This window comes from Tachypleus tridentatus, chromosome 4, assembly GCF_004210375.1.
Source record: "Tachypleus tridentatus isolate NWPU-2018 chromosome 4, ASM421037v1, whole genome shotgun sequence".
Taxonomy (NCBI): Eukaryota; Metazoa; Arthropoda; class Merostomata; order Xiphosura; family Limulidae; genus Tachypleus; species Tachypleus tridentatus.
Window position 1 is genome coordinate 4,122,779 of NC_134828.1, and position 72,089 is coordinate 4,194,867.

General features: G+C 30.4%; 2 protein-coding genes across 3 annotated transcripts in view; one reads left to right on the top strand and one right to left on the bottom strand.

The window, feature by feature from the left end:
- The window catches only part of LOC143248467 (small glutamine-rich tetratricopeptide repeat-containing protein beta-like), a 28,705-nt gene extending 14,783 nt beyond the window's left edge, over positions 1 to 13,922 (bottom strand). For both annotated transcript variants that reach the window (XM_076496867.1, XM_076496866.1), the window contains exons 1-5: positions 13,806 to 13,922; positions 10,983 to 11,086; positions 8,880 to 9,004; positions 7,901 to 7,979; positions 3,472 to 3,571 (exon numbers count right to left, since the gene is read on the bottom strand). In XM_076496867.1, coding sequence (XP_076352982.1) covers positions 3,472 to 3,571; positions 7,901 to 7,979; positions 8,880 to 9,004; positions 10,983 to 11,082 — 404 coding nt within the window. In that variant the 5' untranslated portion in view covers positions 11,083 to 11,086; positions 13,806 to 13,922. The remainder of the gene's footprint in view (positions 1 to 3,471; positions 3,572 to 7,900; positions 7,980 to 8,879; positions 9,005 to 10,982; positions 11,087 to 13,805) is intronic.
- An 8,220-nt stretch (positions 13,923 to 22,142) lies between these two features.
- LOC143248470 (trimeric intracellular cation channel type 1B.1-like) lies at positions 22,143 to 54,633 on the top strand. The gene is given in 9 exon segments (XM_076496870.1): positions 22,143 to 22,416; positions 43,294 to 43,450; positions 47,067 to 47,251; positions 50,969 to 51,013; positions 51,016 to 51,055; positions 52,037 to 52,134; positions 52,137 to 52,223; positions 52,226 to 52,373; positions 54,496 to 54,633. Coding segments are annotated over 8 exon segments (852 nt in total). The 5' UTR covers positions 22,143 to 22,295; the 3' UTR covers positions 52,345 to 52,373; positions 54,496 to 54,633.
- The last annotated feature ends 17,456 nt before the right edge of the window (positions 54,634 to 72,089 follow it).

The following is a 72,089-nucleotide window of genomic DNA, read 5'->3' on the forward strand; positions in this document are numbered from 1 at the left end:
ACATTTATTCACTTCCCAGAAAACTGACTGCATGTTATATTTGTACATGTTCAGTTTTGTTTCGTATATTATTACAATCTACCACCAAATATTGTTAAATATTTCCAAAACCGCTGCACATCCAATGAAATTGAAGGGATGAATGATGTGGAATCAGAAAATGAGGTAATGGTTCACAAGGAAGTAACTTTGAATGATTATCTTAATGTATCACCACATGCATGCTTAATTTTGTAAAATTGGCACTTAAATAATTTCAAAAATATCTAATACATCAACAGTCATTTATTATATATAGAAATTATTCAATATATTTTGTAAAAATTGTGTAAAACCAAATTCTTCAATTTAACCTTTCAAAACTGTCAGCACATTATAGGTAATTAAATATGGTAACTCCAAAATTAGTTAAGTGACAATAACAATGATATGGAAACTGTCTCTCAGTAAATATTGGTTACTAACACAACATGCAGTCACCCTACTCTAATACATATTTCTCCTATGAAACTTATAATGAATCTGCTGCTAAATAAACTAGAAGAAATAGAAAGAGGATGACCTATCTTCAAACTTGGGTTATGGAATATCTTGTTTTATTTGTGACTTTCAAATAGAAAGAGGATGACCTATCTTCCAACTTGGGTTATGGAATATCTTGTTTTATTTGTGACTTTCAAATAGAAAGAGGATGACCTATCTTCCAACTTGGGTTATAGAATATCTTGTTTTATTTGTGACTTTGAAATAGAAAGAGGATGACCTATCTTCCAACTTGGGTTATGGAATATCTTGTTTTACTTGTGACTTTGAAATAGAAAGAGGATGACCTATCTTCCAACTTGGGTTATGGAATATCTTGTTTTATTTGTGACTTTGAAATAGAAAGAGGATGACCTATCTTCCAACTTGGGTTATGGAATATCTTGTTTTACTTGTGACTTTGAAATAGAAAGAGGATGACCTATCTTCCAACTTGGGTTATGGAATATCTTGTTTTATTTGTGACTTTGAAATAGAAAGAGGATGACCTATCTTCCAACTTGGGTTATGGAATATCTTGTTTTACTTGTGACTTTGAAATAGAAAGAGGATGACCTATCTTCCAACTTGGGTTATGGAATATCTTGTTTTATTTGTGACTTTGAAATAGAAAGAGGATGACCTATCTTCCAACTTGGGTTATGGAATATCTTGTTTTATTTGTGACTTTGAAATAGAAAGAGGATGACCTATCTTCCAACTTGGGTTATGGAATATCTTGTTTTATTTGTGACTTTGAAATAGAAAGAGGATGACCTATCTTCCAACTTGGGTTATTGAATATCTTGTTTTATTTGTGACTTTGAAATAGAAAGAGGATGACTATCTTCCAACTTGGGTTATTGAATATCTTGTTTTATTTGTGACTTTGAAATAGAAAGAGGATGACCTATCTTCCAACTTGGGTTATGGAATATCTTGTTTTATTTGTGACTTTGAAATAGAAAGAGGATGACCTATCTTCCAACTTGGGTTATTGAATATCTTGTTTTATTTGTGACTTTGAAATAGAAAGAGGATGACTATCTTCCAACTTGGGTTATGGAATATCTTGTTTTATTTGTGACTTTGAAATAGAAAGAGGATGACCTATCTTCCAACTTGGGTTATGGAATATCTTGTTTTATTTGTGACTTTGAAATAGAAAGAGGATGACCTATCTTCCAACTTGGGTCATGGAATATCTTGTTTTATTTGTGACTTTGAAATAGAAAGAGGATGACCTATCTTCCAACTTGGGTTATGGAATATCTTGTTTTATTTGTGACTTTGATTTTTTAATCGTGTCGGCACAGGTTATAGGCAGATGTCATGTCATCATGTTTGTTGACTTGCATTAAACTTTTTATTAAAATAGTATTACTTTATATCACTAATTTTGGTATGTAACTGTAGACTAATAATTTATGTCACTAATTTTGGTATCAAACTGTAGACTGTAATAATTTATGTCACTAATTTTGGTATCAAACTGTAGACTGTAATAATTTATGTCACTAATTTTGGTATCAAACTGTAGACTAATAATTTATGTCACTAATTTTGGTATCAAACTGTAGACTGTAATAATTTATGTCACTAATTTTGGTATCAAACTGTAGACTGTAATAATTTATGTCACTAATTTTGGTATCAAACTGTAGACTGTAATAATTTATGTCACTAATTTTGGTATCAAACTGTAGACTAATAATTTATGTCACTAATTTTGGTATCAAACTGTAGACTGTAATAATTTATGTCACTAATTTTGGTATCAAACTGTAGACTGTAATAATTTATGTCACTAATTTTGGTATCAAACAGTAGACTGTAATAATTTATGTCACTAATTTTGGTATCAAACTGTAGACAAGCTATCTAGTTCATAGCTACATAAAGAAATAAGATTGTGGCTATAAAAATCATGCTTTGTCTAAGTAATAACTATCATAATATGTAATCTACAATACATCCTGCACTTTAAGCACATTAGAAAAGTGGAAAGACCAAGAGAGAATCTTCACAACCAGGAAAAACTGAGAATTTAAAATATTTTATAAGAAAATCAAGGATTTAAAACTTACCTAATAGTAAGATTTAACTATATTTACACGCCATAATAAGTTTAAAAAATCACGATAAAACTTAAATAATAGTAAGATTTAACCATATTTACATGCCATAATAAGTTTAAAAAGTCATGATAAAACTTAAATAATAGTAAGATTTAACCATATTTACATGCCATAATAACAGTTTAAAAAGTCATGATAAAACTTAAATAATAGTAAGATTTAACCATATTTACATGCCATAATAACAGTTTAAAAAGTCACGATAAAACTTACATAATAGTAAGATTTAACTATATTTACATGCCATAATAACAGTTTAAAAAGTCATGATAAAACTTAAATAATAGTAAGATTTAACCATATTTACATGCCATAATAACAGTTTAAAAAATCACGATAAAACTTAAATAATAGTAAGATTTAACTATATTTACATGCCATAATAAGTTTAAAAAATCACGATAAAACTTAAATAATAGTAAGATTTAACCAAATTTACACGCCATAATAACAGTTTAAAAAGTCATGATAAAACTTAAATAATAGTAAGATTTAACCATATTTACATGCCATAATAAGTTTAAAAAGTCACGATAAAACTTAAATAATAGTAAGATTTAACCATATTTACATGCCATAATAACAGTTTAAAAAGTCATGATAAAACTTACATAATAGTAAGATTTAACCATATTTACATGCCATAATAACAGCTTGAAAAATCATGATAAAACTTACATAATAGTAACATTTAACTATATTTACATGCCATAATAAACTGTCTTCTTAATCTCTCTCATGTACATATGGTTAAACATTGGACAATAACGACACACATTTTCATAAAAAAATGTAAGGATACAGATCTTACCTATTACAGTAATATACAGCATTATTACCATCCAACATAATAGCTTTTGTATAGCATTCTATTGCATCTGTATATTTTTCAAGTTTCATTAGGTTATTTCCTATAAGAAGAAGTTAATCAGTTGAATTACAAATTCATGGTTTTTATCAAACAATTTTATGAATTACCTCAATCTTAATGTGAAACACTAGAAACTATATTTTCATATTACTTTATTCATGTGACACCACTCTCCCATCCATTACTTATCAAAACATTATATAACCAATGAATTTTTACATAACCTTGAAAGCCCTATGGCTTTTTTCTCAATCATGTCAAAACCAACACTAGTCTTTCACCTAAAATAGTTTCTAATTTGCCCATCCATATTTTTTCATGATATCAGCTTCATCAGGTAATTTTATAATAATGCTCAATAACAACTGATACTTAAAATATTAATTTTTGCAGATATTTCAAACAGTCTACTTCAAGTACCATAAACTTTGTCTCCATCTATAATTCAAATTGTGCTTCAATTAATTACTCTCCATAACAGAGAAAGGTCAAAAAGTTTTAATCTATGACATCATTAACACGTTGACTCCTAAGCCTATTTTGCCAAAACTTTCCAGGGTCCTACTAGTCATTTTACAATTACTTTTTATAGAAATGGTAAAATTTTTATACCATGTTAGGTATGAGTTGAAGACACCATAAATGTTATTTCTGACCAATGAACTGCAGGTGGGTCGCTTGGGGCCTAAGAACACATTTAGTCTCACTGCCCCATACAACCAACCCATGGGTTGTGTGAGAATTTCAGAGGCATAAAATATTTGATGCACGAATCTACGTACAATAATTATTATTTATCTTTTTCAGATATTTTTAATATCTTTTCTTAATGTTGAAGTGTGAGTTCCAACCAATCTGATGTGTCAGTAAATATTATCTGTTTCTAAAAAATTAAAATCAACATCAGATTCTTTGGAAATTTAGAAAAGTTCAGGAACGGAAAATAAAGGTTATGAGGATTGTGAACCTTCTCATAATGACACCAGCCCTCACATCTGAAGATACAGAGTCTGAAACTGAAGTTAATGGTAAGGCCCAGCAGTACACTCCAACGTATGGATGACACCAGCCCTCACATCTGAAGATACAGAGTCTGAAACTGAAGTTAATGGTAAGGCCCAGCAGTACACTCCAACTTATGGATGACAGCAGCCCTCACATCTGAAGATACAGAGTCTGAAACCGAAGTTAATGGTGAGGCCCAGCAGTACACTCCATCTTATGGATGACACCAGCCCTCACATCTGAAGATACAGAGTCTGAAACTGAAGTTAATGGTAAGGCCCAGCAGTACACTCCAACTTATGGATGACACCAAGTGTACGGTTCCATCCAAAAAACGTTTTAATCACTTACAAATGCTATAGTAACACCTTTCAACATGTGTGACCTCATGGTCAATAATGATATCTATTATCTTATAGTCAAAGAAACAAATCTTAATTATCACCATGGTGATGGTGCCAACTGTTTAGTCAATATAATTCTGGGAATCCACATAAATATGGTTTGAAAGTGTATTAAACTGTGTGGTCCCCAAGGTTACACCTATACCAACACTGTTTTTGCTGGAAAAGATGATACACAGCAACAGAAAGGGTGACCCCAAGATATTTATAAGTGCAAAACTAAAGAATGGAGAAATTGCAGGTAGATGAAATTGTGATTGGAAAATGGAAGGACAAATATGATGTTCTTATGTTGTCAATGAAGCATGATCTGAGCTTCAAAGAAACTGGATGGAAAATCAGTGATGTGTCAAAAAAACAGAAATGGTTTGTAATTACAAAATCATAAAACAAGAAATAGACATAGTTGATCAAATGTCCAGTTATTTCTTGCCACTTTGTAAGAAAATTAAATGGTATCATAAGATTGGCTTTGAGTATTTACTAAACACACCAGTAATAAATGCTCTGGCATTATTCAATAAACCACACACACAAAAACTAGAAATGCACGAGTTTTGAAAGTCAATCATTGAATTGCTGTGTCAAGTAAATGCTCAAACAGCAGTAACACCAAGGACAACATCAGGAAGACACAACACATTATGAAGACTTATGCTGAAAGATACAAGTCTCATAAGATTATTTGTAAAAGATGTATTATTTGCTACAGTGAAATAAGATAATGACTGCAAAAGAAACAGAGAGAAAAACGAAAACCGTTCACACATACTGTGATGAATGTAAAGGTGACCCTGCTCTATGCATTACTTGTTTCAATAAACGACAAATTATACCTAAAATAATGACTGTCACTATGTACTGCTTTCTCACTATTCATTATTTTTCTTTGTCACTATGAACTGCTTTCTTACTATTCATTATTTTTATTTGTCACTATAAACTGCTTTCTTACTATTCATTATTTTTATTTGTCACTATAAACTGCTTTCTTACTGTTCATTATTGTTATTTGTCACTATAAACTGCTTTCTTACTGTTCATTATTTTTATTTGTTGCTATGAACTGCTTTCTTACTGTTCATTATTTTTATTTGTCACTATGAACTGCTTTCTCACTCATTTTTATTTGTCACTATGAACTGCTTTCTTACTCTTCATTATTTTTATTTGTTGCTATGAACTGCTTTCTTACTGTTCATTATTTTTATTTGTCACTATGAACTGCTTTCTCACTCATTTTTATTTGTCACTATGAACTGCTTTCTTACTGTTCATTATTTTTATTTGTCACTATAAACTGCTTTCTTACTATTCATTATTTTTATTTGTCACTATAAACTGCTTTCTTACTATTCATTATTTTTATTTGTCACTATGAACTGCTTTCTTACTATTCATTATTTTTATTTGTCACTATGAACTGCTTTCTTACTATTCATTATTTTTATTTGTCACTATAAACTGCTTTCTTACTATTCATTATTTTTATTTGTCACTATGAACTGCTTTCTTACTGTTCATTATTTTTATTTGTCACTATAAACTGCTTTCTTACTATTCATTATTTTTATTTGTCACTATAAACTGCTTTCTTACTATTCATTAATTTTATTTGTCACTATGAACTGCTTTCTTACTATTCATTATTTTTATTTGTCACTATAAACTGCTTTCTTACTATTCATTATTTTTATTTGTCACTATGAACTGCTTTCTTACTGTTCATTATTTTTATTTGTCACTATAAACTGCTTTCTTACTATTCATTATTTTTATTTGTCAGTATAAACTGCTTTCTCACTCTTCATTATTTTTATTTGTCACTATGAACTGCTTTCTCACTCTTCATTATTTTTATTTGTCACTATGAACTGCTTTCTCACTCTTCATTATTTTTATTTGTCACTATGAACTGCTTTCTTACTCATTTTTATTTGTCACTATGAACTGCTTTCTTACTATTCATTATTTTTATGTCACTATGAACTGCTTTCTTACTGTTCATTATTTTTATTTGTCACTATGAACTGCTTTCTTACTGTTCATTATTTTTATTTGTCACTATAAACTGCTTTCTTACTATTCATTATTTTTATTTGTCACTATGAACTGCTTTCTTACTCTTCATTATTGTTATTTGTCACTATGAACTGCTTTCTTACTGTTCATTATTTTTATTTGTTGCTATGAACTGCTTTCTTACTGTTCATTATTTTTATTTGTCACTATGAACTGCTTTCTTAGTATTCATTATTTTTATTTGTCACTATGAACTGCTTTCTTACTCATTTTTATTTGTCACTATGAACTGCTTTCTTACTATTCATTATTTTTATTTGTCCCTATGAACTGATTTATTTCTTTTTTAATCTATTTTAGAAACTGTGTTGGGAAATGTACACATTATACTTAAAATATTATTTTTTAACATTCACTTTGTCCAAATAACAATTTTGTTGCAAAATTCTTTTTTCTTGTATCCATTTTTGTTTAAAGTCATTTGCTTAGCTTATTTTCATATACTATATACAACTATCTGGTTAATAAAAAAACTTAAAAAAATAAAAGATAGGTGGATTTAGTTGCCCTTTAAAAAACAAATATAACACAACTCACTGATGGGTCATGTGGGAGTCAACATGTTAATGATACAGACTCTTCTGTCTTCTAACGAGATTGTTCCTAATCACCCCCCCCTCCAGCCATAAGTTTAATAATCTTAAAAATAAGATCAGACAGCTTGCACTTGTATAGTAATAAATATACAGAAAACAGAAGTTTTTATATTTTTTTTAAATAATTAATTTTACATCTAAAGAAAACATTAGCACCATGTAAAAGTGATTCACTTCAGGGTTTCAAATGAAAATGTTAATTGCAAAAAGCAGTTATGTCCCAGCTATCTGTATTTACTAAGACACCAGAGACATTTCTGTCAACTTATTTCATACAATTACCTTCATTTTTTAGTTTTTCTGCCTTCTCTTTGTCTTGTTCACATGCTTTTGGTGGTAAACTAGATGACCCATCATCACCCTGAAGTAAACAACTTAATTAAAATTACAAGCAACATATAACTTATAAGCATGTCTTAAGAATTCAGTTAACTTGATGACTAAATCTTGAAATGTCACTTGGATACCAAATTTTAGAAACTGTATTTGTATGCATCAAATTAAAAAATCATATATCACAATTTTTAGTCCATAAAGTATGTTATAGTGCTCATGTTCTAAAACAGTAACACACCAGACTCCTGATTGCTAAAGAAATGACCAGATGCTGACTTATTTATCCCTCACTCCAGATACAAAGAATATTATAACAAAAGTTTAAATTTATTTTACTTAACAGAACTTTACATCAAAGGTTTACTGTAGAAGTGTATCAGTACAACTCTGAATGCAAGATTGGGTGCCAAAGGTTCCAGATGCTGGAATAAATATACTCAGAATTACATACTGTCTTAATAAACATGTCTATGATACTTCGTTAACTCTGGCCACAATTCATGCTAACACAATAGACTCAGGAAATTAAACTATGAACTCTTATGATCTACTGAATTATTACTTAATGCACAGTAAATAATCTTGCAACCTGTAACACAACATTTGTAGAAGATATGTCACATTTGTTCTAATCATCTTATTAAGACACAGGAAATTAAGTCAAACATTTACTTTTATGTAATAAGCACGACAATAACAAAAATTCCACTTTCTTCAATGGAATAGTTTTTATCAAGTGCACCTGGTTTTTTGACAAACTGCCCAATGCACATTAATTCAAAACAATATTTACTTTTACTGTGCAAACTTTCACAACTAGTTCTCAAAAAGTTATGAAAAATAATTCTCAAATAACCAGGCAACTAGATAGTTTGAGTCACTTAAGATGAACCACAAAATACCAACAGTAAAACATTCTACATACCAGAGACCACTGTTGTTGTGTTGCATCTCTAAAAATGTCAAGAAGAGATCGGTTGGTAGTGACCGAAGCTGAAGTGGGACTATCGTGACGAACTGCGTATGCTGTTTCTAGACACTGTATAGCAACTTCATAAAAAAACAACACAGAAACTGAGTCTTGGAGCTTAGAAAAATAAGACATCTTTGTTTTGAAAGGAAATGTTAAGATAAAGCTACATTATGATGATGAATGTTAAAATGTCTAATTTATAAATTAAACACTTAAATAGCATTAAAAAGGTTAATGGCCTTTAAAAAACTAAAAACATTTGTAAGGTGGACAGTGTCACCATCGTCAATGACACCGTCTATCGTTATAAATAAACTTTGGGACAGAACATGTTTAAAATGGTGCCATCGTTGAAAGTTGTAATGATGACAAGACAGTAAAATGTGACTTATTGTGACCTAAGCATCACACAAACAACACACTGATGCATCAGTACCAGATAATAGAGCAATGAGTTAGAAACTGTGACCAATGTGTAACTTAGCCAGAACAACTTCCTCCTTCTGATCCTTCTGAAAGCAAGATGTCCAAAGAGCAATAGAAGGTTTGATCTGGAAAAGCTTATCACATTGCTCACTCCAAGTTGACTGCCAATTCGCCATGGTGGGATGGACTGATCAGTGGATACAGTATTGTTATCCAAGGACAGACCCAATTAATCCAACAGCACCTGGATACAAAGGCCAAAAGGAACAATTGCAGACTTACTATTCTGAAAAAGCATGGCCCACTGAGGAATGAAAGCATAAACACTGGTGGTAAAAATTGAAGTTCTGAAGCATACAGTAAAGAGAATTGCAAATGGTGAAGATATAGAGGAAATTCACAAAACTCAGTGTACAAACTCTGGATTGGAGAAGTGCAAAAAGCTCCTATGCAGGGTTGAAGTTCCTAATGGTGAACAAGGTCCAACATCTTCAAGACCAAAATCCTGACTGAGCCACAGACCTGAGGCCCATAATCCAGTTTTGATTGAAAAGGGTATGATAGATTTTTAGTATAGAACATCAATCTGCTTGCCAAGAGATGGAAGATAGGACACTGAGAATGTTCAGTGCCCTTGTACACTAGACTCATAGCTGCTTGATGTGCGTGGAATAAAGGCCAACTTACAGTCAAAAATAAGCCTCAAAAACTTTGCCTCAGGGACCACAGGAAGCACAACTTCTCAGAGACGAAACTTGGGATCTAGGTGAATACCCTGTTGGCAGCAGAAGTGCATGCAAACAGTTTTGGAGTGAGAAAAGGTAAAAACCATTTGTTATGGTCCACTTCAGTAAGCTACTCAGGAATCCACACATTCCTACTAACAGATACAGTTTGTAGTACTTCTGTATATCTCTGTCACACATTCCTACTAACAGATACAGTTTGTAGTACTTCTGTATATCTCTGTCACATTCCTACTAACAGATACAGTTTGTAGTACTTCTGTATATCTCTGTCACACATTCCTACTAACAGATATAGTTTGTAGTATTTCTGTATATCTCTGTCACACATTCCTACTAACAGATACAGTTTGTAGTACTTCTGTATATCTCTGTCACACATTCCTACTAACAGATATAGTTTGTAGTACTTCTGTATATCTCTGTCACACATTCCTACTAACAGATACAGTTTGTAGTACTTCTGTATATCTCTGTCACATTCCTACTAACAGATACAGTTTGTAGTACTTCTGTATATCTCTGTCACACATTCCTACTAACAGATACAGTTTGTAGTACTTCTGTATATCTCTGTCACACATTCCTAATTGTAAATGCTTGCAACAGTGGTGGATAAGTGCTTAATCTTGCTTTTCCTGGAATACAAATGATGTTGTAAACATGATGCAATTCATCTTCAGCTACACACAGTTTGATAAGCAGCATTATCCACACAGGCAAGAAACTGGGTAAAATAAATTGGTCTGTAAGACTAGTAAGACACTGAGAAATGGACTATATATAGAATCTGATATACTTGGTTGGCTAATTCTAGTCCATCAGTAAATAACCTTGATGCTTATTGTACTGGAAATAACCCACTTAGTAAATGTACCCTTACCTTCAAGGCTTTCCTTTGCATCTGATGTTAAGTCTCCATTATGAAGCTGGTCTCCAAGAAACTGGATGATGGCTGCCACAAGTCTCTTCACTTCAGACATATTACTGAGAACAAATTGACCAAAACACAGACTTGCTCATAAACTACCCAGAAACTCTTAAGATTAATAAAACATGTCAATCAAATCTAAAACATAAATATTAAGATAACGGCATTTCAGAACTCTTGACAGATAAAACATAAAAAGAACTAACGAAAGATATATCAAAAAGCTTATAATATTTCAGTAATTACAAAAATCAGGAATATTAAATAATTAACAACAGAAGGGAAAAATAGGTATTGTAAATGAGACAAAGGCAGTTTTGTACACAAACAGTATTAAATTAAATAAAATTATATTTATGAGATTACTAGAGTTAAAACATCAGTCTCTGTGCCAAACTTTATATGTGACCAAAATCAAGAAGTTAAAAAAACTGTTTATCCAAGGAGCAACAATCACAACATAAAAACATCTCTAACTTGAGTACAATTTCCTTAAAATCAAGTGACAACCACATATAGTGCAAGTTAAATATCTGTGTGTTTAGTGGTGGTGAAAAAAACATATGTGGTTCTTTGACCTGTTTAAATATATTGAGTAAAAGAGTTGGAAGGTTTTTATCAGTTTGTACAAAACTCTGAAAAGGCCTTACTCATTTGGAGTAATATGTTCAGTTTTGGTCTCCTATTACACAAAATATATAAACTTAAATAAAAAATTTATTTAATTAGTCAAGTTAAAAACATGTAAACATTTGACACTAATTTTCAGGAAATCATTTACTTGAGACCCTTAAATTTCTATAAAATGCTAACCACCACCATACAGACAACAAATTATTGTAAAGGTCAACCCCTATTAATAAAGCAAAATTGTCTTTTCAAAACCTAAACTTACATTCTATCATCTTGTTGTCTTTTGTACACAGCACAAAATATCAAACATTTATCCTATCAATTTCTTGGATAACATTGTAAACTTCAGTAAGATTAAATATTAACCACATTTTCAAGAGGAAATAACCTTATCCTAGTAAAATAATCCTTTCACCCTAGAAGTCTTTCTCTGAACCATTTCAAATATGGAAATAACCTTTATTAAATAAGGAGGCAAACACAATATTTTAAAGAGGCCCAACTAGTGATTTGTGTAGATAATTACTTTCACATGCAATCAATATAATTTATTTACTACATGCAACAGAGCATTACCCTGAGTAACTCGCACGCCAGAAATATTTCTTCTTCAGTCAAACTACCAAGTTGGTTCCCATGTAATTATCATAACATTGCATTTACCAAAATTAAAAGTAACTTACCAACTGAATATGACCTAAGAAGGTTGAAACATTGTTCTCTGCTTTGTTAGTAAAAGTGTTAATACCCATACCAGCAGCCCCGAGATATATTTTTACTTCAAGTGGGTTTCTTGTCATCACAAATTCCTACAGTTCTATTCATCTTCCAACTTTGGTAAATATATCCTGACTTTCTTATTTAGATTTTATAATTTTAATTACACAGACATCTCTTTACTGTTGTGCAGAATATCACATATATTTTTATTTTTTCATAAACTAGTCAAAGTTTTCTTTCTCCACATGCCTTTACAAAGTAAAATAATCGTTTTAAAAATTGATATATAATTATTACTACTGTGTTTGATTCAATATCTACAGCCTTCAACAGCTTCAGTAGTAATGCATGTCAGTAATATTACACTTGTTTCAAAACTATTCTGTATTGTACAGTCACACGGGAAATCATTTTGCCAAGTATATAAAAAAAGTGAGAGGTACTATAAACAAGAAATAATTATTTGAATGCATAATGACAAAGTTTCATAGTTGGCTATTGCTATTGAATATGAAAATAGTTCATTTGACTATAAATTTATTTACAGTACAAACTGGGGAAAAAAAAAAATAAAGTACAGTTAGTGACATAGCATTACAGTAAGATGTGAAATCAAAACTAATCAAGAGATACTATGAACTATGAATAATTACTTCAATATATCATGTCAAAGTTTTATAGTTAACCATTACTATTGAATACGAAATGGTCCATTTGACTATAACTGTTTAGAGTATAAACTGGAGGGGGAACATTCCAAAAAATAGTGAAATGTGCATTACAGCAAGCTGTGAAATCAAGACTAATCTGCTATATTTCAAAATGATATTGGTTTTACAAGTTCTAATATTTTATTTCTCATCTCTAGCTTAAAGCCTTGTACCCAGAAACTCTTAATTTCATACCTACCCTAATTTACGTTAGGCCTAACCAACTTAAACTACCATTATTATGCATAAAAACAAACTTGAATGAGCACTCTCGATTTTTAACTTATAACTGAGTGACAACTAATAAACGACAGCCACATTTCAAAAACTTAAAACTCAGTCTTTTTTGTTTTCATCAATATTGTAATATCAATCAAGAACATAAAACTAAACTGTCTCATATTATCATTAATAAAGTATAAAGATAAAAGCTTAAGTTAAACTTAAAAAAGAGTGGGAGTCTAAAAGTAAAACGATCCTAGTCGAAGTGAAATTAAAACAAAAGTAACAATAATAATAAATATGGAGTATTGATAATATTAATAATTAGTAATAATAGCCTTTACTGTTGCTGTAAGATGTTAATAGTTAAAATATACATATTTTATACACTATTATAAGTTTAATGAAATAAATTATTAAACGCATGAAAATAAACAAACTCTTTACTTGAGTTTTCGTTTACAACATTATTTATTAATATTAACATTACCAGAATAACTTTCTCGGTTTCGGTCTTCACAGTAATAACTAATACCCTTCTATTTGCCAGTCAGAGTTAATCGTATAACTAACGCCATCTCATGTGCATCGTTATAATGAAAACTAATGAACATTAAATTGAGCATGAAAATAAATTCCTATCGCATTAAATATAAATTAAAAGGTAAACACTTAGAAAACAGAAGGTAACAGATAATTTATAATGAGTTAGTTAATAGCAATATTTAATATGATAGAGGTTATGGATGAATAGAATGGTAAAATGAAGGAAATTGTGAAAATATAAGCTAAAAATAAAAAAGGGTAAGAATGCTACATATGCAAGTAGAAATATAATTTCAAACTATATTTATTTTCATTATGTTTCTGTTTTTTTTTTTTTACTTAAGAAGTATTTAAAAAAATTTATTTTATAAAATTGAAAATTGCATAAGCTATTGATGAAAAAACCCCGTTTGATATAATGGCAACTGATGCAAACAAAATATAGCTATAATCAAATTAATTATTTAATTAAAAAAGGAGTTAATCTTATTTATTAGAAATAATTGTTGTTTTGGAATTTGAAGCTCATTGCTTTTTTAGTTTAAATTGCATTTTTAGCAGCCTGTACACAAAGATAATGTTGAAACCACATTTTTACCACCGGCATGGCCAGATAGTTAAGACATTCGACTCGTAGTCTGAGGGTTGAGGGTTCGAATCCTCGTCACACCATACAGGCTCGCTTCTTCGGTCGTAGTGAAGTGACGGTTAATCCCACTATTCATTGGTAAAAGAGTACCCCAAGAGTTGGCGGTGGGGTGGTGATGACTAACTGCCTTCCCTCTAGTATTACACTGCTAAATTAGGGACGGTTAGCGTAGGTAGCCCTCGTGTAGCTTTGCGCGAAATTCAAAACAAACCATAGTCATTAAGAATTTGCCTGCTTCTTACCATACAAATATATACATATCGAAATAATATTGAAACAAAACCCTTTCACTTTTATTTTTAACATGATATTTGATGAATTGAGAACTCCATCAATCACTCTGTTGTTGAATATTTGTACTAAGGTAGAGGCAAAATACCATTAGATAATATTGTTTGTGATATGTAATTCCTTGCCAGTTGCAGGTTTTTTGTTGTTTTTTCTGGCGTTTGAGTTTTCAAAACTTAGTCACACTTGTTTTATAGCATCCTATCTGTAAAATATGAACAGTTTCACATTTTGTTTGAAATATCAACTATCTCGTTTGCAAACCCAAATTCAACTGGGTGGAAAGAATGATCACCCAAATTTTACCTGATACAGGTTTTAAGATACATTTAAATAATATTTTTATTTATGGATGTCAATTTATTATAAACAAATGTATTGTCTGCATTTGTAACTCTTTCCGTTTTCCTTAGTTTGATATTGTAAACTACACATAACTAAGTATCAATGTGATTTTTTGTCTTTTTTTCTTATTAACTACAGTTTCGCTGAGAGTCAGTGCTAAACTCTCGAATTCGATTCTCTGTATTGTACAGGTAACCACTGTGGAGCATTGAATAAAAACCCAAACAGTGCAGTATATCATAATGAAGAAAAACCCATTTGAAGTAAAAATATATTCTCAAGTTTACAACGCTAAAATCAGGGGTTCGATTCCCCTCGGTGGGCTCAGCAGATGGCCCGATGTGGCTTTGCTATAAGAAAACACATACGTATTCTCAAGATGCCCGATGTGCGTATTAAAACTTTAATTAAAATAAAGTACAGAAGAACGTTTCGATCTTTTTAGATCTTCTTCAGGTTAACAAAAATGACCTAAGAAGGTCGAAATGCTGTTCTGTACTTTATTTTGATTAAAGTTTTAATACCCATACCAGCCGTCTTGAGAGTACAGTATGTATTTTTTGATAGAAATGAAATAAGAAACCTTATAATTTGGCACTTTCATTGTCGACACTTTGTGTGTGTTTGTTTTTTCATATAGCAAAGCCACATCGAGCTATCTGCTGAGTCCACCAAGGGGAATCGATCATCTGATTTTAGCTATGTAAATCCGTAGACTTACCGCTGTACTAACGGGGTGCATATTTAAAATATGCATTGTTCACAACCGACCTCAGTCAGAAGAAAAAAGTGCAATGTTCGAGAAAATGAAGCTGTGACATCGTGGAAACAATTATTGATTACAAAAAGTTAACTAAGAGGAATTTTTATTTTGTATCCTGGAATTGTGAGATTTTCTAAACACATTTTTGATCTTTTTGTGTGTAACCCAATGAAGTGTTAGCTGGGCTTCTGCTTTTAATAACCATTAAGTGTGATTATCATAATACAGCTTATCGGCTCAAAGTGAGGCACTGTCTCAGTTATACAAAGTTACTTTTGATCGACATTAACATAGAATATTAGGGTAAATCATTATATTATAAAATAAATGGGATACTTGTTTGATACAAAGTGTTACGTCGTTATGAGATTTGTGAAAGAGGCATAAAATTGTTTCCTAAGTTTCACTAGGCTTGATTAATTCCTAAAATGTTTTTTTCAAGATTTAACTAATATTCTAACCAGTAGAAAACATATTAATAACTCCTAGTTACATATTATTATTATTCACATTGTTCCTTAACTCCTAGTTACATATTATTATTATTCACATTGTTCCTTAACTCCTAGTTACATATTATTATTCACATTTTTCCTTAACTCCTAGTTACATATTATTATTATTCACATTGTTCCTTAACTCCTAGTTACATATTATTATTCACATTTTTCCTTAACTCCTAGTTACATATTATTATTATTCACATTGTTCCTTAACTCCTAGTTACATATTATTATTATTCACATCTTCTAATGGTAAGAAGAACAAATGGGTGAATTCTGAATTTTGTTTAACAATCTTAAGTGACAGATTTCAGTTTTTTTGCAGGTTATGTACTAAAGGAGGAAAGAGTGACTAAAAGGAGGTGGAAATGAAAAATATAAAAACGTCATTGTTTCAAGATGATTGTGGATATAATGAATGGAGGATATAAAAGATAGAACAACTGATATCGTAAAAAGGTGCTAGCAGTGATGCAGTCTTCGTAGGACATATAGGTGTTAATGATGAGGGAAAGTGTAGGTCAAATAAGCTTATTGTTAAGTAGAAGACATTCAAATAGAATTTTCTTGATATTATAATACCATTGTCTACTTGTTAGGGTACTTCAGTCGCAATTTACACATCACTGGTTTGAACAGTGCTTTCCCTTTCAGACTTGTGCACTAACTATATTGTTATGGTCAATTCCACATCTTTTACAGTTAATAGTGTTTATTAGTTGCCTGCCTTCTAGTCTATTACTTGGAATTAGGGACATCTTTGTGTGAAACTTAATAAACAAACACAATTCAAAAATATTTATTTCGGTAATAAAAACCCAAGATTTGTTGCAAACAAAGCGAAACAAGTTGTTTTTGTTGTTGGTATTGCAAGGTTTTGTTTAATCAAATAAGCTAATTCTTCGCGTGGCATGATTTTTAAAATTATATAATATGGCACTATTTTATTTTAACATGTAATATTGAAATATATTTATCCATAATAATAAAATGCTCAAAGAGCAAAACACGATGTGTATGTTTTTAAAAAATCAAATTTTAAACTTGGTACTTATAAAACATGATAGTACAATCACATTGAACACATGCAAATTTGTTATATGCAATACGGATTGATAAATAGTGAGCATAATCTGCTAAGTTTTAGCAGTAAATTAGGGATAGACAATATATAATTAGGAGTTTCAGTTTTTAAAAATAAGTTAGTAACAATAACCAATTTGTTAATCCTTCAGCTCAGTTGGTAAAACATAGGTCTGGTGGATGATAGGCCTCGAATTCAAATTTAAGGAAACATATGTAACATTACTCAAAAATTCTAAAACGCAATGTATGTAACAAGATAAGAACATACGATCTTCTAAAAAAATGAATTTATTTGTTTATCTCTTTGTATTATATAGGTATATCTATTGTTGATAACCCTTTTCAATACAGAAATTTTACTTTTTAAATATACATAAGGATTTGTAGTTTTAATATTCAACGTCAGTCGTAAGAGTCGCAAAATTCCTTTAACCCCAGCTTCAGTGTTGTTTTTCATCATTCATCTAAGGTGTCACTTGCGTCTTTTCGTGGAAAACGTTTTTATAAAGTTGTACATATAATGCGAAAGCAGAAGCGATCTTTTCCATTGACAAGTCAGGTGGCAACTCGAAAATGTAACTTTCCTGATATTTCGATAGTAATAGCCAATGTGGCATGGGTAATACACAAATCCTAAGAAGATTAACATATCGCTCTGTATAAATGGCTCTGTGTTTAATCTGTCTGTAACAATTTTCTGGTAGATACAAAGAGAACCCTCAGCAGCAAAGGCGCCGTCCATTTTGAAATACCCACTTTCAATGTTTTGAGATGTTAAATAAAATGTTTTATTTTCATAGTTCACTGTATCCAATCTCTATCATTTTTCAAACATAGACAGAATTAGATAATTCAGAGTGAATGCTTGATACGTTTTTCTGCCACATTTGTTATTTTGTGAACTCAACTTATCCCTCTTACGTGAAGTCAATATACCAGGGATACCACATTTTTATATGGTATTTTACTTAAAACAGGACTCGTCTTGAGAAATACGATAGTTTTGTTTTTTAGTATTTCGTTTTCTTTGGTTATTTAAACATTGATTGTTTTGTGTTTAAGCGTAAAGCTACTCAGTGAGTTATCTGCCTTGTACCTATCAGAGATGTAGATCCGTAATATTTTGTGTTATTACCTAAAGTTTACCAGGGTGCATTGTATAAACAAATAACATAACTTGATAACTTCAAATAAACCGTTATTTATGGATCAGTGAATAGCTTGCTAACTTTTCATCCCTCAAGATGAATCTTTGTCACAACATGAACCAAGTAAAACTGAATTAATAATTTGTTTGTTTTCAGTGATGTCGAGAAAACCCACTTGTAGAGAAATATATATGCAAAAACGGCTCGTTTGGGTTGAGAAAATATTTTACATAGATGATGAACAACGTTTGACCTTCTTCGGTCGATGACGATGACCGAAGAAGGTCGAAACGTTGTTAGAAAATTGGCTAGGTGGAAAAATGCTGAAAGTTATTCTAAATGGAGTTCAGTAAAACTGAAGTAATGCTACGAGTGGGGTACCTTTGGGCTAAGTGTTAGGATCTATGTTCTTTTCGATTTATATAAATGACACAGATGAAGGAATCGTCAATAAATCATTTTAAGTTGTTGATGACATTAAAGTTTTGGGTTTAGTGTTTGTCGGGAAGATTTTACAAAACATATAGATTAGTTAGTGAGTTGGGCAAATTCATAACAGATGGCTTATAATAATAATAATAAGTACAAGGTAATGCATGTAGATTGTTAAAACTTGAATTATGAGTGTAACAAAATATCAAACTGTTATTGAATGAAAATATCTTAATGTTCTGGTTGGCCTGTCTGTTAAGCAATACAATTAATGTGCTGTTGCTAGTGACAAGGCAAATAGGATTTTAAGTTTTATCTATAAATATAATGAATGCAATTATAAAGAGGTTATAATGTAATTGTACAGGTTATTTGTTAGGCCATATTTAGATTGTTTTGTCCAGTACTTACCTCAGAAAGGCCATTGACTTGTTAGGATGGAAATTTTATCATATGAGAATAGGTTAAAATCTTTGAACTTTTGTCTTTGAAAAAATAAAGTAGACAAGGATAATATTAAAGGGAACTGATAGTGCTGAGGCATCATCGTTGTTTCATATTTAATGCTAAGAAAGGTCAAACTAGTGGACACGAGTACAAATTTTGGCAGGAAAGACTCGCCTTTAGCTAAGATAAATTTCTGTTTCTAACAGAATGATTAGTATCTGAAAGGTTTTGCTTTTATATATGATAGATATATGTAATTTGAGGGAGTTTAAAAGAAGATTTGATACACATTTGAATTATAAGGACTGGCTGAGAGTTTTCTTTTTATTAATTGTTTCGTCGAATGTTATCTTATGAAACAAAACACACTCATTAATTTACTCCACTGGCTACAAATAATTCTTTTACCTTGAAACAATTCTCAAGTCTTCACCATTATATTCTTGGTGCTTCACTGAAAGTCTCAGTTAAAATATATCGTTAAATTTACTAGAAACCATTATGTGAAATCCTTTAGAACTTTCTATGTGTTCTAGGACTACAGTACCAAACTTCTCCATCTTAACATCATCATCTTAGTTTACAGCTCCTCCTAGCAAACAAACAATTTATAATATTAAAAATACATTTTAGAACCTTGACTTTTCCATGTTTGTGAAATTTCTCGAACAATCGTAACACAGAAATAAATAAGTAAAACACTACACTAAACTGTCCATTCACCACATCTTTTAGTAGTTTTTTTCTCTTCTGAGGTCCTTGAACTCCTAGTTGGCCCGGCATGGCCTAGCGCGTTAAGGCGTGCGCTTCGTAATCTGAGGGTCGCGGGTTCGCGCCCGAGTCGCGCCAAACATGCTCGCCCTCCCAGCCGTGGGAGCGTTATAATGTGACGGTCAATCCCACTATTTGTTGGTAAAAGAGTAGCCCAAGAGTTGGCGGTGGGTGGTGATGACTAGCTGCCTTCCCTCTAGTCTTACACTGCTAAATTAGGGACGGCTAGCACAGATAGCCGTCGAGTAGCTTTGTGCGAAATTCCAAAACAAACAAACTCCTAGTTACATATTATTATTATTCACATTGTTCCTTAACTCCTAGTTACATATTATTATTATTCACATTGTTCCTTAGCTCCTAGTTACATATTATTATTATTATTCACATTGTTCCTTAACTCCTAATTATATATTATTATTACTCACATTGTTTCTTAACTCCTAGTTACATATTATTATTATTATTCACATTGTTCCTTAACTCCTAGTTACATATTATTATTATTCACATTGTTCCTTAACTCCTAGTTACATATTATTATTATTCACATTGTTCCTTAGCTCCTAGTTACATATTATTATTATTATTCACATTGTTCCTTAACTCCTAATTATATATTATTATTACTCACATTGTTCCTTAACTCCTAGTTACATATTATTATTATTCACATTGTTCCTTAACTCCTAGTTACATATTATTATTATTCACATTGTTCCTTAACTCCTAGTTACATATTATTATTATTCACATTGTTCCTTAACTCCTAGTTACATATTATTATTATTCACATTGTTCCTTAACTCCTAGTTACATATTATTATTCACATTGTTCCTTAACTCCAAGTTACATATTATTATTATTCACATTGTTCCTTAACTCCTAGTTATATATTATTATTCACATTGTTCCTTAACTCCAAGTTACATATTATTATTCACATTGTTCCTTAACTCCAAGTTACATATTATTATTATTCACATTGTTCCTTAACTCCTAGTTACATATTATTATTATTCACATTGTTCCTTAACTCCTAGTTACATATTATTATTATTCACATTGTTCCTTAACTCCTAGTTGCATATTATTATTATTCACATTGTTCCTTAACTCCTAGTTATATATTATTATTCACATTGTTCCTTAACTCCTAGTTATATATTATTGTTCACATTGTTCCTTAACTCCTAGTTATATATTACAACTGAAACTGAACTCAGTGTTTACTGAATTTCATCGTTATGTTTCTAGAGATTTTGCAAAGTCTTTTGATTATTGACATTTAAGAACTTCTACTTATGATGTTAAGTTTGTTTTTGTTGAGTTTCCTTGCAAAGCTATCTGGGTCAGCCATCCTTAACTTTGAAGTGATAGATTATATAGAATACAGCTAATCAATACCACTCACTGACATTTATTGAACTATATTTTTCAAATGAAAAGTAGGATTGACTGTAACATCATAGTTCCCCATTTACGAACATGTACAGTGACGGGGATCGAACCCATGACGCGCAGATTGCCAGTCGAGTTCTTTAGCTACCAAATCAAGCTATCATGATGCTAGCAAACACGTTCTTTCAAAAAAACATATAAAGACAAAAATAGAAAACACTATAAACAGAGTAATTTCGAAAGGTGAACCTTCCTTCAATCGTTGGTCCCTGATGAAAGGTACACCTCTCGAAAGCGCTCTGATTATAGGATTTTCTATTTTTATCATGAAACTTCTTGGTATTCTAGGTCTATTTTTTATGTAAAATTACGTGATCTTAACATCATTATAATTAAAACAATGGAAATATAGCTCACAAATTAAAGCCTATAATAAAAGCGACCTCTATAAAAGTAAAAGTGACAACGTCTCAAAAAGTACATGTGTCTGTGTTGTGTCTCAGATTTCAGGTGTTTAGTCTCTTACGTGCACGTAGAGATAGTTATTGTAGTGGGAAGTATATTGTTTATATTTGAGAAACTATTCACACATTTCTCGAAATGGATCCCGAAGTATTCCTCGACCTTGCAAACCAAGTTACTAAGCTGAAAATGTTTCCATATTTCGAGGCTGCCCACTGTGCGATAGTATGTATGCATGTAAAAGAAGACTTAGCATCTGGTGAGTGAAATTTTGAATACTTGCCACACTGGTAAAGCAGATTTTATTAAATTACTATCTCTGCTAGTACTACGTAAATACATTAAAATAATATTAGCTAGTAGGGATACCACTGCTAGTAATTTGAATAAGTAGTAAAATTGGTAAAAATAGCAATGAAAGTCTTGCACAAGTATAGGATTATGTGTGCGTGTAAAAGACATTTTGAAACACCGGTAGTTAGCCACTGGTGGACTTGTACCTGTATGCCATTTGCAAATTGCACATTTAAATTTAAAAGCATCGTATACTTTCATCATGTTACTTATGCAAAGTGAAATACACTATTTTTTGTGTGTAATTCTGTACATATCAAAAGTTAAAGAAGACAACAAATGCAAAAAAAAAATATTTAAAAAGTTATAACTTGTACTGCTGTAATGAATAATAATTGTTATTTTGAAATTCAAACATATATAATGTGGTTGGCATTTATTATATATACTTTTTTCCAAAGTTTTATTAATAGAGTAATGATTATGTGTATAGATAAGTTATTTATTTTAATGTACAAGGACTAAAATAATAGAGTTGACACCTAGTCACTGATGTACAGTAATTCATAGTAAATTCAGTTTAAATAATTCACATGTAATTTTTTAAACTGTTGAGCTGCTGTTTATATAACTAAGGCAGAATTACTAGTTTTAATTATTTTTGAACTTTGTAAGTATACACTGGCTAGATACCCAGCAACTGGAAGAGATATATACCATTCTTCTTCTTATTGTCATCATTAATGTTACTTTGGTTCATCAGGATTCAAAGTTTTGGACTTCTGGGTAATTAGCGTTTGAAACATAATTTTTGGTTTCCAAGTAAGTAGCCACTGTGTTGTAAATAATTACAACTTCTAGTCAAAGTAAAGCTACTATTATAGATCAAAACTAAAAAGTAGCCCAGCAGTGATAAATGAATGAAACTAATTTAATGCACAATTCTTACTTATGATGATTTAAATACATCAGTTGGGTACTTTTCACTTTAGTACTTTTGGTTACCATCTTCATAAGATCTCACTGACATAGCATGGTCAATTTAGAAGAGTTTGATTATTATCAGTTTACACACAAAAGTAATGATGGAAGATAATACTTGTAACAATAAACAAATTTATCACAAAAACTTTTAGTTCATAAGATAAAATTATATCAAACAACTTGATCAATACTGTTAATGAAATTAACATTAATAGAATATAAATTACTTAAAAAACATAAAACTAGTTGTTTATAGTGAAGATTTCTTTGACATGCACATGTGTGCAGAATTTCGTACAATGTTTCTTAACATCTAGTGACTAATAAAAACACTTTAAATGGCTCCAACAATGTCACTTTAGAGAAGTTTAATGCCAGTGATAAATTACCACAGTACATTAATGTTTAAATATAGTCAGATAACCGTCTCCTACACACAGAGTATGTGTGACAGTATTAGGTTCTCTAGACTACTGGAGATCATATTTGATATGTTTACCATTTTTGTAGGCATAGGGTGACCATGATAGATAAATTGATACATTAAAAAGAGTGACAAAATATCATATTATATGATATGGTACCTGTGGTGCCTGGCTCAAATTATTGAAGCAAGTACTTCAGGTAATGAAATTATCATATATATATTTAACAGATTTTAGTATTATCTCAGTTCAACTTAAAATATATATATAAGTATTCTGCCACAAAATTAAAGTTTCTAAGCATTGTTTCTTTTTCATTCCAAATGTTCTCAGTTTTACTATAACTAAATTAAAAGATGTGTGGAAAAACAAAATTATAAGAATTTATATTTTAACAAATTTAAATATCTTATATGAAAATATACAGTTGGTACATGTGTCATAATCATACCTTTCTGTTTAGGTAAAATCTGGAACAGCATGTAGTTAGGTGTTTTGTGTAAGTAATAATATAAAACAAAATACTAAATTAATAGAAATGGTTTTGAGTAGAAACACTGCTAATTTAATATAAACAATTATTTGGTCTTTGAAGACCTTCCTTGCAAACTTACGTTTAGAAAAATTGTTAAATCATCCTATATTTTAATATAAACAATCATTTGGTCTTTGAAGACCTTTCTTGCAAACTTACCTTTAGAAAAATTGTTAAACCATCCTATATTTTAATATAAACAATCATTTGGTCTTTGAAGACCTTCCTTGCAAACTTACCTTTAGAAAAATTGTTAAACCATCCTATATTTTAATATAAACAATCATTTGGTCTTTGAAGACCTTCCTTGCAAACTTACCTTTAGAAAAATTGTTAAACCATCCTATATTTTAATATAAACAATCATTTGGTCTTTGAAGACCTTCCTTGCAAACTTACCTTTAGAAAAATTGTTAAACCATCCTATATTTTCAGGAAATCATTTATAACCATCTTAAATGCCTATAAAAATGTGGCCTCCACTACTACTGCTGACAGCAACTTGTTCCATAAGTTAATTTCCCTGTGAAAAAATAATTACCATAATTAGAGACTAGCCTCTCTTTCAAACGTGTATTCTGTCATTACCTTCAGGATATAGTACAAAGAAATATGGACATAGCATTACCTTTTTTTAAACTGAGTTAAATGTTTATTTAAAATAATGTATTAATTTTAACAATTCTTACATATTTAATAAATTCTCTGGGGTGTTGCTTATACAGTATGTTTTAATTTTAACAATTCTTACATATTTAATAAATTCTCTGGGGTGTTGTTTATACACTATGTTTTAATTTTATGTATTCCTTTCCCATTATTTTATTATTAACCATTACAACTGTGGATAACTTAGTAAAGTGGTTACAAGTGTAATGATACTTGAGATTATTTTTCTGCAAATTGACTGTCTATTATTTTATCAATTTCTAGTTCTGTTGTTTATTTTGCAGGTTCAAAGTGTAGTGAGTTTAGTTACCAGAAATTCTGTGGTGAAGCACTGTATAGTCAGTGTTTAACAACAACTTAGTTACATCCAGAATGTCATTCAGCATTTCAGTGACGTGACCTTTATTACTTAAATATTATTTTAGACATAACAGCTACAAGTCCATCAAATATAATTTTTCTTTTTTTCTTTTTTTTTTTGTCAAAGAAGAAACTAAAAATTGTTTTGGTCAGGATAAGTTAGTGGTTAAGAAAAACAGTATTTGTCATAGTTGGCTGTTTTGCAAGGAATTCTGCCAGAGTAGCTTGAAACAGGAAAGTGTGGAGAATGTATACCCAGCTAACTATATATGAAGCATGTTGAGTTTAAACTTTGCCAAGTATTGTATGTGTGACAGTATTAGGTCCTCTAGACTACTGGAGATCATATTGTATCTTTGTCATTTCAATATCCAAGATCAGAATAAAACAATTTTAGATGTTCTTTCCTGTTGATAAACTTTTGTTTTGTTTTTGATTTAGTGAAGATAATCCAAATTTTGTGTTGTTGTATGTATAATTAAATTTTGAGCAAACAGTTACATGGTATATAACTTTTTATAGTAAAGTGTAACACAACTTAGTTTAAATTTATATTTCCAACTGTTGTTTGATAAATACATATAAAAGATTGGTTACAGTTGACTTTCTTTGTGTTGTAAGAGAAGGTTAATGGGTCAAGTGTTTCCTACAGCTCATAGAATGAGTTTTGTTTTTATAGTGTAAAAACTTTTAGCTTTGTTATCTTTGGGCCAATCTGAGATCAAGTTACAGTTTTTGATTACAGATATATAGTGAACATGCTGACACACACATATTTTGATTTACAAATTATCTTTATAAATATTGTCATAATTATAAAATAATAGTGTACAAATAATTATCAAATATTAGGATGATATTAATATTAAATGTTTTAAATTAAAGGTCTTAAAAATGAAGATTATTAGATTACGCTGTGTAACACGAATTTTGTTCCTGGATAGTATGTGTTATTTCTTAATTGCTTATGTTGTAAAAGTACATAAAAAGGCCATTATTCCCTTCAAACTTTGCTTTTGTGATAATGAAATTTAGAAATTAACCTATTTTCTATGTAAAAACAGGAAAATTTGCACATTTTCATTTGCATAAGGTCTGAATAAAACAACATATGAATCAAGATTTGCATGTATTTATACTAAAGTTGTACACAATTTTTAGAAGTGAGTAGATTTTTGAGATTTGAAACTGTAATGTAAATCACTTTCACGTATCAGCCCCCAAATATACTCTCCCATCATGTTTTTGTTATATGCTCACAGGTCACAAAAGCAAAGTTTGAAGAGAAAATAGGCCTATTCCATTTATTTTAGGCATAAGCAATTGGGAAATAACACTTTCTGCCCAGGAACAAGAAAAAGTAAAAATTTTGGTACATAGTGGTATCTGTGCTTTTCAATTCATGTATCATCCTCCCTTCCATTACCCTGCATTATTGACAGCTGACTGTATTACTGTATGGCTCCATTAGAGTGCACACTGCTGTCTATAAATTTAAAAGTTTTGAATGAGTAAAAATGTTAATAATTAGTTTTGGTAACAAAAATTGCCTGCTTATTAATTATTCACTGTATTCTGTGTTCCACCATGACTGACCCTAGGTTTTGTTCTGATGAGTATTTATTCACTTAGATATCTGAATGATAATATACGTATCTTATGGAATTTTAAATTGAGTAGAAAATTATGGAAGTAATGCCTACATTAATTCTTCTTATGTCATTTAAATGATTTTACTTCTAATTTGTCACAGTAAATACATTCAGGGCCAGAATAGCTGCAGGACAAGAATATTTTACATACCATAAGCCTTGAGCTGACTCTCACCTATATCCACATGGACTGTGTGGTGTTTGATGAAGTCTTCCTTTTGGTGGAAGGTGACACAACTTCCATGCACAGTAACTCTCCATTTATGGTCATGATAACTTCATTGTTTACCTTAGAATATCACTGAACAAACAATTTCAAATTTCTCTTCTACATTCAACTTGAGAGATTTGTTTGTTTTCTGTGATGGTGACTTCTACTTGTCCTTTGTTACTGATGAAGTTACACACACACATATGCTTATAGAGGCTTATCAAATGTTGGAGGCATTACAATTTTTGTTCAACATATCTTAAATTAACTTGTGCTTAGTAGGCCAGTGTTCTTTCTCCTCAGTTGTTTATGGCTAATTGAATGACAATTTTAGCCTGAACGTCTTCAACCTTTCAGAATCTTTCTTTTTGCTTATTTCTTTGAACATTTCCTGTTATTAACTCCATGAACCTAAGTCTTGGGTTGTCTGTTTTTCTTCCTTTGCTTGATATTAGGTTTTATTTTTTGAACATGCCTCATCACCCTCATGTTTTTTGTTTTGAGTTGCAACCTTTTTTTTCTTTCACTCCTTTACTGAAACATTAGTCTCTTGCATGTTTGTGGAGCAGAGTCCCTTGCCTTTTATTTCACTCTTTAGTTTACCCTTTTTGCAACTTTCATCATTTTTCTCACCATACTGCTATGTTATCTCTCTTCCTGCCATCTTTCCTTTTGTGGTTTTCATGTTTCACTTGAGATCAGTCCTCATGCAACCACCTATCATTTTCACCTTTTTCAACTTAGCCCTTTAATCACTATTCCTCAATTCCTACCATTTCCCTTCAAGCCTCTAGGCTTTCTTCATTCTCTTGCTATCTGGTGGCTGGTTTGTTTTTTTGTCAGTGAGTACCTGCCTGTCTCTCTTCACCAGCCATTGCTCTTGGATGGCTTTTTCATATTCTCTTCCATAGCTTCTTTCTCCTCTTCTTTTCACCTCTCTTACCATTTCTTTTTTTTTCTTCTTTCTGACCCTATTTGTCTTCAGCATCTCAAGTATGCAATATTCGATCTTTTGGCTGAACATCTCATGAAGAGGATGTACTCCCCTTCTTCAGGTATTTTCTTTCATATCTTCATGATCCTGTTGAAAATCAAGGAATAAAATCTGGTGATCATCCTGTTGTCTTCCAGTCAGTTTTGAGACATTTCACCTAGTCTGTCAATGGCAGAGGCTGATGTGTCAGATACGTTACCATACATCCCAATTTTCTTCATCTTCAGGTGTTTTTTATGTTTCTTCCATTTTCATGCTCTTTCCTTTTACATAAAATCAATATTTTACACATATTTATTCAAATATTCCAAATTATTTTTCATATCTGCATGATAATCTGGGCATTTGTTCAGCTAGGATTGGCCTTCTTATCATCACTTGTGAGCCATGGAATATCTGGTCACCAAGATTTGCACTTTTCATTATCATCCTGCATGAAAGGTTCTTTTGCTATTGAGGTTTCTTGTTTCCTTAGAGACCATCATCCTTTTTAGGTTCACACACACATGCACCTTGCACACCAGTGGATTCCTTCTCTAAATTCACTGTCCTCAGTTGTGAATCTCTCCTCTTCTTGAGGACTTGTACCATGCCAGTACTACTAAGAGGTTCCCCATCTCCTCTCCTGTTGGGACATATCTTTGAATGATAGCATAACTTGTGGTGTTTGGACACAGAACTACAGTTCACTCCACATTATTGTAATTGAACTTCTCATTGTTCCTCACACATGTTCCTGTTTTCTACTTCTTTCTAATATCTGTTACTCAGTAAACTCATTCCAGGAATCTTTGTTTGGTGGCATTGGACCTCCTTTTCTGGGCTCATTCCCATCAAATCTGTCTTGTTACTTGTTATATGCACGGAGTTGTGAACTGCTTCTTTGAGCCAGATTGAGCCCTATATGTGGAGTGGTTTCTCCACATCTAAGTCTTTTGTAAGGTTCACTTTTAGTTGGGCACTCCTATCATGGGCATCTTTGCCACTCCTTTCAACTCTGAGCTTCCCTGAGCTCTTATCCTTCATTTCTGACTGTTGATGCCATCAAATGGCCCTGTTCTGACCTTTTTGTATATTCCTCTCCTCTCTCAGGTCCTTTCTTTAATATGCAACACTTCCTGCAGAGTCCTTCTGGTGGCTCCTCTGTAATTAGCTCAGCTTTGATTTCCTCTGCTTCTTTACACAGCATCCAGACCATGTTCTTTAATCAAATGTCTTCACTCTAAAGCTTCAACTTTACATATCTCTCTTTTCATCAAGAGATATTGCCCTCCATCTTCATGTGTAGGATTTGTTTTGCCCATCACTTGTTAGACTGAACTCTTCAGTGGTGTAGTCTTCTTGTCACATTTATATTGCTTTGTCTCTTTGTCTCTCTATTAACAACAGTGGTGGTTCTTTTCTTGTTGGTCTTCCTGCTGCTCCTTGGTGTCTTATTGTGAACCACCTTTCTGTTTTGTTTTACTTTACTGCAATGTCAGTCTCCACCATTCCTAATTATCAGCAGCAGTGTACACTACATTTCATCTCAAATTGTATGCTACATTTCACCTCAAGTTCTACCACAGGAAGTTTCCTCCACATTCCTCTCCACTCTATTTCACATCTCTTTTTGTTGACCTCCTCAACCTACTCCCATACCTGACTGGGACCTTGATGTGGTTTTGCATCTTCTCAAGTGTGTCAATTTCATACTATTGTCATCTTGTTTTTTGCACCACTTTTCTTTCAAGACTTATTTCTTCCTACTTTTTATCTGTGGTCACTGTTCATGCTATTGATGCTTCTCAAACTCTTCCACTATCTTTATTTACAACTCTATCCACACTGATCTTTTTTTCTCAAACACTTCCACTACCCTTATTTACTCCTCTATCCACACTGATCTTTCATTTTCTCAAACATCTTCTACTACCTTTATTTATAACTCTATCCATACTTGATTTTTTCTTTTCAAACACTTCTATTTACCTTTATTTACTTACTCTATCTACATTTGATTTTTCTCTTTCAAACTTTCTACTTTATTTTATTTATAACTTATCTATTAATTGATTTTTCTTTCTAAACACTCTATTTACTTTTATTTATAACTTCTATCTATACTTGATTTTTTTTCTTTAAATACTTTCTACTACTTTATTTATAACTCTATCTATTAATTGATTTTTTCTTTCTAAACATCTTCTACTACCTTTATTTATTTCCTTTATTTTACATCTGATTTTTCTTTTTCTCAAATATCTTCTATTTACTCTTTTATAACTTATCTACATTTGATTTTTTTTTCAAATATTTCTATTTACCTTTATTTATTACTTTATTTTATATTTGATTTTTCTTTTCAAACATCTTCTACTTACCTTTATTTATTTCTATATTTACATTTGATTTTCTTTCAAACATTTACTACCTTATTTATTTACTTATTTACATTGATTTTTTTTTTTTAAACACTTCTTATAACTTATGATATCTCTATCTACATCTGATTTTTTTTCAAATACTTCTACTTACCTCTTATTTACTACTTTATTTACATTGATCTTTTTTTCTTTCAACTTTTTCACTATTTTATTTATTTCTATTTTCATATTGATTTTTTTTTTCTTAAATACATTCTACTACCTTTATTTACTTTTCTATTTACACTGATTTTTTTTCTCAAACACTTTACTACCTTTATTTATTTCCTTCTGTTTACACTGATTTTTTCTTTTCAAACTTCTTCTACTATTTTATTTATTTCTATTCTATTTATTGATTTTTTTTTCAAATACTTCTACTACTTTATTTATTTCTTTATTTTCTACATGATTTTTTTTTTAAACACTTCTATTTACTTTATTTTTCCTTTATCTACATCTGATTTTTTTTTTCAAATACTTCTACTACCTTTATTTATTACTCTATTTACACTGATTTTTCTTTTAAACTTCTTCTACTATTTTATTTATTTTATCTATTTTATACTGATTTTTTTTTCTCAAATACTTACTACTTTATACATTTCCTTTATCTATATCTGATTTTTCTTTTCAAAAATTTTTCTAATTATTTTATTTATTTCTTTATACATATTGATCTTTTTTTTAAATATCTTTACTTACTTTTATTTATATCTGATTTTTTTTCTAAATATCTTCTACTACTTTATTTATTTCTATTTACACTGATTTTTTTTTTTTTCAACATTTCTACTACTTTATATTTCCTTCTATTTTACACTGATTTTTTTTTCAAATACTTATTACTTTATTTATCTTCTATTTTACATATTGATTTTTTTTTCTTTCAACACTTCTACTCACTTTATTTATTTCCTATCGGTATCTGATTTTTTCTTTTCTTCTAAACATCTTCTACTATTCTTATATATTTCTTTATTTACATTTGATTTTTCTTTTCTAAACATCTCTATCTACCCTTATTTATTTCCTTGTTCTACATTGATTTTTCTTTTCTTTAAATCTTTCTACTTTATTTTATTTATTTCTATTTACACTTGATCTTTTCTTTCTAAACTTCTTCTACTATTTTTTTTTATACTCTATTCTATACATCTGATTTTTTTTTCTTAAATATCTTCTACTACTTTATTTATTTCCTTTCTATTCTGATTTTGATTTTCTAAATACTTTATTTACCTTTATTTATTTCCTTCTATTTTGTATTGATTTTTCTTTCAAACATTTCTACTATCTCTATTTATTTTCTATTTTACATTTGATTTTTCTTTTCTAAATCTTCTACTACCTTTATTTATTTCCTATTACATTGATTTTTTTTTAAATAGTTCCACTTACCTTTATTTAATACTGTATCTATTAATTGATTTTTCTTTTCTTTAAATACTTCATTTACCTTTATTTATTTCCTTTCTATTCATTACTTGATTTTTTCTCTTTCTTTAAATACTTCTACTATTCTTATTTATTTCTTTCTATTCATACTGATTTTTCTTTTTAAAAACTTTCTATTTTACTTTATTTATTTCCCTATTTACACTGATTCTTTTTTTTTCAAATACTTCTACTACTTTATTTATTACTTTATTTATATCTGATTTTTTTTTCTTTAAACTTTTTTCTACTATTTTATTTATTTCTATTTTACATCTGATTTTTTTTTTTTCAAACACTTTACTACTTTATTTATTTCCTTTATTTACATCTGATTTTTTTTTCTAAATACTTTACTTACCTTTATTTATTTCCTTCTTCTGTAATTGATTTTTCTCTTTTCAAACATCTCTACTTATTCTCTATGCATTTCTATCTACATCTGATTGATTTTCTAAATACTTCTACTTACCTTTATTTATTTCTATCTATTACACTGATTTTTTTTTCTTTAAATAGTTCTATTTACCTTTTGATAATATTGTATCTACATTGATTTTTCTCTTTTCAAACACTTCTACTTACCTTTATTTATTTCCTTTTATCTATTAATTGATTTTTCTCTTTCAAATACTTCTACTACTCGATATTTCTATCTATCACTTTGATCTTTTTCTCTTTCAACATTCTCTACTTATCTCTTATTATTTCTTGTTTTACACTTGATTTTTTTTCTAAACACTCTTCTACTTACTTTATTTATTTACTTATCTACATCTGATTTTTTTTTCAAACATCTTCTACTTATTTTATTACTTTCTATTTATATCTGATTTTCTTTAAACACTTCTACTACCTTTATTTACTATTTATTTACACTGATTTTTTCTTTAAACTTTTCTACTATTTTGATTATTTCTATTTACATTTGATTTTTTTTTCAACACTTCTATTTACTCTGATTTATTTTCTTGTTTTACACTTGATTTTTTCTCTTTCTAAACTTTTTTTACTTATTTTATTTATTTCCTTTATTTACATCTGATTTTTTTTTAAATACTTCTATTTACTTTATGCATTTCCTTTATTTATACTTGATTTTTTTTCTTAAATATCTTCTACTTACTTTATTTATTTCTTTCTATTCTACATTTGATTTTTTTTTCTAAATATCTCTATTTTACCTTTATTTATTTACTTTATTTTACACTTGATTTTTCTCTCTTTCAAACTTTTTCCATTTATTTTATTTACTTCTATTTTACATCTTGATTTTTTTTTCAAACATCTTCTACTATCATTTATTTATTTCTATTTACATCTGATTTTTCCTTTTCTTTAAACTTCTTCTACTATTTTATTATTTCCTTTATTTTACATCTGATTTTTTTTCTTCTAAACATCTTTACTACTTTTCTATTCTACATCTGATTTTTTTTCAAACATCTCTTACTACCTTTATTTATTTCTTCTATTTTACATCTGATTTTTTTTTTAAACATTCTACTACCTTTATTTATTTCCATTTCTATTCTACATCTGATTTTTTCTTTAAATACTTATTTACCTTTATTTATTTCTTCTATCTACATCGGATTTTTCTTTCTAAACATCTTCTACTACCTTTATTTATTTCTTCTATCTGTAATTGATTTTTCTTTTCTAAACATCTACTATTATTCTTATTTATTTCTATTTTATATTTGATTTTCTTTTTCTAAATACTTCTACTACCTTTATTTATTTCTTGTTCTACATCTTGATCTTTTCTTTCTAAACTTTTTCTACTTATTTTATTTATTTATTTTATTTACATCTTTGATTTTTCTTTTAAACATTCTTACTATTTATTTATTTCTATTTACATCTGATTTTTTTTTTTCAAATATTCTTCTACTTCATTTACATTATTTCTTTCTACACTGATCTGATTTTTTTTCAAATACTTCTACTTACCTTTATTTACTACTTATCTACATTGATTTTTCTCTTTTCTAAACTTCTTCCTTATCTTATATTTATTTTATATTTACATCTGATTTTTTTTTCAAACACTTCTCTACTACTTTATTTATTTCCTCTATCTACATTGATTTTTCTTTCTTCTTAAATACTTTATTTACCTTTATTTATTTTCTATCTACATCGGATTTTTTTTTCTAAATACTTCTATACTTACCTTTATTTATTACTTATCTATTACTTGATTTTTTCTCTTTCTAAACTTCTTCTACTATTTTATTTATAACTTATCTTACACTTGATTTTTCCTTTCTAAATACTTCTACTACCTTTATTTATAACTCTATCTATTACATTGATTTTTCCTTTTTCAAACTTCTTCTATTTATTTTATTTACTTTCTATTTACTATATCTGATTTTTTTTTCAAATACTTCTACTTTACTTGATGCATTTCCTCTATTTACATCTGATTTTTTTTTTTTAAATATCTTCTACTACTTTATTTATTTCTATTTACATCTGATTTTTTTTCTAAATATCTTCTATTTACCTTTATTTATTACTTCTATTTACATCTGATTTTTCTTTTTTCAAACTTCTTAATTTATTTTATTTCTCTTTCTATTTACACTTGATTTTTTTTTCTAAATACTTCTACTACTTTATTTCCTCTATCTACACTTGATTTTTTCTTTTTTTAAATCTTTTTCTACTATTTTATTTATTTCTATTCTACATCTGATTTTCTTTTTAAATATCTTTTACTTCATTTCCTCTATTTACATACTGATTTTTTTTTTTCAAAATACTTTCTACTACCTTTATATTTCTATTTACATCTGATTTTTTTTTTAAACATCTTCTACTACCTTTATTTATTTCCTTCTATTCTAGAATTGATTTTTTCTTTTCTAAACATTTTTACTATTCTTATTTATTTCCTTTATTTACATCTGATTTTTCTCTTTCAAATATCTTTACTACCTTTATTTATTTCATTTCTGTCTATACTTGATTTTTCTTTTAAACTTTTTTACTATTTTATTTTATTTATTCTATTTACACTGATTTTTTTTTTCAACAACACATTTATTTACTTTATTTACTTCCTCTATTTACATCTGATTTTTCTTTCAAACACTTCTATTTACCTTTATTTATTACTTTATTTACACTGATTTTTCTTTTTAAACTTTTTCCACTATTTTATTTACTTCTATTTACATCTGATTTTTTTTTTCTAAACACTTCTACTACTTTATTTACTTTCTATTTACATGATTGATTTTTCAAATACTTTATTACCTTTATTTATTTCCTTCTATTCTGTATCTGATTTTTTTCTTTCAAACATTCTTCTATTCTTATTTATTTTCTATTTTACATTGATTTTTCTTTTCTTTAAATACTCTATTTACTTTATTTATTTCTATCTATTATTATTGATTTTTTTTTTTCAAATAGTTCTATTTACTTTATTTACATTGTATCTATATTGATTTTTTTCTTTCAAACACTTTCTATTTACCTTTATTTATTTCCTATTCATTAATTGATTTTTTCTTTTCTTTAAACATCTTCTATTTATTCTATTTATTTCCTTTTCTATTACTGATTTTTCTTTCTTTTAAATACTCTTCTACTTACTTTTGATGACATTTCTTTTACATTTGATTTTTTTTTTTTTCTTAAACATCTTCTATTTTACTTTATTTATTACTTTATTTTATATTGATTTTTCTTTTTCTTTTTTCTTTACTTTATTTTATTTATTTTATTTTACATTTGATTTTTTTTTTTTAAATATCTTCTATTTATTTATTTATTTCCTTTATTTATATTGATTTTTTTTTTAAATACTTTATTTACCTTTATTTACTCTTTATTTGTATTTGATTTTTTCTTTTCAAATACTCTTCTACTATATTCTATGCATTTCCTTTATTTACACTGATTTTTTTCTAAATATCTTCTACTACCTTTATTTACTTTATCTATTATTTTTTTTTTTTTCAAATAGTTCTACTACTTTATTTATTACTTGTATCTATTAATTGATTTTTTCTCTTTCAAATATCTCTCTACTACTTTATTTATTTCTATCTATTACACTGATTTTTCCTTCTCAAACACTTCCACTATCTTATATTTACTCCTCTATCTACACTGATCTTTCTCTTCTCAAACACTTCCACTACCCTTATTTACTCCTCTATCTACACTGATCTTTCTCTTCTCAAACACTTCCACTACCCTTATTTACTACTCTATCTACACTGATCTTTCTCTTCTCAAACACTTCCACTATCTTTATTTACTCCTCTGTCCACACTCATCTTCCACTACCCTTATTTACTCCTCTATCCTTGTCTTTCTGTATGTGGAGGTATTATCAAGTCACAGTTTGCACAGAATTCTTCATGTGAGATTCTTGTCTTTCTGTGTGCTGGAGGTATTATCAAGTCACAGTTTGCACAGAATTCTTCATGTGAGATTCTTGTCTTTCTGTGTGCGGAGGTATTATCAAGTCACAGTTTGCACAGAATTCTTCATGTGAGATTCTTGTCTTTCTGTGTGGAGGTATTATCAAGTCACAGTTTGCACAGAATTCTTCATGTGAGATTCTTGTCTTTCTGTGTGCGGAGGTATTATCAAGTCACAGTTTGCACAGAATTCTTCATGTGAGATTCTTGTCTTTCTGTATTTGGAGGTATTATCAAGTCACAGTTTGCACAGAATTCTTTATGTGAGATTCTTGTCTTTGTGTATGTGGAGGTATTATCAAGTCACAGTTTGCACAGAATTCTTCATGTGAGATTCTTGTTTTTCTGTGTGTGGAGGTATTATCAAGTCACAGTTTGCACAGAATTCTTCATGTGAGATTCTTGTCTTTGTGTATGTGGAGGTATTATCAAGTCACAGTTTGCACAGAATTCTTCATTGAGATTCTTGTCTTTCTGTATGTGGAGCTAATCTAGGCACAGGGACCCTTCACATGAGATTCTTGTCTTTGTGTATGTGGAGGTATTATGAAGTCACAGTTTGCACAGAATTCTTCATTGAGATTCTTATCTTTCTGTATGTGGAGCTCATCTAGGCACAGAATTCTTCATTGAGATTCTTGTCTTTCTGTATGTGGAGCTCATCTAGGCACAGGGACCCTTCACGTGAGATTCTTGTCTTTGTGTATGTGGAGGTATTATCAAGTCACAGTTTGCACAGAATTCTTCATGTGAGATTCTTGTCTTTCTGTGTGTGGAGGTATTATCAAGTCACAGTTTGCACAGAATTCTTCATGTGAGATTCTTGTCTTTCTGTGTGTGGAGGTATTATCAAGTCACAGTTTGCACAGAATTCTTCATGTGAGATTCTTGTCTTTCTGTGTGCAGAGGTATTATCAAGTCACAGTTTGCACAGAATTCTTCATGTGAGATTCTTGTCTTTCTGTGTGCGGAGGTATTATCAAGTCACAGTTTGCACAGAATTCTTCATGTGAGATTCTTGTCTTTCTGTGTGCGGAGGTATTATCAAGTCACAGTTTGCACAGAATTCTTCATGTGAGATTCTTGTCTTTCTGTGTGCAGAGGTATTATCAAGTCACAGTTTGCACAGAATTCTTCATGTGAGATTCTTGTCTTTCTGTGTGCAGAGGTATTATCAAGTCACAGTTTGCACAGAATTCTTCATGTGAGATTCTTGTCTTTCTGTGTGCGGAGGTATTATCAAGTCACAGTTTGCACAGAATTCTTCATGTGAGATTCTTGTCTTCTGTGTGCAGAGGTATTATCAAGTCACAGTTTGCACAGAATTCTTCATGTGAGATTCTTGTCTTTCTGTGTGCAGAGGTATTATCAAGTCACAGTTTGCACAGAATTCTTCATGTGAGATTCTTGTTTTTCTGTGTGTGGAGGTATTATCAAGTCACAGTTTGCACAGAATTCTTCATGTGAGATTCTTGTCTTTCTGTGTGTGGAGGTATTATCAAGTCACAGTTTGCACAGAATTCTTCATTGAGATTCTTGTCTTTCTGTATGTGGAGCTCATCTAGGCACAGGGACCCTTCATTGAGATTCTTGTCTTTGTGTATGTGGAGGTATTATGAAGTCACAGTTTGCACAGAATTCTTCATTGAGATTCTTGTCTTTCTGTATGTGGAGCTCATCTAGGCACAGAATTCTTCATTGAGATTCTTGTCTTTCTGTATGTGGAGCTCATCTAGGCACAGGGACCCTTCATTGAGATTCTTGTCTTGTGTATGTGGAGGTATTATCAAGTCACAGTTTGCACAGAATTCTTCATGTGAGATTCTTGTCTTTCTGTGTGTGGAGGTATTATCAAGTCACAGTTTGCACAGAATTCTTCATGTGAGATTCTTGTCTTTCTGTGTGCAGAGGTATTATCAAGTCACAGTTTGCACAGAATTCTTCATGTGAGATTCTTGTCTTTCTGTGTGCTTGGAGGTATTATCAAGTCACAGTTTGCACAGAATTCTTCATGTGAGATTCTTGTCTTTCTGTGTGCTGGAGGTATTATCAAGTCACAGTTTGCACAGAATTCTTCATGTGAGATTCTTGTCTTTCTGTGTGCAGAGGTATTATCAAGTCACAGTTTGCACAGAATTCTTCATGTGAGATTCTTGTCTTTCTGTGTGCAGAGGTATTATCAAGTCACAGTTTGCACAGAATTCTTCATGTGAGATTCTTGTCTTTCTGTGTGCGGAGGTATTATCAAGTCACAGTTTGCACAGAATTCTTCATGTGAGATTCTTGTCTTTCTGTATGTGGAGGTATTATCAAGTCACAGTTTGCACAGAATTCTTCATGTGAGATTCTTGTTTTTCTGTGTGTGGAGGTATTATCAAGTCACAGTTTGCACAGAATTCTTCATTGAGATTCTTGTCTTTGTGTATGTGGAGGTATTATCAAGTCACAGTTTGCACAGAATTCTTCATTGAGATTCTTGTCTTTGTGTATGTGGAGGTATTATCAAGTCACAGTTTGCACAGAATTCTTCATTGAGATTCTTGTCTTTCTGTATGTGGAGCTCATCTAGGCACAGGACCCTTCACGTGAGATTCTTGTCTTGTGTATGTGGAGGTATTATGAAGTCACAGTTTGCACAGAATTCTTCATTGAGATTCTTGTCTTTCTGTATGTGGAGCTCATCTAGGCACAGAATTCTTCATTGAGATTCTTGTCTTTCTGTATGTGGAGCTCATCTAGGCACAGGGACCCTTCACGTGAGATTCTTGTCTTGTGTATGTGGAGGTATTATCAAGTCACAGTTTGCACAGAATTCTTCATGTGAGATTCTTGTCTCTTCTGTGTGTGGAGGTATTATCAAGTCACAGTTTGCACAGAATTCTTCATGTGAGATTCTTGTCTTTCTGTGTGTGGAGGTATTATCAAGTCACAGTTTGCACAGAATTCTTCATGTGAGATTCTTGTCTCTTCTGTGTGTGGAGGTATTATCAAGTCACAGTTTGCACAGAATTCTTCATGTGAGATTCTTCTCTTCTGTGTGCAGAGGTATTATCAAGTCACAGTTTGCACAGAATTCTTCATGTGAGATTCTTGTCTTTCTGTGTGCGGAGGTATTATCAAGTCACAGTTTGCACAGAATTCTTCATGTGAGATTCTTGTCTTTCTGTGTGCGGAGGTATTATCAAGTCACAGTTTGCACAGAATTCTTCATGTGAGATTCTTGTCTTTCTGTGTGCAGAGGTATTATCAAGTCACAGTTTGCACAGAATTCTTCATGTGAGATTCTTGTCTTTCTGTGTGCAGAGGTATTATCAAGTCACAGTTTGCACAGAATTCTTCATGTGAGATTCTTGTCTTTCTGTGTATGGAGGTATTATCAAGTCACAGTTTGCACAGAATTCTTCATGTGAGATTCTTGTCTCTTCTGTATGTGGAGGTATTATCAAGTCACAGTTTGCACAGAATTCTTCATGTGAGATTCTTGTTTTCTGTGTGTGGAGGTATTATCAAGTCACAGTTTGCACAGAATTCTTCATTGAGATTCTTGTCTTGTGTATGTGGAGGTATTATCAAGTCACAGTTTGCACAGAATTCTTCATTGAGATTCTTGTCTTTGTGTATGTGGAGGTATTATCAAGTCACAGTTTGCACAGAATTCTTCATTGAGATTCTTGTCTTTCTGTATGTGGAGCTCATCTAGGCACAGGGACCCTTCACGTGAGATTCTTGTCTTTGTGTATGTGGAGGTATTATGAAGTCACAGTTTGCACAGAATTCTTCATTGAGATTCTTGTCTTTCTGTATGTGGAGCTCATCTAGGCACAGAATTCTTCATTGAGATTCTTGTCTTTCTGTATGTGGAGCTCATCTAGGCACAGGGACCCTTCACGTGAGATTCTTGTCTTTGTGTATGTGGAGGTATTATCAAGTCACAGTTTGCACAGAATTCTTCATGTGAGATTCTTGTCTTTCTGTGTGTGGAGGTATTATCAAGTCACAGTTTGCACAGAATTCTTCATGTGAGATTCTTGTCTTTCTGTGTGTGGAGGTATTATCAAGTCACAGTTTGCACAGAATTCTTCATGTGAGATTCTTGTCTTTCTGTGTGCAGAGGTATTATCAAGTCACAGTTTGCACAGAATTCTTCATGTGAGATTCTTGTCTTTCTGTGTGCGGAGGTATTATCAAGTCACAGTTTGCACAGAATTCTTCATGTGAGATTCTTGTCTCTTCTGTGTGCAGAGGTATTATCAAGTCACAGTTTGCACAGAATTCTTCATGTGAGATTCTTGTCTCTTCTGTGTGCAGAGGTATTATCAAGTCACAGTTTGCACAGAATTCTTCATGTGAGATTCTTGTCTTTCTGTGTGCGGAGGTATTATCAAGTCACAGTTTGCACAGAATTCTTCATGTGAGATTCTTGTCTTTCTGTGTGCGGAGGTATTATCAAGTCACAGTTTGCACAGAATTCTTCATGTGAGGTTCTTGTCTTTCTGTGTGTGGAGGTATTATCAAGTCACAGTTTGCACAGAATTCTTCATGTGAGATTCTTGTCTTTCTGTGTGCGGAGGTATTATCAAGTCACAGTTTGCACAGAATTCTTCATGTGAGATTCTTGTCTTTGTGTATGTGGAAGTATTATCAAGTCACAGTTTGCACAGAATTCTTCATGTGAGATTCTTGTTTTTCTGTGTGTGGAGGTATTATCAAGTCACAGTTTGCACAGAATTCTTCATGTGAGATTCTTGTCTTTGTGTATGTGGAGGTATTATCAAGTCACAGTTTGCACAGAATTCTTCATTGAGATTCTTGTCTTTGTGTATGTGGAGGTATTATCAAGTCACAGTTTGCACAGAATTCTTCATTGAGATTCTTGTCTTTCTGTATGTGGAGCTCATCTAGGCACAGGGACCCTTCACGTGAGATTCTTGTCTTTGTGTATGTGGAGGTATTATGAAGTCACAGTTTGCACAGAATTCTTCATTGAGATTCTTATCTTTCTGTATGTGGAGCTCATCTAGGCACAGAATTCTTCATTGAGATTCTTGTCTTTCTGTATGTGGAGCTCATCTAGGCACAGGGACCCTTCACGTGAGATTCTTGTCTTTGTGTATGTGGAGGTATTATCAAGTCACAGTTTGCACAGAATTCTTCATGTGAGATTCTTGTCTTTCTGTGTGTGGAGGTATTATCAAGTCACAGTTTGCACAGAATTCTTCATGTGAGATTCTTGTCTTTCTGTGTGTGGAGGTATTATCAAGTCACAGTTTGCACAGAATTCTTCACGTGAGATTCTTGTCTTTCTGTGTGTGAAGCTATCATCTTTCATGCTGATGTCTTCCTGATCTAAAAGTATATTTCTGGTATATAACCTTCAATTCATCTGGGCTTTGAACACCTTGAAATTTTGTTATTTTATCACAATGTACTTTTCTTTATATTTACCTGTAAATTTTCATCTCCCTTCAGTATTTTTTGTTGCTGTTGATCATTAGTTTCTTGGTAGATGCGAGGAAAAGAAAACTTGTGTCAATAATATTCTAACCTTTTCTTAAGTCATGTGAAAAATCATACATTTTAAAGTTTTATTGTGTAGGTTTGTTAGTAAACTGAGTCCTTTTATCAAAGTGTTACAAAGCTTTCAAGGTATCATGAATTTATTCTTGCTTAAGTCTTTCTCTTGGTATTTGTTGTTAGGATTATGAAATATTATTTAGTCATAAATATGAAGCAAAAACGTAATGTTGAATACTTAAAAAGTAAAATAATGTGTAGCAAAGCAAATCTTCAATTTTTGTCACCTTTAGTGCTTCGTATGAATTACAGTGATTAGTGCTTTAATCCGTTGATTACATTACTGTGTGTGCCTACAACTGCCAGAGGTATACCATACCTGATACAGTTAGTTAGCACTCAGTTGGATAAGTATGAACTTTAACAATCATGATTTGTGTTCACACGAGTCCAAAATGAAAAGTTCTATTTATTGCCACTAATGTTTCTACTAGCATGATTAATGTTTATACTAGGATGATTAATGTTTATACTAGCATGATTAATGTTTATACTAGCATGATTAATGTTTATACCAACATGATTAATGTTTATAGTTGCATTATTAATGTTTATACCAGCATGATTAATGTCTATACAAGCATGATTAATGGTTACACTTGTATGATTAATGTTTATACTAGCATGATTAATGTTTATACTAATCAGTGATGTCGAGAAACCCACTTGTTGAGAAATTTATATGCAAAAATGGCTCGTTTGGGTTGAGAAAATATTTTACATAGAAGAGCGAACAACGTTTCGACCTTCTTCGGTCATCGTCAGGTTCAGTTACCTCTTTCTTTGTGAACCTGACGATGACCGAAGAAGGTCGAAACGTTGTTCGCTCTTCTATGTAAAATATTTTCTCAACCCAAACAAACCGTTTTTGCATATAAATGTTTATACTAGCATGATTAATGTTTATACTTGCATGATTAATGTTATAGGGAAACAAAAGATATTCTGTAAGATATTTTTTATCACTCTGCAACACTATGGTGTCATCTACGATTAGGATTCTTTACCTCTTAATATCAGTATGTAAGGTTTTATAGTTTTATTACAGATTCATGTTATGAGTAAAAACTTAAGTTTTATGATTGATTTAAAATGTATTCTGTATATAATTTTTACAGTAATAAAGATTACTTTCATTTATTTTGCAGGATCTCACATGTTTTCTAGGAAGCATCCTTTGGCTTGCTGGCTGTCTTGTATGTTGTCTGTTTTTGCAGGTACAATTCTTTGTAACTTTCTTTTGGGAGAACCAGCAATTTCTGTATTCAAAAACCCCAGTTCTCTTCTTCTTGCAACAGGAGTTTGGTAGGTGTTCTTTGTATATATATCACAATAACAAATAGCTTCTATTAAATTTTCATGTACCTCATTTTCTCAAGTTTGGTAGGGGTTCTTTGTATATGTATCACAATAACAAATACTTTTTATTAAATTTTCACGTACCTCATTTTCTCAAGTTTGGTAGGTGCTCTTTGTATAGGTATCACAATAACAAATATTGTTTATTACATTTTCATGTACCTCATTTTCTCAAGTTTGGTAGGTGCTCTTTGTATATGTATCACAATAACAAATATTGTTTATTAAATTTTCACGTACCTCATTTTCTCAAGTTTGGTAGGTGTTCTTTGTATATGTATCACAATAACAAATAGTTTTTATTAAATATCCATGTACCTCATTTCATTATGTCTTCAGTGTTATTTAAATGACCTACCAAAATATTATAAGGAACTGAAGGCAAATCAATGAATACACTATAGTTTAGTCAGGACTATTGTCCTGTTGTGGGGTTATTGCTCATTGTATGGTGTAGTGAATAAATGTGACAAATAACATGAACAACTGGTTGTTTTTCATGCAATGTTTTCACATAGAGTTTTTACACTGAAATATATACTGTGTGTCAACTCACATTTAAGTATTACATTTAAAAAAGTAGATTTTTCAGTGAAGATTTCATAAACACAGAAGAAGCGAAACTGATGCTGTTTATATAATTGATGCAAGAAATTAATGTGTGAGAAAGATGTATTATAAGAATATGCTTCATATTGTTAAGCTACTTTCTTTCCATGTCACTGGCCTTTAGACATCTGTCACCCAAGTTTATGGGGTTTTACACAAGTTGTATGATGTTGTCATGTGGTAAAAGTCCTCCACCAATAGGAGGGCAACACACTTCTGTGTGCACTAGCTCTCTCTATGCATTTTGCTGATGAATCTTCATTTTTTTTCCTTAGCACTGAGCACTACAGATATGTTTTCATTTCTTTCACTTACTGATATTTGTACTGTTAGCGAAACTTAGTTTTTGTTTTCTTTCTTTAAAATTAACTCGAAAATGAATGTGTTTTCCTTTTCTCTTGTGTAAATGAAGAATTTATTCATACAGGTTACATTTTTAGTGTGACTTTCTGATTGAAGAATATTTAATGGTTGCTCAGCAGGTTGTTGGATTCATTGTGAAAAGTAACCCTTCAGTACCTTCATGTGTCCTTTCCCTTAAGTTTGAGGGGAGACTAGGTACAATGACTTTAATTTGTTGCTCACTCCTACTGGTTTTGCCTTGGGAACATAACTTCCTAATTTCTGTTTCTATTCCTTTGATTATTTTATTATTTAATTATTCTTTATGTGAGACTTGCAAATGAAGGTTAAGGCTGATAGACAGTGTATTCCCACCACAATGTGGGTCCTACTTCTTCAGTCACCTCCAAAACCTAGGATACATTTTATATCCCACATTATAGCCTGTATCTTGGGGATCCATTCAGTTGGTGTAACATTTTTTATTTTTGTGTAGGCTTGTTTTTTTTTATAACAACTTATTATTATTAGTCATAGCTTTGGAATTGCTGTTTTTAATGCAATCCTTCTGTATTAATATTATATGTGTGTGTAAATCTTGTTCACTGAGGCCTTAAATTTTCTACAAATTACATGACTGGTGCTATAATGTAACACTACTTAGTTAAGGTAATGAGAAAAATACTGAAGCTTCGAGTAGCATGATCTCAACAATATTAGTAAAGCCTAGGCAACAGTGTAATTGCAAACACAATCTATTGAAAAGAAACTGTATTTATTAGTTATAAAATGAATCTTCATAAAGAAAATTGTTAACTAAAATATTATGTTTTAAAAGGTGACACTATTCCAAAACATCAGATCATAGGTTACTGATAAATTGGTTTTTGTTATGTATTTTTATTATTTTTAACCAGAAGTGGTTGTTATTGCAGTTAGCAAAATAAAGTAAAAAATGTGATTAAATTAGATTGAAAGACACTAAATGTATGAAATGTTATTAAATTATATTGAAAGACACTAGATGTAAGAAATGTTAAGTTATATTGAAAGACACTAGATGTATGAAATGTTAAGTTATATTGAAAGACACTAGATGTATGAAATGTTATTAAATTATATTGAAAGACACTAGATGTATGAAATAATAAAGAAAAGTGAAAATCTTAAGAGGAAGCTTGAGTATTTTTAAGATGTTTCACAACAAATGTTGTAACCTAAAAAGTAAATAAATGTTTTAGTTGAACTGAGATACTTGTTAGTTTCCTGCAGTTTTGGTGAATATTCCCACTGTAAATTAACTAAGATACTTGTTAGTTTCCTGCAGTTTTGGTAAATATTCCCACTGTAAATGAACTAAGATACTTGTTAGTTTCCTGCAGTTTTGGTGAATATTCCCACTGTAAATGAACTAAGATACTTGTTAGTTTCCTGCTGTTTTGGTGAATATTCCCACTGTAAATGAATTAAGATACTTGTTAGTTTTCTGCAGTTTTGGTGAATATTCCCATTGTAAATGAACTAAGATTCTTGTTATAGTTTCCTGCAGTTTGAGTAAATATTCTCATTGTAAATGAACTAAGATACTTGTTAGTTTCCTGCAGTTTGAGTGAATATTCTCATTGTAAATGAACTAAGATACTTGTTAGTTTCCTGCAGTTTTGGTGAATATTCCCACTGTAAAATGGAAATCAAATCATGGAATTGATGACATTACAAATAAAATAATAATATAATAATAGAAATACATGACAAACACTACAGTAATAAATAGAAATACATGACAAACACTACAATAATAAATAGAAATACATGACAAACACTAGAGTAATAAAACTGTACATTTTTATTAGTTTCTTTCTCTCTGAAGTTGATTTTTGATATAAATAATTTATAACTTGTTGAAACCTCAGTTTGAATGTGAAGAGAAGGATGGCAACCTTTCAAAATATAAATTTTATATATTTAAACATCCTGTTTAGCAGTAGTTTCAATAAAATTCTACAGAGAAAAATTTGATAAATCTGTGATGTTACTTTGTTCAGTACTGAATCATTTAGTGGTTATGAAAGATGAATAGTAAATATAGGAAAATAATGATATCCATTCTTGATGACGAGAAACCCACTTGAAATAAAAATGTATATTAAAACAGCTGGTATGGGTGTTAACACTTTTTGTGATAAAAGTTTTAATACCCACACCAGCTGTTCTGAGATGCAATGATATCCATTGCATGTTTACTACACTCTAACATAAAATTGTATGTCTCAGTGAAACATTTTTGAGTTTTATGGTGTTAATTTTATCATTTACTGAAAGTGTTACCAAATTTGTATTGTTAGTGAAGTTAACTTTTTTTACAAAACAGTATGCTTGAGCATATTATTCATCTTTATTTATAAGTAGTTAACAAACATAATATACTTAACAGTGAAGTTGTTAAGCTTATAATGCAGGTTTAAATGTTTATTCTCTCTTTCCTGTTAGGCCTATATGTAATAAAGATAGCAATATTAAGTTTCAGTTTTTGTATGTTTGTCAAGGTTGTAGGATAAAGTAATTCATTGCCACATTTAGGAATGTGATTTAAAAATTTATTACTTTTCAGGTACTTAATGTTCTACTTACCCCTTGACTTACCTTATAAGGTGTGCAAGTTCCTGCCAGTGAAATTGGTGTTAGCTGCAGTGAATGAGGTGTACAGGTGTAAAAAAGTCCATGATGGTGTAGCACATGCTTCCATGTTATACCCAACTGGATATCTGACCATGATTATTGCAGGCATAATTAAAGGTGGGTAGAAACTTAATTTTACCAAAAAATACTTAAAATTATCAAGTTTATGATTAGAAGTAAAATATTCTGAATAGGAAAATAAGTTGAATGATTTTGTTTCTTTTATTTTTTATTAAAAAATAACAAAAAACAAAGTAGAGACAGTTTATAGTCATGTAGTTTTGTTAAATATGCTATTTGTGGTTTTGTTTCTGGAATTTTTTCTGTGAATAGCTAATACCGAGACTCTTCAGGCTGTCTTAGATTTAATAGACTTAGTATTGGTTGAGTTGTTTATATTAATAAGTTGCCTGACCACAAGAGAACTGAATTAAGTGGTGATACATAATTTTTAATTAGTTGTATGTATGTTACAATACGTCAAAATTAGTGAAGTATTTTAACCTTATTTATTTATTAATATTAACATCAGTTAGTTCTTATTGGACAAATTTGGGTTTAAAGAGGCAATGAACCAGTTATTTTTTATTTATTATTCTCCAAACATTTCTGTGTACATTTTTATTTACCATTGCAACATGGTAACAAGCTCACGTGAAGGAGAAACAAAACTCAAAAAATTTTATAAAGTAACAAACAGTAAGAAAATATTTCAAGACGTTATTAACAATATCTCTAATGTACAACATAAACAAGGCATGGGTCATGATTTATTTCTTACATAAGCCACTGTTTTTAATGCAGTGTGATGGATAAGATATAATTTGTGTATAGTTAGGCTGTATGTGGAATATCCTGTTTGCTGTCTCAATCTTCAACAACTTTCAAACCTTAATGCAATGAAATGAGAATGAATTATAAATATCAAAGGTTAAAAATTGTCACGTGGATTGCACTGTGAAGCATATTTTATAACCTGAAATAAATTTTATTTATGATTTGTGAATATCTGTAATTGGTCTTGACATTTTTGTTTTATAGTTTTAATTTTCTAAACTGTACTAAACTAAATGTGATATTAGTATGTTAACATCTATGATTTTTACATAATAAACGTGATATTAGTATGTTAACATCTATGATTTTTACGTGCTAATTGTGATACTAGTATGTTAACGTCTATGATTTTTACATACTAAACGTGATATTAGTATGTTAACATCTATGATTTTTACATACTAAACGTGATATTAGTATGTTAACATCTATGATTTTTACATACTAAACGTGATATTAGTATGTTAACATCTATGATTTTTACATGCTAAACATGATATTAGTATGTTAACAACATAGATGTTTAATATTATCCTCATAGACATAATTTTCAGTGCATGTCACAAGGTTATTAAGTTACATTCATACTTTAATTAAACTTTTTTCTTTTCATGGTATACCAGTAAATATAGCATAAAAACTTAGCTTTTATTCCATATTTTAGTAATATATGATGTTCATGTTTTTAAAAAAGGTCTAGAAATTGTTAGTAGTTCTGATGCTATAGTATTTAAAACTAATAGAAAGTTGAGGTTTTTTCCTATCAAATGGCATATATTATATTACATTAGTTTATATATAGATAACTTTCAGTTTCTCTTCTGGTTCAGCTCTTGTTCCCTTAACAAATACATTGATGGTATTAACTGAATTTGTAATAGCTCTTGTTGTATCATTAAAAAGCTAGACAAATTGTGGTAGTTATAGGAAATTGTCTGATTTTTACATGTTATTATTCTGCATTCTTTGTTGCATTATTTAATTTGTTAAAAAAGTATTTAGTGCAGTCGTGCCAATAGTGTAAAATAATAGGGCTAAGTGTCATCAACAGTTGACAGTAAAAAAAAAACCCTGGTAAGTACTTTATATCTTGTGTTTCTTGTATATTCTTTATGTATTATTATTATTGTAAAAGTAACTAGAATGTACAAATGGGAGATTTTTATCTTTGATTATGTTAAGGTTAGAATAGGTGAAGTAAATAATAATAGTATATAATAATATCAGAGGATGGTTAAATAATGTTTTAAAAATGCTACATTAATTCTATAGATTAACTTCATCTAACTACTATAGGTTTACTTCATCTAAACACTGTTTATGAACTCATATGGAGCTTGTTTCTCTATACACCATTTTAACCAGAGATGTGCCATTAATACCCATATTCTCTTCTCTCTCACACTCTGAATTACGTGAAACTTGCATGAAATTATTAGTTTCAGCTTCAAAAAACATATATACTTTGGTGTAGTTTTTCTTTTAGTTTTTTTATACCATTAAATTACTAAAGTTTTATTGAGAAACATTTTTGAAAAACATTAAAAGTACTTCATCTTAAATTTTATATTTTATTGTAGTTCACAAAATGACATCTGTGCATATCCAGTCAGTTAATTTCATTTAATGTATTGTTTCTTTTGACACTGCTTTTCAATGCAGTAGTAATTGTTTCCAGCTCTAAATCATGAAAAAATACCACAGAAACAATTTTTTTTTATTTAACCTAATGTTTCAAATTATCATCAGGTCAGTCTGGCTAAAAATATTTTTGGTCAATACAAATTTACCTCTAATAAATATAGTTTATTTTCTATAAATAAGCAGTTTTTTTTAATTCCACTGTTTGACACTTAATATATATTTGAGTCATGAGAATGTCCTGCTGTCATCCACTGTACTTGCTAAGTAGTATAACACTTAACTGATGTCATATCATAAACAAAATTTGTATAGCTTTCAAACAAATAAAATAAAAATAAGTAGACCTGTAGTTTGTTCTTGAGTCTCATAACTTCACGTTAGGTTTTCTTGTTCCTCATAGCAGGAGTTAGTTAGGCCTTGTCAGTTTCTCAAAACCTTAAGCTACTTTTCATACAACTTAATTTACTGTACATTGATGTAAATAGTTTTTAATTTAGTCTATCCAGTGGTATGTGAACTTTGACTGTAGCCAGTCTCATAACTGAGCTTCATCAGTAGTTGTTGAAATAATGTGATGCAAGGTCCAACAAGGGTAAACTTTAATAATGATACCAGTGAAAGAGAAAGAAAAACCATATGAGAAAGAAAACGTGGATAATTATAGTATCAGGGGCTAATAATTTCTTAGAAAATATAAACTAATTATTTTTCAATGACAGAGACAGTGAATTTTTAAGTGTGTTGTTTACAGACTACAAAGATATATAGAACTGTAAGTTAGATACTTTTTCATTTTTTCTTGCACATTACATTATGTGAGTATAAGAAAATATCAATTCTGAAATGTTAGTGAATTAAGAACTGTTGGTGTAGGTTTTTAATTGTTATTTTTACTTAAATTTTGAAACTTTATATGCAGGTTTGCACTGGACATCTGAAAGGTCTCACTGGTTTTAATAATAGCAAAATATAATGTAGCATAATTTAGAAGTATTACATGAGACATTATATTTCTTAACTAAATTATAAACTCATTTAGTTCTCAACTAGACAGCATTAATAATTCTATTTAGATTTTGTCTTTTAATCTTGCATTGTATTATATGAGAAGAGGTTATTTAATTAATGTTCATATTAATGCTTAATATTAACTCTTTAACACACTTTCCTTAGCATCAATTTACTGTTTTCTCTGTAATTGCTGTTTGTTTGTTTCAATTTATATGATTGTGTATATTGTTTATGTCCAGCTAATTTCATGTGAAATAAAACTTCATGAGTAATGATAAGTTTCTTTTTGTATAAGTTAGAGCAAAACATAAACTATTTTATTACTCTTTGCACTGCTATTAGGAAATGGAGAAGCTATCTTGATATTACTGGAAAGGCTGTTCAGAGGGTATGGACTCCATCTGCTGTTGAATGTATGCAACCAAGCTTGTGAGTTTTCTTCTTATATAATTAATTAGAGATTTATTATTTTATATTATCCCTATTTTGTTGTAACAAAGTCTTTTCTTCTTCATTCTTCCCATTTCTGGTTTTTTTATCCTTCAGCATTTACATCAAAGTATGAAATAATTATTAAAATAAAATGTGTTTCTTGTCAAACAGTAATTGTTTTAATGTATTTAAAAAAACAACTAAAATGGTGGAAAATTTAATATTTTATGTACAAAAACTTTTCAGTTCTAAGGTGTATACAATTTAATCTTTAACCCTAAAATGTACACAATAGTTTTAGCCCCAAGATGTATACAATTTTCTTTTTTAGTCCTAAGATGTATACAGTTTTCTTTTTTAGTCCTAAGATGTATACAATTTTCTTTCTTAGTCCTAAGATTTATACAATTTTATTTTTTTAGTCTTAAGATGTATACAGTTTTCTTTTTTTAGTCCTAAGATGTATACAATTTTCTTTCTTAGTCCTAAGATTTATACAATTTTATTTTTTTAGTCTTAAGATGTATACAATTTTCTTTTTTAGTCCTAAGATGTATACAATTTTCTTTTTTTAGTCCTAAGATGTATACAGTTTTTTTTAGTCTTAAGATGTATACAGTTTATTTTTAGTCTTAAGATGTATACAATTTTCTTTTTTAGTCCTAAGATGTATACAGTTTTTTTTTTTAGTCTTAAGATGTATACAATTTTCTTTTTTAGTCCTAAGATGTATACAGTTTCTTTTTTTTAGTCTTAAGATGTATGGAATTTTCTGTTTTAGCCCTAAGATTATACAGTTTTCATTTTTTTATTTCTAAGATGTATACAATTTTTTTAGCCTTAAGATGTATACATTTTTTAGTCCTAAGATATATATACAGCTTTCTTTTTAACCTTACGATGTATACATTTTTTTAGTCCTAAGATATATATACAGCTTTCTTTTGAACCTTACGATGTATACAATTTTGATTTTAGTCCTACCAAAGCTTGTGCAGCTGCATCCATCATTTTTGTGGTGAATAAGAAAACAAACCTGATTTCTGCACCTTCTTCTCTTGTTTACCTTGGAATTGCCATCTTTTTGTTTATTTTAAACTGTCTTCTATTCTTCTGGGCATTCACGATCCTTTTCTACCTTTTGAAAACCTCTTCTGTGCTGTCTTCATGGCGGTATATGTGATGCTCTTGGTCATGCAGTTCCTGCTGTTAAAGGAGAGCATATACCTATAAAAGTTGATTCTACCAAAAATGGGAAGACTGAATCTGGGAGAAAGAAGGATTAAAGAGTTGAAACTAGTCACGTGTGACTAAGGTAATGACCAAAGCTAAGCTTTTTTTAAAAACTTAACAGATTTAATACTTTTCTTAAACATTTTAAAGTAAATTCCTTTGGCATTTTTGACTTTTTAAATACATTGTTTACATTTGTTTGTTTTTTATATTTGAAAATTTGCATACATTTTCTTATGTACTTACAGTAACAGCATGTTTTCATATTACTGTTAAACATGTTTAAACACCTACTGCACGTGTTATTAGTATAATGTTTATAATCAATACCTTTCACACAGTTCATAGCTGTGAAATATTTGGAATTACTGTAACTAGTTAGAGTAATATCCAATATTGTTATGCCTCTAATTTATCAAACCTTTTTAGCAGTGCTCCAATTGTTTAGGGTAATACAGGGTTCTCGTTAACCCAAACTCTTGGGTCTCTTATGCAAACCAGATTCAAAGAACACAAAAAGTCACCTTCACACGTTTTCAAATACTGCAAATCAAATAAACACAACATAACCATAGAAAACACCCAAATACTAAATGAAGAAACAAATATAAACAAATGCAAAATTAAAGAAGCCTTACTTATACAACAACTCCAAATAAACCAATACAAAGGAACATCTTTATACCTATATTACTAAATATAATCAAACATCTAAGCACACCTCCTACATTCCTACACTCAGTTACACAACCCTCTTCAAACATGTGGTCAGCTATCAGTCAGTCCTATTAGTCCTAAGATATATATATATACAGCTTTCTTTTTGAACCTTACGATGTATACAATTTTGTTTTTTAGTCCTACCAAAGCTTGTGCAGCTGCATCCATCATTTTTGTGGTGAATAAGAAAACAAACCTGATTTATGCACCTTCTTCTCTTGTTTACCTTGGAATTGCCATCTTTTTTGTTTATTTTAAACAAACTATTTTTTTTAATTTTTTTCTTTCTTTGTGAACCTGACAATGACCGAAGAAGGTCGAAACGTTGTTTGCTCCTCAACATAAAAATTTTCTCAACCCAAACCAGCTGTTTTTACATATATATTTTTCATGACATTTAATGTAAATTACTAATTATAATGTTATCATTACTCAGGCAAAGCATGATTTACATAGCTTTCAATTTTGCTTAATTATAGAGCCACCAAAATTGAACATCAGACTCCACTCCCACACCCTCTCTTTCAGGATTTGTTAATAATTCTCTCTTACGTTTAGTAGTATATTACTTATAACTGATAGAAAGCCAAGGTTTTCATTTATCAAATAATATATTATATTGTTTTCTCCAAAGAGAATTGTAACTTTCTCTTTCAGTACAAGTTTCATTCCATGGGAAGCATATCGACTAGCTTCGATGAATTTGTAAAGGGTTTTGTTGCAAAGTTAGAAAACTAGAAAAATTATGATAGTTATGGACTGTTGTTTTCTTTTTGCATGTTATTATTTGATGTTTTTTGCTACGTTAGTTAATTAAATAGAAATTGTTGAGTGCAGTACTATCATTATTATAAAAAAGAATGTCCAGGTAAGTACTTTGTTTCTTATATGTATTCATTATTTTAAAAGTAAGTGAAATATAAAAAAGAGAAAACTTTTAGGTCAGGTAAAGTAAAATACATAATAATAATAAACAATAATTTTTATAAAGTACATGTGCAAGTATTGTGTGTTATGTAATTCAATACCATATTGTGAGCTGCATACTCACCAGGTTAGGTTATACACAATTTTTAACTGAAATATTTTACATGTCAGAAGAACAAGGAAAAATTTCAATTTTTGAGTGACAAATTCATTAAAATAAAAGCACACTTTTGAAAGTAATTATTTATTTATTATTTGGAATAAAAAATTCCCCTTTTAATAGCTTAAACATGTGTTTTATCTTTAAATTGATACAGTGGCTCTAGTAACTTTAACAAAAATTGACCAAATTTATTCTCTTCACTCCCCTTGACCTTCTTGTAAGTAATAAGTTTGTTACAATATTTTGTCATTATATGATAACATTTCATTGTTACATCCTTTTAATGTTTTCAAAACGAGACCCGCGAAACTTAAGTGCTTTCTGAAGATTAGTCAACTATTTGAAATGTGCTCATCTTTTGGGTCTTGATTTAAAAGTTTTACAACTTTTGTAGGTGATCCTGTGTGCTGCCTATTTAATCATCGTTACATCCTGTTACCCATAGTTCCTACAGATATTTTGTTCTGTACATAACCTTTTTGTTTGAACTAATATCATGCCTGAAGAAGACTAACCAGTACTCTGTTTATCCCTAGCAGTATGTATTAACTGTTTATATTATGCTTACAAATTCTTGTGTCTTATATAGATACAAGACATTCAGTAGTTAGGAAGTATCAGATTTTACTATGTTATGAAACTGTTTGTTATATGATAACAGACAAAACATTCAGTGGTTAAGAAGTATCAGGTTTTATATTTTATGAAGCTGTTTATTGTATGATAACAGACGAAACATTCAGTGGTTAGAAAGTATCAGGTTTTATATTTGATTTTGAATAAAGTGTTCCAAGGTCACTTCATACTACACTCTGTATTTATTTTGTTAACAAACTAGTATTGAAAATTTTTTATTAAAACTTGTAGAAGGTTGAAAGTTTGAGATCAATTTGCATTACAGATTGTTCACTCTTAATTTTCTAATGTACAAACCTTTCAAATCTATTGCATGAATGTTCAAGAAAGTTTCAATTGCCACCTTATCCATATGAATATAAAAGAACATTTCATTACATTTAATGATTGGTGTTAAATGAATAACTTGTTGTATAACAATAACTTATGTAATGTTTTCATTGTTATGATTATGAGTAGACTTAAAATTTATTGTTTTTTTCATTTATTTAGATTACTAAGACATGGCTAGTCTGTTGTGACATGTGTTTCAACTGTCCTTATTTTAATTTTCTACCAAATTAAAAAAAAGAAAACTGTCTTAAAGAAAATGGAGTAGTAAGTATTGATGTTTTGCACTCACTCAAGATGGTTGGTTGGTTTGTTTATGATTAGCTTTAATTAAATGTACATGTTCAGTATTGTATTGTTAACCAACTGATCTATTTATTTATAGTCTCAAGACATCGTATGCAAATTTTATTATTTAAATGTAAGAGCACTGTTTTGTTTTATAAGATCTGTGATGCCAAAAGTAAAGTGCTATCTAATGATGCATACATCACTTTTAGGTTAAAAATATGTCAATTTTATTCTGGGAGTTAAATCAAAGAAATGTTATGACACTTGTGGTTTTTGTTGCACACAGAAGTTATTAGCAGATTAAGTGTTTGAAAGTAGACATGTTAAGCTTAAATATTAACATTATCTTATGTGTATGTAGTGTTTTAAATTCTCATGTACTCATCACAATAAACTTGTGAGAAGATAATATAACATCAATACTACACATCTATTGTTCTTAATTGTTCAGTGGACAAGCTTTTATAGACAATGTAATCATTTCTTTCACCACTGAAATTAAAATTTGGGAAAGAAAAAAATCTATTTTGACTACTTATGGGTGATGGAATTTCCCTGAAACCAGTTTACTTCTATAATAATTGTGCCATCAAATAGTATTGGGATCCATGTTTTTTTTCAACAAAATTCATGTTTGGAAGATGAAATAAAAACTGAAGAATTCATTCTAACACAGTAAAATAAAGAAAAAACTGAAAAAAGGTTAACTAAAAATCCTTTTTGATTACTGTGATCTGTAAATTGTAAGATTTTTGGTGCTTTGTGCTCAAAAGTATTTTTGAGTATAATGGTTGTTGCATCAGTGTAAGTTATTGTCTTAATATATGTGTGTTAATATAAGAAACATCATGTTGAGTTTTAAAACATGATTCTTGGCATCTTCTCATTCAAATTAGCAACTAATAATGAAACACAGAATGTATATTTACTCATTACTGTCATAGTGAACAGCAGAAAGAGTTTTTATTTTGACATTTCATGATGATGAGAAACTCACTTGAAGTAAAAATGTGTTCTTAAGATGGCTGGTATGGGTATTAAAACTTTAATTAAAATAACATACAGTACAACGTTTAAACCTTCTTAGGTAATCTTCAGATTAAAGTTCTGTACTTTATCTTAATATCCATACCGGCAGTCTTGAGAATATATTATTTTGATATTTGCTTCTTCAGCCAGATGATATTTCTTTTAAAAGATATTCTTTATGAGTTTATTACAATGGATAAGAATCATTGTAAATTTCTGGTTGTTTTTATGACTTTAATCTCAGTTATTTTAAACACAAAAAGTACTGTTTAAAACCTCACTTGCAAATCAGTTCAGTTGGCCCCATGGATTTATCTGATTAGAAAAGTTTGAATCAATGCATTACTGCAAAATATTCTTCATACTTTAAGCTGTAGATTTGTTATAAGAGTGACATTCAGTCTCTCAGCATGAATAGTGGATGGTAGGGTGCTACTAACTGGCTACCTTCCCTCTAGTCACTAGTTCAAAATTAGGGATGACAGCCAGTCAGCCTTAAATACAAATACATCTGAGTGTAAACCAAAAAAATAGTGACAATATTCTGTTTTGCTAACTGAAGTAAATTTGTTCTTGAAAACAGAGGTTTAAAATAAGAAATATTAGTGTACTTCTATGAAGCTTGTATGTAAATTTAATATTTTGTTCAATATGAAAAGTACTGTATTAGTCAGTATTGTTAGAAATTGTTCCTGATTTATATTTATAATAAATTTTAATTTATTATTAACTTGTGAAAAGGGAAATTTACCACAACCTTTATCAAACTCAAATTTTGAGAGACAGGGTTTTTAAAGTAAAAAACACGGAATTTTTATTAAATGTATGTTTTTTACAATGTAGGGAATGTTTTCAGTATTTTATTTCATTCTGGTACTGTACTTTTACAGGAACCTGTGTCTCATGTGTGTAATTGCTCATTAAAAGAATTTATTATTATCTCCTGTGTGTTGTTCTTCAGAGCGTAGAGTTCTCTACAACATGTTAAGGAGAAATGTCTTAACATATTGGGTGTTTTAATAAAGCAGTCTTGCACAGTAGATATTTATTGTTTTAATAAAGCAGTCTTGCAAAGTAGATATTTATTGTTTTAATAAAGCAGTCTTGCACAGTAGATATTTATTCCATAATTTCTGTACAAAATCTCTTATTTAAATGAAAATTTCAGTTACTTTTTCCATGCAACTATTACATAGTGTTATATGTAACATTGGTAATGAACACAAAATCCACAGTGTTATATGTAACATTGGTAATGAACACAAAAATCCACAAAGTGTTATATGTAACATTGGTAGTGAACACAAAATCCACAAAGTGTTATATGTAACATTGGTAGTGAACACAAAAATCCACAAAATGTTATATGTAACATTGGTAATGAACACAAAAATCCACAAAGTGTTATATGTAACATTGGTAATGAACACAAAAATCCACAAAGTGTTATATGTAACATTGGTAATGAACACAAAAATCCACAAAGTGTTATATGTAACATTGGTAGTGAACACAAAAATCCACAAAGTGTTATATGTAACATTGGTAGTGAACACAAAAATCCACAAAGTGTTATATGTAACATTGGTAATGAACACAAAAATCCACAAAGTGTTATATGTAACATTGGTAATGAACACAAAAATCCACTACTGATAATCTGTCTAATGAACTATGTTGAAAATGGAGATGTGGAAAAGTTCTGTTTTACCATCTTGTTTACAAAAATACTTTTAACTGTACTTGTATAAAACACAAAATAAATACAAGGTTTTAATGCAAACAATTAAAAAGAAAAAACCTTAAGATAAATACACACTTCCACATACTTATTAGAAGTTAGTTAAAAGATTTTAAAAGAAATTGGAAAATATTTCTCAACTCTTTAGCAGGAGATTGCTGATTATTTTGTGAGGAAAAAAATTTTATTCTCACAAGTTTAAGAACCCAATATTTTTATTTAATTACTTGAGTGACCTGCATTCAATAAGTTACCATGAAAATACTTGGTTGTCAAGGATCTAAACAATAACAGGAACTATGAAAATACTTGGTTGTCAAGGATCTAAACAATAACAGGAACTATGAAAATACTTGGTTGTCAAGGATCTAAACAATAACAGAACTATGGAAATACTTGGTTGTCAAGGATCTAAACAATAACAGAACTATGGAAATACTTGGTTGTGAAGGATCTAAACAATGACAGGAACTATGAAAATACTTGGTTGTAAAGGATCTAAACAATAACAGGAACTATGAAAATACTTGGTTGTCAAGGATCTAAACAATAACAGAACTATGGAAATACTTGGTTGTCAAGGATCTAAACAATAACAGAACTATGGAAATACTTGGTTGTGAAGGATCTAAACAATGACAGGAACTATGAAAATACTTGGTTGTAAAGGATCTAAACAATAACAGAACTATGGAAATACTTGGTTGTCAAGGATCTAAACAATAACAGAACTATGGAAATACTTGGTTGTCAAGGATCTAAACATTAACAGGAACTATGAAAATACTTGATTGTCAAGGGTCTGAACAGAAACTGTAGCTCTAAACAATCAGTAGTGAAAGAACAACACGAGATAATCCATTTTCAAGTTTTAAAAGGACTAATTATATTAAAGTTTAGTTTTCTCTAAATTATTTGGCTGGCTATTAAAAATATATAGAGAATGATACTTACTAGTTATTAAACAGTTTGGAATTAGAATAACATATTGTATATCATTAAATACAGTTCCAAACGTGATGATATATAGTAATTTTTTGTGTTTTAAGTTTTTCTGAAGAAGGAAACAAAATGATAATATGTAACATAATTCATTTAAGATCTAAAGAGATCATTTGACAGTTTGAACTGTTCAGACATTCAAGACATTTTGAAAGTATTATGCCCATTATTGACAAATGAAGTGTTTTTTAAGCACATGTAATTTTGATTGGGAAAAAACTGACTTTTCGACTTAAAATTATAAAGTAAAAAAAGAACTTGACTACAGAAAAGAATGTAGGAGCTTATATTATTTACCAGAATAAACTCTTGAAGGCAAGATTATTATATTCTCATGTGATTTATTTACTTTTGGAAAAATAAAGGTTTCTAATACTTTAACAAAACAAAAAGTAGTGAAACAAATTAACATAAAGTTAATAACATATTGCTATGTTTCTGATAAAAATTGCATCATTAAGTATAAACAGTATTAGTGCAGTACGTGAAGTTACTCATAAAAAAAACCATTTTGAAGATTAAAAACAAACACCTAGGTCTCTGGGTGGAAGAAAACACTTCTCTGTAAAAAGCAGCAGAAAGGTCTCTGGAAAACAAGATTGTCCTACAGTTTCCACAGCAATAAAACAGTCTCTTGAAAAAAAATAACCCTACAATTTCCATAGCAACAAAAGGGCTAAAAAATCACTGGATAGTTTCCACAGCAGGAGAAAGGTCTCTTTAAAAAAAATCCAGCCTATAGTTTCCACAACAGGAGAAAGGACTCTCAAAAAAAACAAAAAAGTCACCCTACAGTTTCTAGAACAACAGAAAGGTCTCTTGAAAAGAAAATTCACTGTACAATTTCCATCTCACTAATGGTGGGAAAATCACATATAGCCAATTGTGTAGCTTTGCATTTAACAGCAAACATTTAAAATATTTTGTTACAAAAATTCATGAAGAACAGCTGCTTTACCAATCATATATGAAAAAAAAAAAAATTTCATCCCTACTTGTATTATGTGGTTCATCTCACACCGTAGTTCATCTCATACTATAGTTCATCTCGCACCGTAGTTCATTTCATAATGTAGTTCATCTCATACCGTAGTTCATCTCACACCGTAGTTCATTTCATAATGTAGTTCATCTCATACTATAGTCACTGCTTTGAGTAACAATTACTTCATAGAATTTTCAGATCTTACAGCTTGTTATACAACATTTGTCTCTATCTCCCTCAAAACTTAAAATATTTTACTTTTTGTATAATATCCATTTATAAAATGTGATGTACAGGTAGAAGATTAATGATGTATTTACTACTGCAAATTAATAATTTCTTTAAGAAATACACCAAACAATGAGAGTACCATTCATTTATTTACCATTACTTATTACAATTCTATTACTTCTTTAAGAAATACACCAAACAATGAGAGTACCATTCATTTATTTACCATTACTTATTACAATTCTATTACTTCTTTAAGAAATACACCAAACAATGAGAGTACCATTCATTTATTTACCATTACTTATTACAATTCTATTACTTCTTTAAGAAATACACCAAACAATGAGAGTACCATTCATTTATTTACCATTACTTATTACAATTCTATTACTTCTTTAAGAAATACACCAAAAGTGCCCCCTCTTTACATAAATGGTAACTACAAATGTATAATTCAGGAACTACAAAGGTATAAACTTGTATTTACAGCATTAATATATTATCTTGTACTTCTGTAAATGGATAAACAACAAAATCGTCTTTTTTTCTAAAACTACCCACTGAATACCATCCCCCAAAATGTCTTAACCCAGTGGTTAAACTCTCACTCAACAGGAAATTATTTTAACCCAATAATGTCAAATTTAGTATGGTTAATTGGCTTAATTATGTTGTGTTTCTCCTGGGGAAGATGTGTTAACTTGTCCTCATTTCGTTTGACCATTTCTGAAATGGGGAGGCCATTTTATCTCATTTCAGCAATTTAACATTGATAGTTCAGAAGGTAAAAATAAACTCATTTCACAATCTGATTACCTCAACGAAACATCAGCAGCTAAATATTCAGTGAAAACTGACACAGCTGTGCACGTACGTCTATTTGATGACATTATTTCAGTGGTTAAAAACTGCTATGTTCCACCACTAGTACATAGCCATATAACCAAAACATCTGGTAAACAACACAACAGCTATAAAAGAAGAAATAATTGCTTAGGCAAGATAAAATTGCCTCCCCATTTCAGAAATGGTCAAACAACTTCAGAAAGAGTTGAACTAGTTTCCTCCAGTTAAGGGGTTAAGGCATGACAGTTTTGAAGTCCCAACAGAATATCTTCAGAGGTATCTAAACATCATAATTATAAATCTGGTCAAAAACAAAATAAAACATTCTACATAATGTATCTATTCCATCATAACTTTGTTGTGTACAATAAGTCTTTTACTTGTGTAAATCAAATAGCCCTCCATGTTAGCTTTAAGTTATAAAGTAATGCAACCTTACTATACTACATTTTCCATAAAAACTATAAACTACTGATACATGAGGGCTGTACTGTATTTGTTATATAAACTCAGAATAGAGTCAAGAGAAATATTCAGTGTAATCTACAGATTTCCTAACCCAGTTAAAGAACATTACCAAACCAGCATCAGATGTTTAGTCTTAAGTTGCTATGGTAATTTCAGGAGTTTATGTAAATGGTCACATTCTAAATAAAATAATTACTACAACTTCCGTGATGGAAATAACACCCACGAATTTAGAACTTCACATTGAAATCTCATGGAACACATAAAAAGTTCATATTTTTTCATTAGATCCAAAATGGAACAATGATAAATTTGTTTCTAGGTATGTATACAAATACATCTTCCTATTGAAAAACAGAATCCTTTTATTGTTTTTGTTTTCTTACAGACAAGGATAATTTCACTTTATATTTAAATATGTAGGTACAAATTTTGAATCCATTAATTTATCAGCATTTAGGAGCACATATACTGTTGTGCTGGAAACATAAAACTTACAGAAGTCATGCAAAAATGAAAACCACATTTGAAGTTTAAACCTGTCAATCACCTTAGGTGTTATATGTATACATAACATTGAACACTTATCAGTCACCTTGGATTTAATGTATACATAACATTGAACACTTATCAGTCACCTTGGATTTAATGTACACATAACATTGAACACTTAGTCACCTTGGATTTAATGTACACATAACATTCAACACTTATCAGTCACCTTGGATTTAATGTATACATAACATTGAACACTTAGTCACCTTGGATTTAATGTACACATAACATTCAACACTTATCAGTCACCTTGGATTTAATGTATACATAACATTGAACACTTAGTCACCTTGGATTTAATGTACACATAACATTCAACACTTATCAGTCACCTTGGGAGTAATGTATACATAACATTGAACACTTAGTCACCTTGGATTTAATGTACACATAACATTCAACACTTATCAGTCACCTTGGATTTAATGTATACATAACATCCAAAATTTGTCAGTCACCTTGGGTGTAATGTATACATAACATCCAAAATTTGTCAGTCACCTTAGGTTTAATGTATACATAACATCCAAAATTTGTCAGTCACCTTGGGTGTAATGTATACATAACATCCAAGATTTGTCAGTCACCTTGGGTGTAATGTATACATAACATCCAAAATTTGTCAGTCACCTTGGGTGTAATGTATACATAATATCCAAAATTTGTCAGTCACCTTAGGTTTAATGTATACATAACATCCAAAATTTGTCAGTCACCTTGGGTGTAATGTATACATAACATCCAAAATTTGTCAGTCACCTTAGGTTTAATGTATACATAACATTCAACACTTATCAGTCACCTTGGATTTAATGTATACATAACATTGAACACTTATCAGTCACCTTGGATTTAATGTATACATAACATCCAAGATTTGTCAGTCACCTTAGGTTTAATGTATACATAACATCCAATACTTGTCAGTTACACTGAGTTTAATGTACACATAATAACCAGAACTTGTCAGTCACCTTGGATTTAATGTATACATAACATCCAAATATAATGTACATAAATGCTAAGAATATAAAAGACCAAAGTTTTCAAACTATAACATATTCACAGGCTACTTAAGATGTTTTGTAATATTAAATAAACCCCAACTTGCCCGTGCATGTAACTGTAACAGTGTAATCAATGTTAAAGATAACAGTCATTAAGTTACCAAAGTTTACCCTAAATTGTATTAAAAAATTAATAAGAGCCTTAATGAAGATAAGTAAAACAGAAACAAATAAAACATTGATTTCATAATTCTAACAGAAGCAGTTTTAAGTAAATGCTCAAATCTCTGAATTAAACCATTCTCCCAAATTAATTTAAAGTGTGAATTTTTGTTTCATAAATCTCTAAATTTGCAAACACTTAAAAGTATATTACTTCAGCTTAATGCACAATTATACCCAAGAAAAAAACTAAAACACAGACTATAAAACCAAGTTGCACGTTGACACACACTTTTTTTTCTGTGTAACAAACACAGCCTAAAACCAAACTTTCAGTATACGATACACAACTATTAACTACTACACAAAATAAAATGCAACTGTGTATTCCGACTGATACTGGCTAAAATAGCACAAACCTAGAACTATTCCAGTTTGTATTATAAACACTCATCTTCCCAACTTTTAATAAATGTTCTAATTATTTATGTATTATTAAAATTACTGTTATTTACTAAACTTTCAATACGAGGTGTACTAAAATAATTAAAATATTCCCAAAACAAAATATAACAATGTACTTCAATTAACAAGGCCCAAGTAACTTAAGTTTAACAGATGCTTCATATTACTTATAACAATTGTGCATCCTTTAAATATGTCACTAGTCATTACGTTAATTTAAAAAGGGCACTGTGATGATTGGCAGGTTCCAAGATTGTACTGTTATATCATTAAACATACCTATGCACTTATCCCACAATACATGTATCACTCCCAAAATCTGAGCAGCAAAATTTGGATTTCAAGAAACTCCTTTACAAATTATTCACATTAAAATCCATTTAATACATCAAAATTGTGTGAATATATAATGGTAATAAATCTTAACCATTCTGTAAATAATTGACACATTGTGTCTTATGCATAATTTAAAACAAGACTGACATGTTGAATATTGATTCTACCTGGGTGTTTGTCTGGGTACAAATCATGAACAAACAAATCTAGGGAAGCTGCTTGTATGTTGAACTTATATCAGTACAATTTGGTATTACATTCGATAACACAGTTATCATTGGCAGTGAAAGAAATGAAAAGTGCACTATTGCACTTTGGTAATGCATAAATAAAATTAAAAATATTTTGTATCACCCTTCAGTGAATCCTTATGAAATGAGTATCAATTGTACACTATATCCAGGCACGTTCCTACTGAAAGTAAAGGTTTTCATTCCTGAGTTAATGTGTAATGTTCAGTAACATTTTAATTTGTTATAAAACATTGAACACAGTTAACAAACTTATCCATTTCCTCAATATTCCTTTCACTTTTACACCTTTAAAATATTATTGATACGAAAGTAAGTGCACAAATCAAAAATGCTACACAAGTTAGGAAGTACATGTAGCAAAAAGCTTAAGTTCAGTGGTTTGTTGTAATTCATAAAAATGAAATTCTGAAGTCTGAACTGAAAGTCACAACTGAAAAATGGGTTTTATTTTTCTTCAAAGTACTGTTTAGTGAAATAGCACTAATGGAGGACCTTCGTTGTTTGCTGACAAAAATTTTGACAGGTGCTTTATAATGGTTGTACAATTATCAGAGCACAGCAACTCCTGCCTCGCATCGGCTGGTCGGCATATGAGTACTCTCTGTCCATGAATTAGTCTCAGGGTCGTAAACCTCAACGGTGTTAAGAGTCACTGGAGCAGAAAATTCATCACTTGACGCCCCCCAATAACAAGAAGTCGCCCGTTTACTGAGAGGACCGGAGGCACCTGCCCGCTGTTTTGACCGAGGTGACTTCAGTCCATTTGTTCTAAAACAAAATATTTTTAGAGTGAAAGCTCTTATCATTAACAAACAGGAATTTTTTTATGTTGAGAAGCTTTGACTTTATTTTTTCTTAGTTATGATGAATTATACAAAACAGTAAGTCATTTGGTGACAATACCTGGAAAATATAAGTTATAGCTAGCACAAATCTTATCTTAGTTCCTGTATTCTATTCTGAGATAGCATGTCTAAATGTATGACACATACTATTCATAAAGTTATAAAACAATTTGTACATAGATATAATGAATACCAACTATTACAAGTGAAAACTTGTGTGCAAGTATGAGATGGCAATGCCAATTCCAGAAATAATTATCATTATTTTATCAAACCTTTTCAAAATTAGAAGATATAAATAAGGCACTTAATAAATACATAGTAGAAGGCTTGCACATAAGAAGTGTTATAGTTTTGAAATAAATGCCAAAATGTTCAAGTAAGGTTAACAACACACTTGTGACACATACAAAGTATACATATCAACAAACAGTCTGCAGCACACCATGGTGTCAGAACATGCTAGTGACACATACAAAGTATACATATCAACAAACAGTGTGCAGCACACCATGGTGTCAGAACATGCTAGTGACACATACAAAGTTCATATCAACATACAATCTGCAGCACACCATGGTATCAGAACATGCTAGTGACATACAAAGTTTACATATCAACAAACAGTGTGCAGCACACCATGGTGTCAGAACATGCTAGTGACACATACAAAGTTTACATATCAACAAACAGTCTGCAGCACACCATGGTATCAGAACATGCTAGTGACACATACAAGGTTTACATATCAACAAACAGTGTGCAGCACACCATGGTATCAGAACATGCTGGTGACACATACAAAGTTTACATATCAACAAACAGTCTGCAGCACACCATGCTATCAAGAACATGCTAGTGACACATACAAAGTATACATATCAACAAACAATCTGCAGCACACCATGCTATCAGAACATGCTAGTGACACATACAAAGTATACATATCAACAGTGTGCAGCACACCATGCTATCAGAACATGCTAGTGACACATACAAAGTATACATATCAACAGTGTGCAGTACAAGCATGGTATCAGAACATGCTAGTGACACATACAAAGTTATACATATCAACAAACAGTGTGCAGCACACCATGGTATCAGAACATGCTAGTGACACATACAAAGTTTACATATCAACAAACAGTGTGCAGCACACCATGGTATCAGAACATGCTAGTGACACATACAAAGTTTACATATCAACAAACAGTCTGCAGCACACTGTGGTATCAGAACATGCTAGTGACACATACAGTGTATATATATCAACAATTATAACTATTATGTTATAAAATAGAACAATAGTTCTTGTGATGTGACACAATCATGAGTTGTGTATTATGTGTGTTTGGTATTAGGTGATATTCTTACTAGTCAAAGGTTATAATAATGGATTTAATCCCCGTGAGAAGTTTCATTCATTTTTAAGTAACCTTAATAACCACTAGATGTCATACTTTAATGGCTGGAAGAATAATACTGTAACACATACAAATCAGTATGTTAATTTTTTTATATTTTTTTTAACTTGCAGTCTTTGGATTTTGTTCCTAGGTCTACCATTTCTCTAACTGCATATAAATCTTTATTGTACCATATTTGTGTGAGTTATGTAGAATTATTTAACCTTACAGTGCCTTATTTGTGTGATTTACGTAGATTTAGTTAACCCTAGAGTAAGTTATTTGTGTGAGTTATGTAGATTTAGCTTGTCTAAAGATGGTCCTAAGAACAGGATCAAACACTTTCAAATAAGACTGTAACCTGCTGTAAACCAAGTTATAAACATTCTAAGAATATATTGTTCCATAAGTTTAAAATGTTTTTGTACCTCTTCAATGGAATAGCTCCACTGTCCGTAGAGCTGCATGGGAGTTATTGGTTCCTCCCACAGTATATATCTGGTGGTGTAACACTGCAACTCCCACGTAGGCATCGAGTGCTGAGGGGAGCCAGACGATTCCACTCTCCAGTAACAGGATTGAAACTTTCAAGCAGGTCCAGTTCTGTACTCAAAGCACTTAGCCCACCAATTATGTAAATTAGTCCTGAAATGTAATTCAGACACTTATCACTAGAATAATATTCTTACAACTGATTTTGCAACACTCGCACACATAAGGCACAACCAAGACTGTGTGCTCACTGGCAGGATAAGACTGATTTAGGCCAAAAACAGATTATTTTAACTTATGAATGGTCATTTCTATATGTATATAAAAGAGAGAGAGATTTCTCAGGTTCAGGAAGTCACTTCACAATTCCCATGAATTAAATGATATTCTAAACTGTTGATTTTGATAGCATTTTACACTAGATGGCAGTTTGGTTAAACTTGTACCATGGTGGGTCTAGTCAAACGATTCACTAAATGCAATACACTTGAATGACAAATACACACACATACACACTTCTGTTCAGGAAAATATTTTTTTTAACTATTGAGTTTTTAACATTTGAAAAAAAAAAACTTATTTAAGTAGTTCACCACCATTAGAACTGGTTTTTTTATTGTTTGTCACCAATATATTTTATTAACTTATAAACATTGCCACCCAGGGAGAGTGTAAGAATATATTCTACACATACAACTAAACAAAACACTATCTAAACATACGAAAATAATTAATAAAATCTGGAGACAATGGACAATCTTCTATACAGCAAGAAACCAATGTTACAAGTTTATATCCTTTTAACAACTGGCTTGACTTATGATGTATGATAACTTTCAACAGTGTCTACTTGTTGGCGTTTCCACACTAAACTTGGTGTATATGTTAATATTCTTGTTATAAACAGAAATAACGACTAATAGGAAACATTCCAAGTTGGATAAAGAACACAACAGAAAAATACATTTATATGTACAACCCAAATTAATTTCCATTTTTATATTTTTGGTAATTTCCAGAATTCTGCAACATGGGCTTCAAAAGTTACAGAACCATATTTTCGTAAATACAAATTCCTTTTCTACCCTTCAGTGTTCATTAGGGCTCAAAATTAACTTATTTTGGCAGTTGGTTTTAAGAAGAATATAGCCATTTACTGAGAACACAACCTGCACACTGCAGTGATCAACAAACTTGGGAATTCATTAACAAGTTGCACCACTTCAGTTCTCTTATAACATTTATACCAGTGTGTGAAAGTACATTGAGTTACTAACCCAGCATATCACCATCTGTTTTTCATTCCATCATTATTCACAGCTACTGATGTTAGACCCCAATCAGGCTGTACCATCAGATACTTCATTCATCATTATTTACAACTACTGATGGTAGCCCCCAATCAGACTGTACCATCAGATACTTCATGACGTCGAGAAAACCCACTTGTAGAGAAAAATATATATGTAAAAATGGCTGGTATGGGAAGAGAAGACTTTATGTAGAGGAACAAACAATGTTTTGACCTTCTTCGGTCATTGTCAGGTTCACAAAGAAAAAAAGAGGTAACTGACTGATAACTGACCACATGTTTGAAGGCGGTTGTGTTACTGAGTGTAGGAATGTAGAGGGCATGCTTAGATGTTTGATTATATTTATTAATATAGGTACAATTATGTTCCTGTGTATTGGTTTATTTTGGGCTTGAGTTGTATAAGTAAGGCTTCTTTAATTTTGTGTTTATGTTTGTTTCTTTATTTAGTATTGGGGTGTTTTCTATGATTATGTTGTGTTTATTTGGTCAGCTATCGGTCAGTTACCTCTTTCTTTCTTTGTGAACCTGACAATGACCAAAGAAGGTCAAAACATTGTTCGTTCCTCTACATAAAGTTTTCTCTTCCCATACCAGCCATTTTTACATATATATTTTTCTCTACAAGTGGGTTTTCTTGTCATCACGGAATATTATTTCATCACAGCTATTGTACAAGAAGTGTAAGCCTTTGTGTTGTATTTGTTCTTATCTATGTAACCATTGTGTTTTGTGTATTTGTTCTTATCTATGTAACCATTATGTCAGAACTAACACATTACACCACTAGTAACAGTACAACGCTCATTCGTGAAAGAAACTAAGAAACTTAAACCAAAAAATTATCATCAGAAGAAATGACATCTTCATCAATGTAGAAAGTAACAATTAACCATAACTTTGAAGGTAAACTTGCAAAAATTTTAATACATTACACATACATTATCCAAAATTTAGAGAAAACTACTTAAAGCCATGTTGAACCACGAAATACAAAGACCTACATGACTTACAGAAACAAAAAATGAACCGAGACCATTAACTGGCATGCTGCATCAAACCAGAGATTTATGGACTTATACAACAAAACATAAACCAAATCAACACTAGGAATGACAGGGGCAGAGAGAACTGACAAACGAAAACTAGAAAACTAAGATGTAAACAACAGAAAAGACACCAACACGACAAACTGTTGACTAACCTCATAATTAACAGATCAGACTAACAATTAAACACAGACGAGATACATCTACTTAACAAAGGATTCAACTTCGCAATAGCACCTAGATACATTACAACCATAGAAATCAAAACATGTTTAGAAGACCTAGCCAGGAAACTTGTGATACTTGACAGAACACAAAACAACAAAATAACTACCAACAGAAAGAAGACAATTTTGACATTCAACAGCCAAACTTTGCAGAAAAAAATTAAAATATATATTTTCCAGAAACACCTAAAACAACATCTTAAATGATTTTTTCAAAGAATTGTCTCACAAAACCATCAACATAATTTCACAAAATAGAAAACTAAAAAACAACCTTACAAAAAGAGACATTAATTCCATTAAAAGTCTTTAAACAAGACAAAAACATAAAAATTCTAAAAGCAGATAAAGGAAACACTATAGTCATAATGAACACGAATGAATACATCCAAAAAATGAAGAAAATTCTATCAGACACAAACAAATTTAAACCAATACACACAAATCTAACAAAGACACATGAAATGCAACTAAACAAAATACTACTAAAATGAAAAAGCCAAAACAACTTCAAAACACTTTATTCCTACCTATGCAAAACTGACCCACGCAGACCAAAAATATACTGCATCCCCAAACCTCATAAACCAGATTCTCCACTACTGCCAATAATGTCCACATATGAATACTTTAATTACAATCTTGGCAAATACTTAGCATGGGCATTCTCCAAATATGTAACATCAGCCAGCACATTCATCAAAGACTCTTTTAATTTCAAGTCTAATCTTAATCAACTTAATCATAAAGCCTTAATGGCCAGTTTCAATGTTATCCCCTCTTTACAGAAGTCCCAACCTCTGAAGCCTGCAAGATAGCCTTAGAACTCTATATCTGAGTCCCTAACCCATAACAGACATTCCCAGCAACCAATTAACAACCCTCATAGAATTCACAATGATGAAGACAAACTTCATGTTCAACAACCACAACTATATACAAACAAATGGCCTAAGCATGGGCAATCCAGTATCACCAGTTCTAGCCAATATTTTTATGACACAAGTTGAAACACAAGCAATTAACAGCGGCATTACATCCACCACTATACTGGTATAGATATGTAGACAACACGATTGCGATTCACATTTACAGAACACACACTTAATTTTTCAATCACATTAACTCTATACATCCAAACATTAACTTCACATGTGAACAAGAAGAAATCAAATATCATTTCTTAACCTCAAAATTACAAGAACCGACACACAATTTAAAACAGAAATTCACCAAAAAATCACCCATACTTGACTACACATTCCTTGGAACTCAGCACATGAAACAAAACAAAAACTCAACATACTAAGAAACCAAATAAACACAGCCATAAACCTATACTCACCAGAGATAAAATTAACGATGAATTAGACAAAATAAAACAATACTTCATGAACATCAATAAGTTTCCTCCACAAACCGTAGAAAACATTATATGCACACACCTAGACAGAAAGCAAAATCAACTAACAAAAGTAAATATATCTCACCGATCAAAAAATCAAAACCATATACTGCTGCATACCATATATTCCGATATCAGCAGAAAAATAACCAACATTTGGCAAAAAATTAGTAACAAAATATGACATTCCAGTTAATACCAAATTTATTCAAAACCAGGTGCAAAACTGAGGTTCTATAGTATGTAAAAACTACACTGACAAACACCACACCAACATTATTTATAAAATACAATGTAGCAACTGCCACAACTTCTATATTGGAGAAACAAGTAGAAAAATGGAAACCAGATTCAAAGAACATAAAAAGTCACCTTCACACGTTTTCGAACACCGCAAGTCAAATAAACATAACATAACCATAGAAAACACTCAAATACTAAATAAAGAAACAAACATAAACAAATGCAAAATTAAAGAAGCCTTACTACATACAACAACTCAAGCCCAAAATAAACCAACACAAAGGAACACCTTTATACCTATATTAATAAATATAATTAAACATCTAAGCATGCCCACTACATTCCTACACTCAAATATACAACTGCCTTCACACATGTGGTCAGTAACCCTTTCTTTCTTTGTGAACTTGACCGAAGAATGTTAAAACGTTGTTTGATCCTCCACATAGAGTTTTCTCTACCCATACGAGCCATTTTTACATATATATGCCAGATACTTCATTCATCATTATTCACAACTACTGGTGGTAGCTCCCATTCATACAGTACCATCAGATACTTCATTCATCACTATTCACCACTACTGATGGTAGCCCCCAATTAGGCTGTACCATGAGATACTTCATTCACCACTACTGATGGTAGCCCCCAATTCGACTGTACCA